Source organism: Scomber scombrus, chromosome 11 (genome assembly GCF_963691925.1).
Source record: "Scomber scombrus chromosome 11, fScoSco1.1, whole genome shotgun sequence".
In the NCBI taxonomy this organism is placed as follows: Eukaryota; Metazoa; Chordata; class Actinopteri; order Scombriformes; family Scombridae; genus Scomber; species Scomber scombrus.
The window spans coordinates 18,329,051-18,401,139 of NC_084980.1; the positions used below are offsets into that span (position 1 = coordinate 18,329,051).

The following is a 72,089-nucleotide window of genomic DNA, read 5'->3' on the forward strand; positions in this document are numbered from 1 at the left end:
GGCCATTGTAAACTGAAAAGGGCCAAAACAGGAGGGGGTAATGGTAAACTCATCAGGGAGGCATGAGTGATCAAGGGGCTGTTGCCAGAAGTCACATGATTAAAGGTGAGATTATCAAGGGCACGATTGATCAAGGCACTGATCCTTGACGTCGTTTGATTGTCATGTTTCTACCGAAATGTGTATTTCTTCCTCATACCTCAGGGGGTACTTCTGCAGTTGCCAGGAGTATGCGGAAATATTGTGGAATAGCATAGTAGAATTTGTGGTTTAAAAATATTGTTTTCAGGAGAAGCTGTAATTTATTGGGGGTTTTAGGAGGAACATCGAACACCCCTGCACTGTTACCTTTTACCTAATTGTTTCGCAATTATATATTCCAGTAGATGGCACTATCTATCTATCTATCTATCTATAAATGACAGGAAGGTCTGTCTGTCTGTCTGTCTGTCTGTCTGTCTGTCCGATTGATTTGCTCCTGATAAGCGGCAACACAGAGCTATCAGGACGCTTTCTCCCACACGCGCTGCATTAATAGTCGCACACACATACACGCGCAGTCACTCTCTAGCGCGCGCTCTTGCTTGCAAGCTCCAGATTCCGGGAGATTGGATCTCATTTGTGGGCATCAGGGAGCCGCCATCAATATGCGGGAGAGTTGGGATGTCTGACTAAAAACACACGCAAAAACAGATTTAGCACGGGCGCTGCACTAGTATATTTAATGACTAAGAGCAACATAAAGGAAGCATACACAGTTAATACTTTAGGTGACTCCATTAAGTCCAAATACATTTTATGATAATAAAAATATTGCCTCTTTTCAATTTTTTAAAAAGATCAATAATAAAAGCTATAAACTCAAGACTATTAATAACCCTCAGCGTTTAAAGATAAATGCTAAATGCTTGACACAGTGAAGAAAAGCAGAAAAAGCAAGGATTCAGTCGCTTCATTAACACCTACTGTATGTCTCTTATACTGTATATGGTCAACATGAAAATGCAACTCCATCTGTTGCCCTGTGCATCTGCCTATAACATACTCTCATACTCCCTTTCTAGTTTCTGTTTTACAGCATAATTGTTCAGTGACCCATGCCTGGATTGTTATCAAGCAGCTATTGCCACATTGAGACAACGCAGTCAGTTAGTTAGAATCTGCACTTTGTGGCAATAGCCTACTACTGAGCTGACTATGCAGTTTTACATAATGTGTAATCCATTTGATATAATTACATGTGTTGTGTTCATATATATTATGTGTAATAGCTAATAGCTGTTATTACTATTTGTATCTACCCTTTCCAACCTCTAAATATGTCTTTATGGCTTCTAACATTCATTCAGATCATTTGTAACATTATTTTACCACTTTGAAACAATATGTGAGAAATAAGAAAACAGAAAAGAACATTTAATTAGAAATGACAAAAAACCAGTACATCTCTGAAATTTCACTGTTTCCTGTTAAAAAAAAGGGACTGTTCATTGTGCAGTTCCAGGAAAGCTGAAACCAATCCCACATGCAGAGGGAGGAGCAACAGTCTGTTTTATGCAGGATGTAGACCTTAACTCTCTCGTTTGACTGTCAGACAAATCAGTCATGGGGCTGCTGCTACCGATCCTTCTTGGTTTTCTTGCCTCTCTAATAGGAGGGTTGTACCTTCTGGGGGTTTTTCGAAAGCGACAACTAAGAGAACCCCCGCTGGATAAGGGCCCCATCCCTTGGCTTGGTCATGTGTTAGAGTTTCGCAGGAACACATTGAAGTTTGTAGAGAGGATGCAGAAAAAACATGGTGATGTATTCACAGTACAGCTTGGAGGGTTTTATATAACATTTCTTCAGGACCCTCTGTCTTTTGGGGCATTTGTTAAGGAGAGTCGAGACAAACTGGACTTCAACCAATTTGCTAGGCATCTGGTGCGCAAAGTCTTTGGCTACTCAGCCATAGAGAATGACCACCATATTCTCCAGGTATCCAGCAACAAGCATCTGAAGGGGGAAGGCCTGGAGGTAATGACACAAGCCATGATGAGTAATTTGCAGAATCTCATGTTGCACAACATTGGCTCAGCTGCAGACCAGAGGACCTGGATAGAAGATGGACTGTTTATGTACTGCTACAATATTGTTTTTAGGGCTGGTTACTTATCCCTGTACGGCAATGTGCCACCCAAGTCTGAAGAGAGTGAGGAGAGTGCCAAAGAGAAAGACAGAGCTGAATCAGAAGCCTTATTTTACGAGTTTCGTAAATATGACCAGCTTTTCCCAAACCTGGCTTATGGTGTCCTGCCCCCGAAGAAAAGGATGGAAGCAAACAGGCTGATGGAGTTCTTCTGGGACGCTCTATCAGTGCAGAAGATGAAGGTCAAGGACAATATTAGTCGCTGGGTGTGGGACATGCAGCAGGCCAAAGAGGAGAGTGGAATGACAGAGGAAATGATAAACAGATACATGTTTGTGCTTCTTTGGGCCTCTCAGGGCAACACGGGTCCTTCTTCATTTTGGCTGCTCCTCTTCCTCATGAAGCACCCAGAAGCTATGAGGGCTGTGAAGGAAGAGGTTGATAAGGTCCTAAAGGAATCTGGGCAGGAAGTCACACATGGTGGCCCTTTAGTCGACCTGACCCGTGAGATGCTGATGAAAACACCAGTCTTGGACAGTGCTGTAGAGGAGACCCTCCGACTCACTGCTGCACCACTCCTCACCAGAGCAGTTCTCCAGGATATAACGATCAAGATGGCTGATGGTCGAGAATACTTCATTCGCAAGGGTGACAGAATGGCAGTCTTTCCTTACATTGCTGTTCACATTGACCCAGAAGTCCACACTGATCCACATTCTTTCAAATATGACCGCTTTCTGAATCCAGAGGGGAACAAGAAAACTGATTTTTACAAAGGAGGGAAGAAGGTGAAGTATTTCAACATGCCCTGGGGTGCCGGGGTCTCCATGTGCCCTGGGCGTTTCTTTGCCACCAATGAGCTAAAACAGTTTGTTTTTCTGATGTTGTGCTACTTTGAGTTTGAGCTGAAGAATCCTGATGAGAAGATACCTGAAATTGACTACAGCCGATATGGCTTTGGATCAATGCAGCCCCAAAATGATGTTCAGTTTCGTTACAGACTCAGATATTAAACCTGCAATAGATTTATTGGGTTTGTTTTTGGTTTTCATCATCTTGGTGAGCTTTGATTTGAAAAGCATGTTTCTAGGATACATTAGATTCCACAATGAAATATTATTTTTACCTTGATGTCACTAATATTATTACAGGCACATAATGGATGTGTCTTCAACACATAAAATATGTTAAAATCGTCAAATATGCAATACAGAAAATGCACCACTACTATATTTTGAACAGTTTATAAATTACAAACTTGATATCTATATTTTTCCTCCAAAATCAGAGATTTCATTTATTTAATTCAACAATAATATAATAGTCTCATAGACCTTAAATGTATTGTTGGTTTGACACTGAATATTGTGATTATTTTCCATTGTGATATAATTCCTAATAGGTGAAGCTACATGTCTAATTTGTTTTAGTATGGTGAAGTGACAACCTATAATAATTCACTGTTACAAAAGTCAAATTGTGTAGAAATTAAGATGGTAGCCAAAAACGAAAAGCTTACTAATATGTTGTAAATATGTGATTATTTTACACTTAATTTTACATCTAATTAGAAGTAGTCATTGTCTTTGTTTGTGTAATCCTACGATCAGACAGGGCAGGTGATTTGTTTAGCTTATGTCTTACATTTGTGCAGTTGTCCATGCAGTATATGTAACATCACTGGACTGGTTTTACTAGGTCAAGGTTAGTTTTTTAATACTGGGAAGTCCTTTTCCTGTAAACGGCACCTGTAACCTCAATGACTGACTTTGTAATAGGATGAGATTATGTATGGGTTAGGGTTTTTAGATTTTCCCCCTTTTTAATAAACCCTTTACTCAACCAAAAGATCACAATTTGTAATGGATGGGCCTAAATATTTCATGAGACTGAATTAGAGACAAAGTGAACTGGACTGGATAAAGCTATTTGACACTGTAGAGACTCTAGAGACTGTAGAGCTTTATTGTTTTACAATGTAATTGCTCAATAAATCATGTCTGTAACTCTTTCTGTAACTCAGCATTTACTCAACAGCTATAATAAACTAACTGTTGCTGCTATTGATCAAGTAGCTATTGCCATAATTAAATAATGTAATCAGTTGCTTCTAATTACATAATTCCTCTCCTCTGCACTGATCATACAGTTTTTATATAAGATTGGGTGTTGTAATTCATGTTCATATTACAAAATATTTCACATGAAAAAAAAAAAAAGAAAAAAAAAAAATATATATATATATATATATGTACATAAAATGAAGATAAATCCTTCTTTTCAGTTTATAGTCTGTTACATGGGCCATGAATAAGTCTTCGGGCCAATTCAAATCGTAACTTTTTCAACTTTCTGTTGGAGAAAGTTTTCAACCCATAATGTTTAGCTGCTTTGATGTGTGTTGAAATATTCAAACATTCACTTAAAAGCATAGTGCACACACATACACACATACACACACACACACACAAACCCATGAACCCAGGCACACATCTGGCACTAATACATGCCATATGACATTGTTTAAACAGATCCTTTCAAGTTTCTCTAAAGCGTATTGCCTACATGTGAAAACAAAAAAAAAAGCACTTTGGAAACATTTTAGTAGCTCTTATTCAAATCTACAATGCCATTATTATCTTAAGATATACTCAGTGGTCGAGATAACCAATACATTTTGTGACAATATTGTGAATTTGATTGTCTCAGTTTCAGGAAATCCTGCAGGAGTCATGGTTTCATGGGAACGGGTCACATTTTTCTAGTAATAGTCACACGTGTGGTTTTGCTACTAAACCATGCTTTAAACATGAGTGAGCATTTGGCGACTTTTTCTTGGTTGACTCAGTTGTTTTTCAAAAATATTACTCATTTTAATATTAGTTTAGGCATTTTATTATTGGTGGCCATTTTTATTCTGTCAGTCTTTGCTTAGATTTTGAAACATATTTACTTAATTTCAATTACATTAATATTTCTAAACTAAACAGTAGAATGCTAGAGAGAAACAAAGGAGGACAATCCTTTTTCACATAGGGGCAAGAGGTGACTTCACTCTCTTCACTTGTCATACTGATGTGGAAATTAAGACTGGAGATTAGTAAGATTCTAATCACTTATTCTCTGCTATCCCTGTTTGTGAGGGCAGGTGGTAAAAATAATGATTTCTACCTCCAGACCCTTGATGTTGGGTCATTCATTGCAGATTGTCTGTGCAGCGTGAACATTGTACATTATTGTTTATTCCCCACATCAGATGTAGCTAAGTGTCCTGGGTGGCTGATTAATTGTTTATTTTGAGTTTGAGAGTCTGAAGAATCCTGATGAAAAGATGCCTGAAAGTAATGGTGCTTGAGAAAAAAAAAGACTTTTTTAAAAATGACTGGACTGGTTTTGAAACAAAACTCATTGTAACAATTTCACTGTCACAATGAATTATAGTCAAATTGTTATATGTATATGTTGTTAGGCTATATGAACCATTGATATGCTTATTGCTGTATTCTGGTTTGTTTTCCTGGGTTTTGTATCATGTCTACTAACAGTCTTGACAGCAAACCAACAAGATAGACAGATATTGATTAATGTCGTGCTTGGCACGACATTATTGAGCCGCTGGCTCATATTTATTTTCACTTGTTCACATTATTGAGATTGAAACATGTATTATATAATGTACATGTAAATAAAAATGTTCTAGTTGAAATGTTGTAAATACTGCAGTATGTTTATGGGGTCATGCATGCTTATGAAAAGTCCAAAACACATTAATTTTCATGACTGATTTGGTGCAATTATAATGAATAAATGCAATGTAAGATTTTTTTTCTCTCAACTTTCTATACAGATCTCAAAGATAGAGTTACATCTGCTGCAGTTTTACACTTGAACTTAATTATGGTCATATTCATTAATAATATATTGCTAAAGCTTGCATAACATGATTCACTATTACTGTAGCTGAAAAAAAAATCCATGTTTTGAAATTGCTTAGTGGAGGATTGATACATTTTCTATTGGTTGTTGCTATTGGCACAGAATCATGGACACATCTGGTACTACATCTGGTACTTATTCATTCTACTTGCTGGTAATTTCCAGCAACTGAAGTAATTCAAGAATAATGCTTTTTTTCTCCTTTCCCCTGTTTGGGAGGTTTTAAAACAATCAGTGTTGTGGCCAGGAAAAAAAAAAAAAAACCTTTTAAGATTTAATGTAATCTACTAATTTGAGGACTTTGTAGTTTTGTATTGGACCGTCTCTGGCATCTGCACTTCAATTTATTTCCATAGTGGAACAAAAGATTAGAAACACTTACACTTATATGTCACAATAAACACAATCGTTTGTAGTTTGCCTTTTTTTTACACTGCCCTTTGGTGTGGAGTTTCAACATTCTTGATTCGTCATATCTTAAATAAATGGTTGTGAAACATCTATTTGTAGTTGCCCAAAGATTTAACTATGGACCTCATAGTTTGGACTATGTCACTTGTTTACTCATGATTGACTCAATGAACTGGTTTACTGTGAAGTGAAATCATTTAAAATACAAATATGATTAGAATATAAATCAAACCTGGTTACTCCAAATGTTGCTAGAACACTTGTGGCCAAATGTAGCCTTTCTACCTTTTTATCTCTGGTATACTTTTTTAAAATTCTTGTAATTTACTCTTGTTGACTTTTTCTGTATTTCTGTATTTGTCTGTTCTCACGAATCATTTTTAATTTTCCTGAATATTGTGGCTAGCTGTCAGACATAATTACCTGTTTTAAGTCTTTCTTACAACAACAGTCAGGTTCCCAAATTATAGATTTATAAAGAGAACTGGATTCAGCATTGGAGGTGGGGTTGATTCCTATGAAGGTTGCTTAATAGCACATGGAACAAAAATGATGAATCAGAGGAAACAGTAACATCCATGGGCAAGTGTTAGCTGACAAAATCAACCTTGCAGTGTAGGGAGCTACATAATCTAGCACAGAACCACAATCATCATTGAACCAGGTTACAACATCATTACTGTCAGAAAAGTTAGGTGGGTGGGTACAAGACTCAGAAAAACAAGGTGAAAAAGTAGCTGCAGAATGGGTATTGAGGAAGTGAAAATGTACTGTATGTTTCTGCGGTTGAGCAAAAACTGAAGCACAGTGCAAAAGACAACACCTTTGTGGTCAAAGACAAAATCAAATATAGAAAGAGTTCAAAGTCAAAGTCAGGGCCAAGGGTAAAGCCAAGGGTAAAGCCAAGGGTAAATCCAAGGGTAAAGATAAGATCAAGAGTGTGACCATGGTCATACATAAAACCACACACATGTTGAACAGAGTTAAAACAGATGGTACCAAGACGCAAGCAACATACTGGAAGTTCAAAATTCAATTTTAAAGAAATTCAAAGCTATTGAAGGTGCCCAGATTACTATTTATTAGTAATTAATTAATTAATTAATTAATTAACTAATTATATATATATTTTCTTTTAAGCGAATGCTGTACTAAAATCAATTTTGATAATAAATTGATTAGACATTTAAAAACAAAAAAGACTTGTCCTGTGTCAAAGTAAAATGTGTAAACCTGGATGTGAAACTTTACTTTAACTTCAGTTCATGTTTTTTTATCTGAATGCAGTCATACAATCACATCTAACTTTTCATGTAACACAAGCTTCCTCATGTTGTTGTACTGATATTCTTGTTGGCATAATCAGAGCCCTGGCTGGTGGCATGCAGATAAGATAAACAGGTTAATGTCTCACTTATTTTCATTACATGGTGTACGTTGGAGGTTTGTCTTTACTGTCAAAGGCCTTTGCACATCACCACGTCATCTGTCCGAGGGTAAATGATTTTCTTCTAGTCACTCACAAACCAAAGCCAAACTGATAAACTATGTGCACGTACACGTGTATTTTTAGTTTGGTCACTAAAGTTCAATTGTTATTCATAAAATGCAACATCATTCCTTGTTTTCTGATTTACATCCCTGTTTTATGCTTGATTGTTTCCCTAGAGAGGACGTGCCCCAAAACTCACACTCACAAATGTAGAGCTATGTTTCATGGACTAAAAATGATAATTGGCTAATACCAGTTATTTATGGAATTTTCATTAATGTGTCAGTCAATTTATTCAACACCATGGAAGCAACAGTCACTGAATTGGGATATTTAACATTTGGGATTTAAAATGGTTGGTGAAATTCTTGTATACTTAAAGGTTAAAATGCTTAATGACAGTTGTAGAAACAAGTTTGTGGATCTGAACAGTAGGTTTCAAAGACAAAGAACGTCTGCTTATGCTGAAGCATGTCCTGCCACGTCTGTTTGTGTATGACTACATAGAGAAGAGTCACAACAAATAGTAAAGGTTGGTGAGAAAGAGATATTTGCCCCACTTTTCAGGGTTCACTCCTCTACCGCAGCTTGTTTGTCTGTATCGAGTGTGAGTCAGCCATGCTCAAGAGTTGAATTCCCACGGCGGTCCCCTGACATAGACTATGAAGTATGCAGGTTGTGCATTTTGTTCTTACCAACATTTTGAGCCATTATTAACTTTTGTGTCCACTAACATGAAGTACATTGTGTTCTACTCTACCCCAGTCGTGTCACATTGTGCAAATTGATACCATACTCCATTTGGTAGCAATGTTCATGCCAAGGATGCCTGGTAGTATTAAGTTTAGTACTCTGTCATTAGTGCAATACAACCACACTCTGGGATAACTTCCCCTAGCTCAACACAGACGCCTAAATTGGCCAATAGTTTGAAAAATCCAATAAATCATGATCAACTCACCAGTGCTGTATATGTGTGTACTACAAAACACATATCCATCAGAATGAAGTGGGTAATGACACAATTGTATTGTCTTTTTCTGTAAATGTCATATCAGCATGGAAAGCTGCAGATGCCCAACATTATCAAATGTGTCTCAAAAAGTCTGCACTTCAACAAAATAGTAAATATGTATGTTCTAATCAAGGTATTCTGGTTTATTGAAGATCTGTACACTTTTCTACTTGACACCAAGTTGACACCATTCTGTCCTTATAAATGAATTATGTACAGCTGACTTTTGGATTAAAGGTTGTTAAAATGTAATGGAAAGTAATAAATGAATCAATCATTTACCCAATTGCAACATGATTACTTCCACTGGTAAGTTTTGATATTTGCTCAAATGCTTTGTAGTTGCTGAACTTTACTCACACTAAAGGACAAAAATGAGGGCACACTTTTGATCGAGTTGTGGACTATCAAAGGTAACACTGATGCAATCAAATCTGAGTAATTCAAATGAGGACATATTCTAGGGGCTTTTCCAAGTTAAACTATTGCATAGTGTCATGTGTTCTTCTGAATAGTTAACACGTCAGGTACACCGTGTTTCATTCCTGTGTTTCAAGGTTCATGATCAAGATGTATGACACAAGATAAATGAAAATGGCTTTAGAGACAGGAAAATAAGGAGAAAGTAAGGCAGGAAATATTGCCCTTCCAGCAACAGTGTTCCAATAGCTTTTTTTTGCTTCATCTTTTGGCGTGTACACTGCTACCAAAATAAGCAACCCAGTTCAGGCTTGCAAGTGTGTCTTTTTCAACAGTTTCCAACCGTTACATGAAGCTCAAATGTTGATTTTATTTCTTAGACATAGCTGACAGCATATCTAATGGGGCCTGGAAGCATTTTGATGACTTTAGCCACACTAAATCAAACCCTGTCGTCCAAGGGAGGAGAGGGACCAACTTGAACTTTCCATTTTTGGAAGGTATAGTGTATGCAAGTAATGGAGAGACAACAGGAAGATCAGCACTAAGGGTCTCATTCTCATCAGAGGAGGATGTCTCATGGTCCTCCTCAACATTATCCTCGCTCTCAAATACACTTTCTTTCACTGTCAAAGAGCTGTGACCAAACCTCATTAGCAGAAAGCCTTTGCTTTGAGGTAATTTTTTTATATGTTTGCTCATCCCCTATGTTGTGTGAACTATCAACATCCTCATGTGAACCAGTTTTTCTACCCCTATGATACAGGAAATGTGTTCTTGAGGAATGTTTCCTCCTCCCCCATGCCATGTGAATTATCAGTGGTTCTCGCATTGATTCCTGACTTTGATTGGGGTCAAATTGATCCCAAAAATATTAGGAAGGAATATAATATACTAAATTTTATTACATTATAACAATCATGGCCATAAGCGAGTCTGTACTCGAAAATATGGTAATCTTAGGATATATTGTAGTATGTGTTGTTCCTTTAATATTGACCCTCTTTAAAAGGTACAGGAGGTAGATCTCTCCACTTCCTGCAGTGCACAGCTATGTTGGGACAAGTAAACACTGGAGCTCATTGTCCCAATCTGGCAAAGAATGGATAAGTTGTCTTATATCATAGTCTGCCTGACCCTAACACATAGCTATCAAGATACTTTTCTGTGCAACTTGTTGACTAAATAAAACACATCAACAAAAAAACACCTTTTGAAAATGAATTTTAGTCCTTTTGGGGATGACAAATACTTTAAATATGTATTGAACATGATGATAGAAATATACTTTTATTTCTTAAGAGGGGTTGGGCTAAAATGATTTGTTGGTTGGACTTTTGCTTTATGTCTATGCATCATGAAAAATTAAAGTTCTGGTGGATGCTTTTTTTTGTTTAATTAAGTAGTACCAAGAGAAAAAAGTTCATCTTCATAGCTGATTACATTTTTTGCACATTTTTAATTTTATGTAATTTGAGTCAGGTTTATATGCTGTTTGTTGCTAAATAACAAATATCCATTTTACGTTTTATTTATCTTTTATATCATTCAGACTTAACATAAAAATATACACTATATCTGATGGAAAGCAGTGTTAAGACACCCTGGTACTATTGGAATAATGTCTTGTTTTATGTAGTCTTTGTACGTAAAGCCCTTTGAGCTCAATTTCTCTTATGGAAAGTGTTACAAACTTTAAATTCATTACTAACATTGAGTAGAAACTGCTGCTGTAATCTGAATTGATATGTAGAGATTCTCTACGAGTCAGTTCAACTTCAATTTTATATTTCATGTTTTTAGCTACAAGAGGTCAAATGTAAAGTCACTTCTGAAGTATATTAGTTATTTTTAGATCAAGTTGTTTGCAAGCCATGAAACATCAGACAAAAGAATTATGTCATACCAAATTTCCATCACTTGACAAAACACAACAGACCTCTCAATGCAGCTGCGGAAATGCTGTGCACAGGCACACTTGGCCTTGAAAATAACCTTTGAAAATGGCAAAGATTCAAGATCCAAAACTGGACACAAGTATTTAACAGAAGATAAGGAAAGAACTACGTAGATAATAAAATGTGTTCAATGCCCAGGAATTTAAATAATAATAGATAAATAACAGTGTGTATAGCCAATGATAACTTTTGTGGCTGTCTGATCATCTTATTATGTGTGCACATGCTCAGAAAAAGCAAGGTTTTGGAGGTCCAGAGCTGTTCATTTCTGGGTGAATGAATGGGGTTGTAGTAGAAGTCATCCTGCATTAAATAAATAAACATTCGGTGGTCATGGCAATGGAGGAGGACTGGCTGGGGAACAATGGGGCCTTTGGTAGGATGCTGGTCTCCTGAGTGTCCTGCCTGTACTTGGTGGTGAGGGGGTTTTGAAGAAAAATGACCCATTGTCTCTCTCATCCTGCTTCTGAGCCTGAGCAGTGAAACGATGCCTCTGGATGCGCGCCCAGGATGCTCTACCATAAAAGATAGAATAAGCTACTGCTTTATCCACATGGACAGGTAGGTACATAATTTCATTATCCATTCTCTTTGTGGCACTGTGGATTATGCTGGAGGCTCTCGTGACATGCAGTTGTTGGAATTATTTGCCTTTTTAACTTGAATTTGCATTCAACTGGGAATTTAAATGTTCAAACAACTTGGAATCTGGGGCCTAGGGTTGAGTTTGTAATGCAGCTGATTATGAAGTCACACAGAGGTTTTTGAACATTGTGCTACTTGAACCCAGAAAATCTAATTTACTTTGTTAAACGTTATTAATTAGAACATAGGACGTGTAGTCGAGAGAGATGTTATAAAAAGTGTCATTTTGTTGCCATATAGGCTTAAATTAATTTGTATCAGATCATTGAATACTAAGACAAGTTATTGGTTTATGTCATGCAATTTAAAAAAGGAGTAGCATAGTGGAAAAAGGTTGTATATTATGGCAAATAATGTCATGCAGAAAATCGAACACAAGAAAAGAAAGTGAAACAAAAACATAGTAAGTAGCAACTATAATTTTAAAAACACATTTAAAAATGTCTGTGATACATTGGTGCAAGTAGTTAAACAGAAACAAATGTAAATAATAAGACTACAACATTAGAGAAACTTTACTATTTTGATGTGGCCTATATATTAATTATTATTGATGCTGGGATCTTTGTAGCAAAATGAGACAGTGGAGATGAATTGTTAGTATTTACCTGCACTTGTCTACACACAACACCCCTAGACAGCAACATTTGCATTAATGAAATGACTTAAAATATTGTAACTCAACCATAAAGAAGGATTCCGCTGGGATATTCGTGTAGTCATGAGGATATGACACATAGTTGCTTTGAACAGGTTATTCAGTGTCAACTGGGTCATTGCTCCCAGATTGCTATCATCCCACCTGCTCAACAGAAGACTGCGGGCAAGTCCAGTCATTGCCCTCATTGTTTGCTGAAAGTCAAACAGTATTGCCATGTACATTTCCCAGAGCAGTTTTTCCCCCCACTACATATAAGCATTGTTACAAGTTACTTTGCAGATTCAAACCTGACCGGTAAATACAATTTGATACATTGTTAAAGATTAAACTACTAACAGAGTAATAATTATTTAAAATGAACTCTCTTAACCAGCTTTTCTTGACAGTATTTGCTTTACTCTTACTATGTTCACAATGTGGTATTTTTACTTTAACTAAAGACAGGATCTGAATACTTCTTCCTCTAATGAAGTCACAAGAAACACATTTCCAGAATGTGAATGACAATGTATTGACTTAATACGTGGTTGCCATCTAGTGGCTCAAAACGTCAACTGAAAAAGAAGTGAAGAACAGTTGTTTAAAGATAAGTATTTAACAATATTTGATTTATTTGTATTCAAAAGCAGGTCTTCTTTTTCTACTCAGTACCTACATCAAATATATTTATATATTCATTATATAATCACTTAATGATATTGAGGGCTAATATTTTGCGTGCATTTGTGCGTATTGTAGTGCATTTTTAGTGCATTTCTTTGAATTATCACTTTTTTTTAAACACAAATCAGTGCTTTTTGCACAGCAGATTTCCTTTTCTTATAACTGACATGTCCTCTGTTAACTCCACTATACAGTATGTGCATATATGCAGTTTTGGTCTAAGCTCTTTTTGCATAAGTATACACCAAAGAGAGAGGGTATAATCGCTGTTATCAGTGGGGGTCCTGCAGCATTGTTACCAGTGTTGGGAGTTCACTGAGTTGGAGAAGGGCAACGGCACTAAGGCGTCTGGAAAGACGAGCTGCAGTAAACATATCTCTGGTTGTCCAAGTGACCCTGACTAGGTCTGCTGCTCCTTTGGGCTTGCCTGAGATCAGCCCATGACATGGCCAGTTAAGACAAGATAATGTCAAAGATAAAAGCCCCCCAGCTCTGCAAGCAAAGCGTTGTTATTTTGTTTATTTGGATGGGTGGGTTGGATGTGTGTTTTATTTTAGTGCCCTGATGGAAAACTTCATCAGTTAGTGAGCATAAAAATAATAAATGGGGCAATAAAACTATTTAGATTTTACATACCTCTAGTTTCATACATCAAGTTGTAGACATAAATAAAATTGAAATCTCAGTTTAGTGTATTTGTCAGTTTAAAAGATTACCAAATTAACTATTCAATTAACTCTTAAATCTCTTGTTTTCAGGGATCCAAGATCTGTCAAGCAAATTTAAGTTAGAGTGCTGATCTAATTTAAGACGAGTGAAACATGTAAACAAACAGCACACTACACAATTTTTCCTTAAACAAAATGAGCAGAACATCTGATCAATTTTTATCAATTGAGCTACAATCATCTGATAGGCTGCCAGCAAGCTAAACATCCTCAATATCAAGTCATGCGAAATGCAATGAGAAAATTATGGCTACTCTTAGGAGGTGTTAAAGGTCAAACATGACATGGCTCTACTGTGAAATGTAGCCCACAGACAGTGGCCACTACATATGACAACAGATACTGTGGATTGTTTTCAACTTTTTTTGTGAAAAATCTAACTGTAAATCCTTAACTAGCAGCATGTTTGGATTATCTCAGGGCAATTAAATTAACCTCCTTGTGGGAAAACAGCAGGCCGGATTTAATGAATCATCTCTTTACGTTGTTGAAATGTTACTGATATGCTTAGCAATTTCTAGTCCAGATTTGTAGAATGGTACACAGATGTTAAATATTTTGGGAATGTTCTGGAAAACAAAACTTTTTGTCAGGCAAGTAATTTGTGTCTGTTAGTTTGAACATGTAGTGAACTAGACTGAACTAAAGTACATTCATTCCGCTGGTCTTTGACTGCAGTGTTTAAACAGTGTAATGCACACTCAGTTCAACTTGCTTCGCTCATATGTGGGAGGCGCACAGCCCTGGCTGAGGGAAGTTGTTGGCATCCACCTCAAGGCTTTTCATCTCAGTCGCTTCAGTGGAGTCCAGCCTTAGTAAAACTGGCACGGGACGCACTAAGCCCGGGGGTAGGATAGACTCGGCTGAGAAACTGAGAGAAAAATGAGCAAATGAGATGGGACTGCCACCACTCTCAGGCTGCCTATGGGATACCCCCCTCCTCCTCCTCCTACAGCCTGGTAAGAGCTGTTTAATGATAGCAGTAGGAGGGATGGGAGAGGAGGAGTCCGAGCACCAAGTTGCATGTTTTTTCTCTGGTGTCTTGTGTCACTCTTTTCTCTGAGGGGGGCGCATCCAAGTCACATGGTGGAGCTTGATTTGTTACATAAACACAGACCTCCACAGCCCCCAGTCTGCTTGCATCAACTTTGTTCAGTAAATACACTGTGGATAAAACTCTTGTGGTGACATTGTGTGACATTCTTGTGGCGGCCAAGTAGAGTTGTCGAGATCTTACCTCCTCCATGTTGCATCACTTCAACACTCGACTTTGCTGCAAACCCTCACAGCTCCCAGTGACCTCTTAAAGGTGAAACTGTCTGGGAATAAAACAAATCTGTCTGTTAAAACGACTCTGTGACTTGCAGAACACGTGATTAAAAATGAGCTATAAATGTGTTTTTACTACCACAGGAATTTCTGGATTTTTTAAAATTAACTTATTTGTCATCCATCATGTTTAAAAAAAAAAATCTCAGTCTGAGATTGTTCATATTTTACAGATGCTACCACATTTTAAAAAAAAGGACCTGTTTTACATTTCACACTAAATATAACTTTAACCTAATGAATATTAAAAACTTGTCATTTGGCTGTCACATGATGCCAGTCCTTGAAACTAGAGCAATGACAAACAATGTGTTACCAGGGAATACCACATTTTCCTGGCTCTGGGCAGTCCAATCAATATTTATCAACGTAAACCACGGTGTCCCAAAGCAAGATCAGCCTGAATAGTCCTTGGACACAGGGACAACATATTCAAAACCAAACAGTCATTGTTTTGCACATGTGAGTTGGTGCACTTCTGTGTTTGCTGTTTTGTAATTTTGAGTTTCAATTCAAATATTTTGCCATAATCTCTGAGACTAGTTAATGGTCTTTTGTTTCATGATTACACTTACGTTATTATTATATTTTTCATGAAAGAGTGGGATGAAAATAAGTGTTATTTTATGGTAATGCATTTGTCTATTCAGGCAGTGCTGAACTATCCATAGAAGATACCTGTATTGTATTTATCAAAGATGTTTTATTCCATCAGAGTAGAGCACAGTGGAACCTGAGTGACTGCTAATTGTAAATCACAGCCACGAGCATCAAGTTCTATTCACTGTCAATTAACATAAATTCTTACTGACTCTAATGTTCACTTATCAACTGTCTTCACTGGACCATCTGTGTCTTTTGGATGATGGGAAGATTTTGCAGGGAGAGAAACGCGTTGCAACTTAAAAACACGTGCGTATCTGTCCCTTAGGGATGGCACATGTCCAAAGCCCAAATGCTCTAGCCATTCCAGCAGCATCCCCTGTCTTCTCTTCCTGCATGCTGCACCAGGGGTGCTTGCTACGCCACATCTCCTCAGTCAGATGGAGAGGGGAGCCTTAAAGGCAAGGCCTCCGGAGGATGAGTCCTGCAGGCCCAGATGGCTACTTCTCAGAGCTTTCTTTAGACTGAAAACTACTCAAACAGAATGAGATCTCATAGCAAAGACGTCTTATGTGCTTGTATCTTATTCATGGCATGTCTTGCTGCAGTTGTCTTTGCTGTAGGACTCCCCAAACACAGTCCAATATTCTCCAAATATATTAAGACAGGAAATCCTGAATTTCTCATCCACACTTAAACAACTGAGTTAAAACTGTGATCTGATTGATGGTAGACTTACTGTTGAACGTTATTCTTTGCTTTATGGCTGTATACAGGTCATAATTAAGGGTTATTGAGGACCTTGCGAAAGCAGCATTATGACAATGACAATGGCCAGATACATTTCATTAATGCAAACCAGACACTAACCCGTTTATCTGTGCTCTAATAAAAGTAGTTGAGTTCAGATCCCTTTCCAAATTTGACAGCAAGCCTTGGCACATACAATACAGAGATTGAGAAATTCCTTTCTGATTTTAATTTTGCATGAATCACCTCCTCATCTGTACTTTGTCATGCTATTTCAGACTTTTTGGGGAAAAAAAGAGTGAAGTCTGTGTGTTTGACAGAGAGAGAGAGAGAGAGACTGTTGTCCACATACAGCCAATCTTGCCACCATGTGAAAAAATCCATCACATGTTTTAAGTAACAACGTGTGCTACTGAGCTCCGCAAGCTGAGGTGAAAGCATGCAGTATAAACATTAAGTCGGAAAGGACATGGGGGGGGGGGGGGGGGGGGGGGGGGAGTGCGACCTGTCCACTGCTCTGTTATCTGGCCATTTGCCTGGATGGAAGATCTAAATATTATGACATTTGATATGACTGAGCATACCTGCTGGATACATTCTAGCGGATTTGCGCTGAGGCAAGGTGGCTTATGTCTCTGTGACCCTCCTGTCCTCAAACTCCCTGTCTTTATATCTCCAAAGTTGTTTTTCATAACTGTCTCCTATTAGAAACTGTTATGTAATTGACAGATAATGCAGAGGTGGCTAATCTGCATTTAGTGTGGATGAGTGTGAATGTGTGAGTTTTTGTGAGGTTGGTATTCTTAACGGCCTTCTGGATTTGTGAAATGTACCACAATCATAGATCACCCTTTTTCTCAGAGTGAGCCCCTGCTAAAACTGTATGTATGGTTTGGGGGTATAAGGACAGCAAAGAGTGATATATGAAGACATAGAGAAAAACAGAGAGAGAGAGAGAGAGACAGAGAGAGAGAGAGAGAGAGAGAGAGAGAGAGAGAGAGAGAGAGAGAGAGAGAGAGAGAGAGAGAGAGAGAGAGAGAGAGAGAGAGAGAAACTCTCATCATCTGTGTTACAAATGTTGCACATGAGCTTTGACTGTGTTGCGATTAACACGCTCCCTCAGCTGGGTGTTCATTTCAATCTGCAGTACGATTTCCTCCAGTCTGAACCCTTGGATCAGGGTCACTTGCCAGAGGAGAATTTTTTTTCTGCCTCTCTGTTTTTTATACTTCCTTCTTGGGCAGAAGGCTGGTGTAATAGAAACCAGACACAAGCCAGAATGTGAGGCATTCACAGCGGCGAGACCTCACTTCCACACAGAGTTGGAAAACTGAAGAAATAGAAAGTGTAGTTTAATAAGTTTCTACATTGTTTCTTGTTTCTGGCATTTGGGAAGATATCAATAATACGGAAAAGGCCAGGACTTTAGGATGGAAGTGGTATTCTATGGATCAGACTATACAGGAGACATCTAGAGAGGGCAGAGGAAACCTTCAGGATGGGAAATGCATGTTCAGCTTTTCCAGGTGGGTTGTTTCAGTTACTGATTTTCTCCTAAAAACAGTATGATAGTTTCTGTTCAACTGTTCTACCCTATCACTAAAGACACAGACTTTCTTACATTGAAACTGTGGGCCGTTTGTGAGCTCTTATGTCTGACTTGGCATCAGAGCTCACAAACACTAACATAGGACGGACCTCACATTTTGTTGGATTTTCATCCTGCTACATTTATAATGAAATATCCAAAAAACATGACTTAGCCATGAAGTATGTTCTTTACTATAATTGTATTGAAGTCATTTATTTAAAATGTCACCATTTTTTGTAGTAAATGTTTTATTTTCTGTAGCTACAATACTTCTGTAGCTAATATTGTAAGATAAGCTGTCTGAAATATTTAAATCTGGAAGAGAATGGTCTTTGCCTAATTAATAATAATAATATTAATAAATAAATAAATACATTTATGAGAAATATCTGCTTCTGCTCACTTTTACCTTTATTTTTGACTTGATTTAAACAAATATTAATAAAAAATGTCAGTCACTTGTAGTAAATTTGTCTGTATGACATCTTAATGGACAAGTATTGTGCAAAACATCATGAATTCAAACTCTAATTTCCAGCTTTTTTTCAGTCTGAACAAAACATATTTTTATGAAAGTGTCACTGTTTATCTTCAGTAAAATTTAATCTTTATTTATTGAAAATAGCAAGTCCCACTTAGATTAAAAAAATATTTTCAAGGGAGACCTGGTTGAAACTGAGTACTGAAAATTACAGTACAAAGCACATAAAATAAAAACACATTCAAACAAAAAAAGCTATTAAACACTTGGCAAAACACGGCAATAGCAGGCAAATATCTCAAGGTCACTAACTGGAAATCCCCTTGGAGGTGTAATATTGATGCTATGATACGCAACAGATTCATCCAAACCTTTGTGTAAATCCTAAGTGAAGCAGCCCTCCTGTCATACCGTCCTGAGGCAGACATGGGCTGCCCACCATAGGTGCCATCTGTCTCCATGTGGCTGTACCCCTCCCCAGTGTCAGCAGTGCTGGATCTTGAGGGGAAGCCTCGTGGCAGAGCAACAAGCCTCTCCTGTTCACTCAGATGGCAAGGGAGATGGCACATCCCATGCCAGGGAACACGGTGCCACAGTCATGAGATCAACATGAACTCTGAGGTTCTGCATGAATGACAGGATAGAAGGGTTACACTATCTCCTCATCACAGCTTCATTCACCTCACAGACTCAGCAGTGACTCAGACTTGGAGGATAATGTATGTGACTGTGAGGTTCCATGACATCTTTTTTCTCTGTGCGTCCATTTGCATCCAGTGTTAACGCACTGCAGTATGTTTCTGAAGTGGCACTCATGAGTGGAGCACACTTTGGTACCAGAATGGGCTTTTTATACATTCAGAGTTCTGTCAGTTTCATTTTGTGTTTTCAATCTGTCATCCTCTTCTAGTGTTGTAGTGTCTTTAGGGTCAAAGCTATAATCAAAATGATTGTTGTTGCTTGTGGGTTTCTTTTCATCTATGCTTGTAACTATTTCGATCTGTTTGAATGGAACATTGGAAGTGTCACACGATGTGTGTTGCGAATGAATGACATCATCCTACTTGCTGACATGCATCAACACAAGCCATTGTCTTGTGTTTGGCTGTGCAATCAATGGCAAATGGATGTCTCTACATCAAGATGTCCTACTACAGTTTATGTTTGAAATATCTGCAAAGCTGCACAACATCTGTTTATAAGTAATTTGATCTTTCAAAGAGAACTCAAGAATTACTGTGATTGTGTTTTAAATTTTTCTTGTTCTCCTTTCAAGAGGCAATGTTTCTTCTTTGTAGGTCTAGTCATGGTATCTTGGTGACTTCAAGGTTCAAAACGCTGACCATAGAATTGCAACATCCCTGGTTTGACTGCAGCCAACAACCTTTGTTGCATGTCATTTCCCATTTCTTGCGCAGGCCTATACTGTCCCCTGTCTAATAAATAGGGGGAAAGTCCTACAATGGATTTACTTTGGATAGACAACTATACCAAAAAAAAGCACAGGCACTTAAAAAATTAGTATGTAAAGAAAAAAAAAAAAAAAGAAAAAAAAAAAAAAAAAAAAAATATATATATATATATATATATATATATATATATATATATATATATATATATATATATATATATATATATATATAAATATCTTAATATATATACCAATTCAAATTTATAACCACTATAATTCCAAATACAAAATTACAATTAGTTCATAATATTCTCATTAAGTAAAACACATACTTAATCTTGATAAGGTCCCTACATTTGTCCTAATCAATTCTTTATGGTCTCTTCACAGGTTCTAGTTGAAAAGCTTGTAAGAGCAACATGAGCTGGAGTTTTCTCACTCGTCTCCTGGAAGAGATCCACAACCACTCCACCTTCGTGGGGAAAGTGTGGCTGACTGTGCTCATCATCTTTCGCATTGTGCTCACTGCGGTTGGAGGTGAGTCCATCTACTCCGATGAGCAGACCAAGTTCACCTGTAACACCAAGCAGCCCGGTTGTGACAACGTATGCTACGATGCCTTTGCTCCTCTCTCCCATGTCCGCTTCTGGGTCTTCCAGATCATCATGATCTCCACTCCCTCTGTCATGTACATGGGTTATGCCATCCACAAGATAGCCCGAACTTCAGAGGCAGAACGCAGGAAGCATCACAGGCTCCTCAAAAAACCACCCCCTCACTCCAGATGGAGAGAAAGCCATCACCTGGAGGATGTCTTAGAAGAGGAGGAAGATGATGATGCTGAGCCCATGATTTATGAAGATACACTGGAAGTGCAGGAAGCCAAAGCTGAGCCAGTAAACAGCACTATCAAAGACCCACCAAAGCATGATGGCCGCCGAAGAATTATGCAAGAAGGACTGATGCGAATCTATGTTCTTCAACTCATGTCACGAGCTATTTTTGAAATCGCTTTCCTTGCAGGACAGTATCTCCTCTATGGTTTTCAAGTTAGTCCATCATATGTGTGCAACAGGGTTCCCTGCCCACACAGAGTGGACTGTTTCATCTCAAGGCCCACTGAGAAAACAATCTTCCTCCTCATCATGTATGTGGTAAGCTGTCTTTGTCTAGTGCTAAATATTTGTGAGATGCTTCACTTGGGAATTGGCACTTTTCGGGACACCCTTCGCCTGAAGAGGAACCGGAGCCGACGGATGTCCTATGGCTTCCCGTTCTCCCGCAATATTCCAGCCTCCCCTCCGGGGTACAACCTAGTGATGAAGACAGAAAAACCTAGCAGGATCCCCAACAGCCTCATCACTCATGAGCAGAACATGGCCAATGTGGCCCAGGAGCAGCAATGCACCAGCCCAGATGAGAACATCCCTTCTGATCTTGCAAGCCTACACCGTCACTTACGGGTTGCCCAGGAGCAGCTTGATATGGCCTTTCAAACATATCAAACTAAAAACAACCAGCAAACCTCCAGAACCAGTAGTCCTGTATCTGGGGGCACAATGGCAGAGCAAAATCGAGTCAATACAGTCCAGGAGAAACAAGGAGCAAGACCGAAGTCAGCCACAGAGAAGACTGCAACCATTGTAAAAAATGGAAAGACCTCTGTTTGGATATAGAGATACATTTTAATAGTATATTAACAGTAAAAGTCTTTTAAGACTCCAGGACTGCACTGTGACACAGCTGGAGGATTTGTGTGTGAGATACGACCTCGGACAACATCAACTGAGAATTTCAATCACACAATTTGAAGGTGTACAGTATACAGTCGGCCTAGTTTTTTTGGAAAAAAAACCCAAAAAACACACACACATGAAGAAACGATCGATCAAATCCAGTATCATGAATCCTCTTTGTTACTGTAGTGTGTCATTTTGTGCTTTTCATAGTTTTGGACTTGGTTAACATATGCTTACTTAGCTAAACATATCTAATTCTAAAATGTCAAAGTATAAACAGACTGCTTCAAGTTATTTATCTGAGCTACCCTTGACTACCGCTGAACTGGATTCATTTGAAAGAGTTTGGCTTTGAAAGTGTGTGATAGTGCCCTAAATCCAATTTGAACATGTAGTGCAAAACACTGTACAATGACTCATTTCTGGAGAAGGATGATTGCTGATTGTTGTTGGAAAGATGCATGTTTAATATTTGGGGAAGTACTTTCGGATGTAGTGTGGATGTGTGTTGCTGGAAGCAGATTAAATGTGAAATATTTTGATAAAGATAATGAAACAGGGCTGTGTCACTGTAGGCTCTTCTGGTTAACATCTGCTCTGTGTGATGATCTTCAGTCATTGCGTACAAAGCTTTTATCTACTCTATATTTTCCAAAACCTTGCAGTGTCACATTTGAAGGGGAGAGGTAAGTGAAGAGAAAATCAAATTATTTTCTAAACTAAATATTGATTTCTGTAATCTGAAGCAGATGATGCATGCTTTATAACTGGGAACATACTGTATACATATAGCTAGGCTACAGTAGAAACCCCATCCTTAGCTACTCATTTATCTCTACATGTATCTTATGTTTAGGCATGTTAAGTCTTTAAGATGAGCATTTTAATTTTATTTCATTGAAGCAATATGTTTTCTAAAATTGATTTCAGAGTAATATTAAGTTCTGCCTTTACTGTTGTCATACTTCAAAGTGCCTCAAACTTTTAAAGACTGTTCTGGTATTTTATTCATGAAGAAATAAACTTATTTGAAACCTCTGCGATCCTGCATTATGACTCTCTGCTTCTCTGCCTTATTACACTTACACCTACACCACAGCAATGATGTGATTATGAAAGTGCAAAAATGAAAAGCTTTTCATTAGAGTTCAGTTCAATGTTAGAAGCTAGGAGTATGGGATTTAGAATATTTGTTTTTAAAGTGAGATAACTATGCTGTTACAGCAAGTAACATCCGTGTTAAAACGAGAAAAAGATTCTGTCAAATTTTAAATGAAAATTACTAACTTATGCAATTTCATCAAGTTTAAAAGTGTACTGAAGAAGTAGTAAACATATCCGTAGTAGGTTGATGTGTCTGCTTGTGGCTTTGTAAGATTAGCCATTGTATGATGATGGTAAAATGAAGTAAACTTTGTTTTAGTACCATTCATACACCAAGGTTACATGTAAGGCTACAATCACACCAAATGTGGCACTTCCTGCAGGGTTGTGTGGGAGTGTGAGTGTGTTTATTACTGTTTTAGAACATGTCTGTTGTGAAACAGTTAGAGAATTACCAGTTAAAAGTTTAAAATAGTGACTTTAAAGTATAGGTGCAGGAGGGGAATTATCACAAATTAAGAAATCCAAACAGTATTACTATCCTAAATTATGTCAATTCAACACAAAAAAGAAAAGCAAAGCAGCAAATTCTCAGAATAAAAAGTGATGCAAAACACTCTTTTATTAAACATCAAACCATCAAGTTTAAGTTGGTGTGAGAGAGTCAAGGCACTCAGGAGCATGCAAAAATGTCACACCCTATAGATAGCATGAGGCACAAGGAAATAAGTCTGTAAGCTGTTATAGGCAACCGAGAAAGTCTGGGATGGTCTTGTTTTTTAAGTTACATTATGACTCTTTCACACATTGGCAAAAAACAAATAAAAAGATTAATCAACTCAATGAATATCAGACACATTTTACATCAAATGGTAATTATCTTGGCTAAGGATGATGCTGGCTATAACTACAGCTATTAACGTTATTGCATTGCAAAGGCTCTTCACTCACAAGAAGAGGACATGTTATACATCTATGGTAGAGGACTGGTCCACAGCACAACATCTCCTCATCAGCCACTCATGTCTTCCAATCATTATCAAGCAATGCATTGTGGGACCGAGGGGAAATTCAATTACTCTGTTAGCTCTTCTGTAAATTATTGAAGAATTAGACAGCCTGATGGCTGTAGGAGCGAAGGATCTTTTCAATCTCTCTGTCCTGCAACGGAGAGAGATGAGCCGTCCACTGCTGTTTTTTTGGTCCATAAAGGTGTTGTGTAGTGGATGATCCGGGTATTTCAAGATGGCCTTGAACATCTTCACAGTGCATCTCTCCACCACCTCCTCCAGTGTGTCCAACCTGGCTCCAATCACTTGACTAGTTTGTCCAGCCACCTTGCATCTTTGTGTCTGATGCTGCCTCCCCAGCAGACAACAGCATAAAACAACACACTTGCCACCACAGACTGATAAAACATCTGCAGCATCTTACTACAGATGTCAAAAGATCTGAGCTTCCTTAAGAAAAAGAGGCGGCTCTGCCCCTTTTTGTAGAGAGCGTCTGTGTTTAGGGACCAGTCCAAGTCATTATCCAGGTATACACCTAGATACTTATAACTTGGCACCACCACACAAGTATTCACTGGCTGAAGAGGGGGCTTGAAACTGCAGAAATCTATGATCATTTTGTAGAGTCCCAAGCTAGAACGATAGCCAACTCAGTTTCAATTTTATGTATTTTATCCAAGATTATAAAGAAGACTGTGTTTGAGCTAATTGGTTGTTTTTAATTGTTTTTAAAAACTCTCTTTACTGATTCATGTTTACTTTATCTGACTGATATTAAAAGAATGAAAAAGGGAATCTCCTTGGAATGCTTATGTTAGACCTTCATAAGGCATTTGACACTGTCCATGTCTCCTTACTACTGATGAAAATTAAAGCTTTGGGGTTAGGCGAGTCAGTAGTAAAATGAGTAGGCTCTCATTTCAAGGTTTTCCTATTGGAGAACATTGTAACAATGTTATCCTAGTAGAAAACATTCTTACAACATTTTACTATTACAGAACGTTGTTACAATGTTTTTGTATTAGACAACGTTTTAACAATGTTTTCCTATAGAGAACTTTATAACAATGTTTTAATATTAGCCCTTTCATGCATGAATTATGAAAACATCAGGCAGGATTTTATTTCTCTTGAGGCATGAAAAAAATGTTTAACTTTTTTTTCATCAAATAACATTACATTACATTATAATAACATCAACTGACTTACAACCAAAAAAAGTTACTGCAGATGAAGTGGCACTTGTGTCCACTGTGGTGGCTAAAGTGCAACTATGCTATCAAAATCCATGCATATATAAGAAAACAGCTTTTGAATAGCTGTACACTATAATGACCACTATGTGTGAAAGGGTTAGAGAACAGTTACATTTTAAGTGTTGTCCAACCCTTTCCATAATGTGAAATCTTGTTGAGTTTCCTAAAATGAAATGTTTCTGTTTCCTGAACTATTGTTGTGTTTTGTGAATTGCTGTGTTTCTTGAACTGTTATTGTGTTGTATTGTTTTTTGTTTTTTTTGTGAAATGTTGTGTTTTGTGAATTGTTGTGTTTCTTAAACTGATGTTGTGTTGTTGTTGTTGTTTTTTAACCACTGTTGTTTTTTTGAAAACATTGTTGTGTTTTTTACTCTCAGGGCCACTGCAGATCCTTGACATGAAAAAGTTTGACAACCACTTTACCTTTAAATCCCCACTCCAGTCCAGCTGGTGGCGGTAATGAGCCAAGTCGTTGAAAACGCTGAAAAGCCTATAAACATTAGAGTCGAGGAAGAAGAACGAAGAACGAAGAACGAAGAAGAAGAAGTGTCCTCATGATAACATCCATGGGTGCACTGTGTTATGTAGCTATCAGCTGTTGTTAGTCGGCAGACTATCCTCCTAACTCACCTGCGTAATATACTCTTATGACATGATCAACATGGGGGTCTTGTGTCTCGCCAGAGGGGCGTTTACGTCCAGTCGTTATCTCGGTGTTTACGCCAGAGCATACACCGGTCGGCATTTATGCGTAGCGTTTCTCTCCGGTGCTCCATCTCCGATGGGAGTCACTGTTAGGAAGTACAGTCAGGATAAAAGTGTGGCCGGACAGTTTGTGTGCTATCACCTTAATCACAGGACCATGCTGAAAATAGAGGGACAAGACACAAGCTCGTTTCTTCAGGGGATTATCACCAATGACATGGAGCTGCTGGAGGAGCCTGCACAAAAAGTCATGTACTCACACATGCTCAACGTGCAGGGGAGGACACTGTATGACATCATGTTGTACAGGTAAGAGTTCACTTAATCATACTGTCCAGACACAGGTACAACCTCACTACTGAAAACTGAAAACTCCTCTCATCTCAGTCACTTCCAGCTGAGCTAATTTAAAATTCAGTGCAACATTAAAGTCAGAGAAATATGAAATGACCCTTTCTCTTTAACAGATGATTGTGTTGTCTCATATTATGCATCTTCTTCACAGTAAATTGAAAAATGGTATTTTCTCAAAATCCTGGAAAAATATGTCCAACAGCCAACAGATGTGGCCTCATGTTGCAAACATGCATTCAAAATATAACATTTATTTTAATTAAAATTGTATTTTTGTTTATGTTTTTCATTATTTTCACACCCCACTGTCTTTAGCCTTAATGCTATTAATCTGTTGCCCTTTTTTCCTGAATTTGTTGTTTACTTTCAAGCACAATGTGCAAAGGGTTGTAAGCAAGTTTAAGTTTACACACACAAGACATGTGAATGAAAGGTATATGTGTATATATCTACGGTAGGAATATACCACTTGTGTTGTTTGTTTTGTTTGTTTACTTGTTTTATCACTATAATGTTAAAAACTGAAACATGGAACAACTGTACAAAAACCTTGTTCAAAAAATTTAAATTACATTTTTTAAAAAAATGCAGCCTACAACATTGTTGTCAGTGTTGCCTCTACACACCCTCCTATCAGATACAACAGTTATCTCACTTAAAGTGTGGGTAATATGGATAATGGATATTAAAGGGACAGTTACTGCAGTATAAACAGTAGGCAAAAATTAACTGGTGACCTCTTTTGAATGAGTGCTTCTTGAGTCATGTCACAATCTGACATCCTCTTTTCACACAAAAGAGCTCACACCAAATTAAGGAACCAAGATCCTTTCACTCTACTCTCTCGTTAATGTAACATACACATATGTCAATAAGATTTCTCTGTGAAAGAGCGCCTGACAGGGCGCAGTGCAGGATAATAATGTGTCCCAGTCAGTCAAAAACGTTTGAAGTGGCACATTTTATCAGCCAATAAAGTTCGCACAGACAGCTTCAAATTGTTAAGTGACACGCCCATAACAGCACAAACTTATTTTTTTTTTCATTTTCCCAGCAAAAATTCCAAAAATGTTCTACTTTCAGCTTCACACATTTGTTGCCTTTCTTTGTCTCATGCAGGGTTCAAAATCATTTTTTTGGTCCACTGAACAAATGGCTTTTGAAGGCTTGTTTTTTCCCCCACATATTTTATCAACATTTGGCTGCTGGCTGGTGCTAATCTTGAGCCCTGGTCTCATGTGATAGTAAAATACATATATTTGAGTTTTGGACTGTTGGTCAGATAAAACAAACAATTTGAAGATGTCATTTTTGGCTGTAGGAAATGTTAAATTATATATATATATAGTTTGTTTTACTATTATGTGACATATTGTTGACCAAACAAATAATCATTAAGTAATGTATTGATGTGTTGATCTGTGATCAACAGATTAATCAACAATGAAAAAGTCATCAGGATAGTAATATAAAGATATAAGATGGTAATATGAAGTTGTTTAATCTATGATTTTCATGTCTGCATGTACATTCATAATTCTCACTTGTACATATACTCATGTTGTCTGTACAATTTTAACCTGATCAGAAGTCTACTTAGTCACAGTAATAAAAACACCTATAAGTAGGTGCAAATTATTTTATTTTAATTTTGCTGCATTTCCTTTCCAGTCTAAAAGAAGAAGATGCAGGGTGTGGCGTTCTCCTGGAATGTGACAGCACAATAAAGGACTCAATCTTGAGACACTTGAAGGTGTACAAGATCCGTAGAAAGGTCAACTTAACCCCATGTCCAGAGCTCTCTGTGTGGGCGGTGCTCCCCCAGCAACATAACCCAAATAATCCAGTCAATAAACCTAAGCTGTCCTCCCCTGAAAAGGCTCTGGTATGGGAGACGGATCCTCGAACTCAGGAAATGGGCTGGAGACTGGTGTTGGACAATAAAGTTGATCCCTCAGATGTCATTGCATCATGTCAGAAAGGTGACGCAGAAGAGTATCACAGACATCGCTATGCAATAGGTAAGACCAATTAGTAGGTGTGAGTACATACAGAATGTATTAGAAGACAATGGCACATGAAGATTGTTATTTTATGCACGGGTGCTCTTGAAATTTTGAGTTTAGTTTGTTTCCTGTGCTGTCATTGTTTCTAGGACTTCCTGAGGGAGTGAGGGACCTTCCTCCTGGGGTCGCATTACCACTAGAATCAAATCTTGTGTACATGCAGGGCATCAGTTTCAGCAAGGGCTGCTACATTGGCCAGGAGCTCACAGCCAGGACTCATCACACTGGGGTGGTTCGGAAACGCCTGATGCCGGTACGCTTGTCAACCCCTGTCCAGGACCTTGAGGAAGGAGCCGCCCTGCAAACACAGTCAGGCAAGCCAGCTGGGAAACACCGAGCAGGGGTTGGAGATCTGGGCCTGAGCCTAATCCGCCTAGCTCATTCCAAAGAGGAGTTGACGCTCAAATCTTCCGACAACACCACAGTGACACTTGAGGTCTCTGTGCCAGACTGGTGGCCTAAAGACGTGAAGACCAACTGAAGAGGAGGATGTTTTATAGCTCCGTAAAATGTGATGTACATCACAACTGACATATTTCTCATAGACAGAACCCTGAAGTACAGTATGTTCCACTGTCATTGCCTGACAGCTGTGCAGCACTGATCTATATGTGTGAGTATTTTGTGTTTGCAAGAGAACCGGCTTTTAGAGTGATTTCTCCCAAAGTGTATATTATTTACCACATAATTATATGGACATACTGCAGCACTATTCAAGAGGATATGATCGCCATGAGATGATGTTGGTTGAATTTTAATAAATTTGCAAAAAAGGAATGCAGGAACTCAATCAAGTTGTCTTTGTATTTATTTTTTCAATTTTATCTTTCAGTGCAAAAACACAAAAATCACAACAATATTTGAGATTCCAGTACATCTCAAACCTTAATCATCATCTTTTTTTGCACCATACTAATTGGCACTTTTCATTCAAGCTACTTCCAGGTGAACAATACTTTGTTTAGACACATCCGATAAGAACATCTTATTCCTGATAAAGGAGATGCTGCCCTCTTGTGGATTGTATGGTGTCTCGGATTTGCTGTAACATGGTTTCTGGCTGCAAAGTCAATGCTGAATGATCAAGCCGTTTAAAATCTTCGTTGCAGAGAAGGCATTCAAGTATGGTGGCCACTCTTTGTAAGTCAAAGGCAGCATGGTAAGGTCCAAGGGTGGTGAGGATATCTGAGAGGTGCCGTGGGTAGTCGGACGAATCACCAGAGGAGCATGTGTTCAGGAAAGCCATTCGGTTGTCTGCAATGATTTTCAGGAACGAAGCAAATTCTCCGTAATCAATGCCAGAACAGGCTTTCATGATGACCTGAAAAGTACACACACAAGAATTACTTTACATAATTATCCCTATATTGTAGACTATCAGGGTAGCAATTAGGTTTTTGGATAATATGCAGACTGAACAGTCTTATCCCTGAAGTACCTGACAGTGCTGATGCCATGAATCCATCGTGTTTCTCCACTCATTTATCTCTTTCTGGACAGATGACAGTTCATTCTGAAGGAACTGCCACATGATGTCAATATTGCAGCCGTTAAGCCAATTATGATTGATGGAGATGGTGTCCTCCTGGGAAATAAAAAATACAAAATAGGTTCATGAATTGTTGACATCCATAAAAATCACACATGTATAATAAAAGAGAATTACCATGTCATTGATAGGCAATAGATTATAATTTAGAGTGTGTCATTTCATATCATTACTTTTGCAATTCTTACCAGATTATAAACTTGATGATGCCAGCCACTGGGCACAAAAATAATTTCACCCGCCTCTTGAATAATCTCAAGAGGCTGGCACGCTTCTTCGGAGTGTGGAAAAAGGCCTCTGTCTCGAAGTTCTGCTGATGTTACGTCATAAGTCAGGTTGCCGTGAGTGTCTCGTAAAAACTCCTCTTGGCCTGGAGGATAGAGAAGCCATTTCTTCCTGCCACAGATGTTTGCAGACCAACTGTAGGAGCGGAACACGTCAGCATGGAACGGCGTCCTAATGATAAGAAACTGAGTTAGACTGTATGAAAAAGGAAATAATTTAGCTATAGCCAGGGTGTAACTTTGTCATACCATGAACCCTTCGGTCCCATGTAGACAAACCGGTAGTCATCCACTTCAAGTGTATCCCAATATTCATTGAGCCAGTCAGAAGAAAAGAACACTGGTGTAACGTAAACATTATGTTCTGGAAAGTCCCTGCAGTATAAAACACAACATTAATTATGGGGTAACTACAGTATGACATGCAAAATACTGTGTGATATCTGTCTACAGAAAGTTAAATCTGTATTCATGCTACCTTGACATGTGCCAGTCTTTAAGATAGAGGCATCCTTTAGGTGATGAATGGCCATTCTGGATGTACTCCTTCCAGTAGTGTATGAATTCTTTGAAAGGCATAACTTGTTTAGGGTTTGCATTGTATTCCTTGGCATTGCAATTTGCTACTGGAACAGGAGTCTCATCTGTTATAAAGAGAAGAAGACAATGAGCAGTCACTACAGCAGCTACACACACTAACAATGATGCATGGTGAATATATTAGTAATATGATTATTTACCAAACTCTTGCAGCAGTTTTTGGAAATTAGGCTTCCCCTCTTCAGTCACCCACTGTTTCCTACACTTCCAGTCCTCAGTAAACTTTCTTGAAAACATACACGGGTGATTGGGAAGCAAATACTTTTTGAAGAATTTGGAATAGCTGATCTCCTTGTCGATGTAATCTACGAAATGTGAAGACCAAAACTGCTCATATGACTGCCTTGGGATTTTGACCAGACTGCAGCAGTTACGGTACGCCTCCCTATCCATGATGGTAAACAAGACCTCGGCTAGCCTGTTAGCTAGATTAGCTGTCACGATTAACTGAGCTCGACGATTGATTTGACATAACAGAGCATATGTCTGCTCGCATTAACTGTTAAAATCCAAAACCTGATTCAACTAGATGACTTAACATTGTGCTAATATGTTATCTTTCTATTTCGACAACAGGTCGCTGCCTATGTCTCCATTACAGCGTTGACAGGTTATGAAAATATCTACACCTATTTTTCTAATTTTCGTCACCTCTGCCTCTTTATTTACACGTATATTTCATTTAACACTAGTATTGCTAACTATCTCAAATATTAACGAAATGACTGCCCATGTTGACTACACTTATCTCTTCAAAACCTTGTTGTGACAGCGTTTTCTGACAGCAGAGTTCAAGTCGGACAGTAAACACGACCGTACTCGTGTGTGACGCCACTTCCGGGATAAACATCACCCACTGAACACAGCAAGGGGTCACGTCATGCGTGTGTTTTCGATTAATGTGGTGTAGGACAGCCATAGTTTTTTAACAAGAGGAAGTGATAAATGCTAAGAAGGTTTATAGCATTATAAGAAACGCTCGTAATGCGGCCAGGTGGATAGATAAACCTGCTTCTCTACAGCTGAAACAGCCAGTGTGAACGCCTCAGCTGAGCTCATACTGCCTGCATACCTTATTACACTTCAGAGTAAGTATGATCAGTGTCAACATAAAGGGGACAGTCAGTATAGTATACTAAAGGTGTGTATGTTGCATGTTTAAATCTTGAATCGTGTCCATCTCCTAGGACAATCAGTGTATCTCCGTCCAAAAATGAGCCGAGACGTCCCCATCCACAGCTGGCCTGGTTCATATTACATTAACAGTGAGAAGCGGTGGGAAAACGGCAACCTGTCCCTCAATAGAACCACGTTGAGCTTCGTCTCCAGCCAGAGTAAGGAGAGTCTCGCCAATTTCCGCCTGTCCCGTATCATGGAGATCAAGATGGAGTCGTCCAGTTTCATCTTCAGTACCCTCACAGTGCTCGAGGAGGGGAACGTGAAGCACTGGTTTGGTTCCCTTAAGCCCAACAGGGTTGTGGTTTATAATGTGTTGGAGCATTTCTGGAGAGAGTGCCTCCTGTCCCCCAGCTCAGAGACCCGAGGGGCTGAGTGTCAGCCCTCCAAAGGCAGAGAGTTGATCAGCATAGTGGCAGGAGCCCAGAGGAGACTGGGGGACACTGGGAGTGTCCTCAGCCATCAAGGAGAGCAGTTTGACAACATGATGCAGGGACTGGAGAAGATTGACTCTGACCTGGGCGTAGCTGATAAGTAATTTAAAATCTTAACATGCACATTTTTTTTCATTTAGAGGTCTGGCAAATGTTTTCTGCTTATGTCATGTTGTAACTAAGTTGTTGCAATACAAACACAAATCTAAGATAATAGTGGAAGATGTCATACACTCACAAAACTTCTTCCTGTCCATCTCTTCTGCTCTGTTTCAGACTTTTAGCAGAGCTGGAGTCTCCTTCCTGGTGGCCTTTTGGTAAACTCCCCTGGAAGGCTCAGCAGGAGGCCAAAGCTGAGGATGCTGCAAGAGCTGCAGCTACTGCCGCTGGTAAGGGGTCCGGTAGAAATAAGGTGATTACAAGCATCCCAGCTGTGGTGTCAAAAGGTGGAGACTCTGACTTGAAGCCTGGATGTTTGTTGGTGCTGGTTTCCTCCCTGGAGGTGCGAGACACAAGCTGCCAACTACTTCACCGCTTTGAACGGAATGAAATCGATGAAATCAGGGTGCACAGTCCTTATGAGATCACCGTCAGACAGCGGTTTATCGGGAAGCCTGATGTATGCTACCGGTTCCTGTCTGCTAAGATGCCAGAGGCACTGTCAGTGTTGGAGATGCAGTACAAAAAGAAGTTTGAGTTCACAGTCGAGTACACAGCTTTCAAGGCAACTCCAGTTTCATCTCCATGTGACACAGGAGGGCCAATTGGGAGCGAAGGTAAGGAATACATAACATAAATAAAGGCACTGTTTGAATTTGACCACTAAGTGGCAGTAAAGCTCTATGTTTCCACCCCTGTGTATTATTTAGTGTGCAGCCACGTGTAAAAAACATTTCATCCACATGACTTTTGGACACAGTCTTGACAGAAATGTATTTTGATGAGTCACTTCACCCTGATTGCCTCAGTTGCTGTACTTTCAGTTTACTGTCTGGTTTCCTCATAAACAACGTATGCACTCTGCTCTTTTTCACCATCTCCACCCTTGGAGTCAGGTTTGCTGCAGAAGTGCCAAGAGACAGAGGTTCCACTGGAGGTCCCAGCAGGAGATTTGTCCCAGTTGCAGGTGCATGTCCTCCAGCCATCTGTCAGTCAGGCTGAGGCCCAAGAACTCAAACAGGTGAGGTCCAAGGACAAGTTAGACTTCCATTGCCTTTGTGAATATGTGACTTTCACTAGTATTACATTTAGATTTTTCGTGTTTGTATATATAAGGCAGGCAGGTTTACCACAAATAATGACAGCTGTTATAGTAAATAATCCTTTGGTTTTAGTAACATGTATTTTGATAGCTCCATTCCAAACCATAATTCATTACAGTGATTTTTATTTTTCATTCTGTAGGTTTTAAATGTTAGTTGGTGAGACCACAAACCAAAGTCCGTCCTGCTTTTTAAGAGAGGGAAAGAGACATGGTCAGTTATTTAGTCAGACTGTATAACGTCTTTCCATTCAGAACTACGCAACACTGAGAACTGTTACAGACATGGTCTGTGGTGGCAAGACCTACACAGTGACGTAAACTCAGACCTATGATTCAGACAGTTTCTTTTTGTGTTTGTTTGACACACTATTACAAGTTGCTTAGAATAAATATTTGATGGAAAATCTTTTAAGTAAGCTAATTAAGTTTTTCAAATAGCAAATTTAAATACACACCATATGTAGTGTTAAGACAAATGAATGAATGAATGACTCTATTACATACTGTGTCTATATTAGCCATCATAAGGTGCTATTAACTGGTTCCAAGACTATATGATAGATTACCTTACTCTGGGGACAAAATAATGTAAACATCTCCAACTCCCAAATAATTAAACCTCTACTGCATACTCTGCTACAAATGTGGGACATACTAGCATGAATGTAAATTCCAGCTATAGCACAACCAATAAACATACAAATATTTTGAGAGACAACAATGTATTGGCCAGTATCCTTTTTTTAACATAAATAATATAGGACAACATTTTTAACCCCTTAAATGTGTTTATAAAAACATTTCAAAGTTGAATAATAAACCTTACTGTGCTCTCAGATGGACAAACTATGTAATAATGAGACTAGAATATAGATTTGAAATGTATCTTTGCTATCTCTTGTTACCTCTTGTGTCTGTTAGGAGAAGGTACATAAATGAGAATACCAGTGCAAAGTTTATGGAGGCTATAGCTATGTCACCAACTGTGAGTGCAGAGTCAGTTGATGAACTCCTGGATAATTTTAACTGGAAAATCTCAAATGTCATGGATGCTGTTGCACCTATTAAAACTAAAACTAAGACGACCTTGATCAGACAGAAAACACTGTGGAGGAACACTATGATGGTAAAGGCTTTGAAAACAGAATGCAGGAAAGCAGAGCGTAAGTGGAGAAAAACTAAACTTCAAATTCACCTTGACCTCTACAAACAAAGTCTTTGTAATTTTAACTATGAGTTACTCAAAGCTAGACAGCGACACTTTTCTGAAATTATTAATAAGAACATCAACAACACTCGCACTCTGTTTGCTATGGTTGATAAGCTTACAAAGCCCCCTAAACAGATAGCTCCAGAACTCCTTTCCACAGATAAATGCAATGAATTTGCTTGCTTTTTCAGTGAAAAAATCCAGTCCATAAGGTTAAATATCAACACAAATCAACAAAACAATAAAAAGACGCAATCCCTAAGACCTCCCAGGAATAACTCAACTGCGATGTCAGAATTTAAAACAGTTGACCAAAAAACCATAGAGGAAACAGTTCAGCATCTAAAACCATCAACATGCTGTCTTGACAAAATGCCATCAGACTTTTTAAAAACTATTGTGAACTCTGTCCAAACAGATTTGCGACAAATAATAAATAGCTCACTTCAATCAGGCACGTTTCCTAAACCCCTAAAAGTAGCTGCCATTAAGCCACTCTTAAAAAAGAGAACGCTGGATGCTTCCATGTTAACCAACTACAGACCTATCTCAAATCTTCCTTTTATAGCCAAGATCATTGAAAAAGTGTTTTTTAATCAACTCAGCAATTTCTTGAACTCCAGTGGCCTTTTTGACAAATTTCAATCAAGCTTCCGACCTCACCACAGTACAGAAACAGCTCTTATTAGAGTGTTAAATGACATAAGGTTAAACTGACTCAGGCAAGGTGTCAGTTCTGGTCCTGTTGGATCTCAGTGCTGCGTTTGACACTGTGGATCACAGTATACTGTTGAACAGGTTGGAAACTTGGGCAGGACTCAGCGGAACAGTCCTAGAATGGTTCAGGTCCTACTTGGAGGAGCGGAGTTATTTTGTGACCATTGGAAGTTATGAATCCGATCGAGTGGCTATGACATGTGGAGTTCCTCAGGGGTCAGTTCTTGGACCCCTTCTGTTCAGTCTATATATGCTGCCTTTGGGTCAAATTCTGCAGAACTCTAATGTAGACTATCACAGTTATGCAGATGACACGCAGATATACCTAGCACTGTCCCCGGATGACTACAGTCCAATACAGTCATTGTGTCACTGTTTAGAGCAAGTAACAAATTGGATGAACCAAAATTTCCTTCAGTTAAATCAGGACAAAACTGAGGTAATTGTTTTTGGCAATAAAGAGAAGAGGATTGCTGTCAGTAAACATCTCGAGTCACTCTCTCTAAAAACTAGCGACCAAGTCCGAAACCTTGGCGTGCTGATAGACTCAGATCTGACCTTCAGCAGTCATATCAAATCAATCACCAAAACAGCCTTCTATCAGCTTAAGAACATATCCAGAGTGAAGGGTTTTATGTCTCAAACAGACCAGGAGAAGTTGATTCATGCTTTCATCTCCAGTAGTCTTGACTACTGTAACGGTCTTCTGACTGGACTCCCACAAAAAAGCATTAAACAACTGCAGCTCATTCAGAACGCTGCAGCTCGAGTTTTAACCAGTACAAAGAGATCAGAGCACATCACTCCAGTTCTAAAGTCTTTACACTGGCTCCCAGTCAGCTATAGAATAGATTTTAAAGTTATGCTACTGGTCTACAAATCACTGAATGGTTTAGGTCCAGAATACATGAATGACATGTTAGTAGAATATAAACCCAGTAGAGCTCTGAGATCTACTGACTCAGGTCAGATAGTGGAGCCCAGAGTTCAGACTAAACATGGTGTAGCAGCTTTTAGCTGTTATGCTGCACACAACTGGAACAAACTACCGGCAGAACTGAAATCAGCCCCAACTGTGAATATTTTTAAATCCAGGTTAAAAACACTTCTTTTCTCCTGTGCTTATGATTGAGCTCTTTCAAAGCACTTTAAATTTTAATCTTTCATTTGCACTCTATGTCCTTTTAATGATTTTAAAGCAAATCATTATTTTATGCTGCAATCTTATTTTTAATGCTCTATTATAGTATTTTATTTCTCTCTCTTTCTATGTTTCTGTACTTTGTTTTTATTATTAGTGTGTGTGTGTGTGTGTGGGGTGGGGGCGGTATGTATGTGTTTACTATGATTGGGTTGTATTTTTATTTCTCAAATTCCATGTTTTTTTCAATTTTTTCTGTTAAATGTTTCTTTTATGTAAAGCACATTGAGTTGCCACTGTGTATGAAATGCGCTATATAAATAAAACTGCCTTGCCTTGCCTTGCCTTGCCTTGCCTTGCCTACCATGATACTTGCAACAAGCTGATATCAGCCAATATGTCAACCTGGGCAATTTATCGATTAGACTCTAAGTAGGACTATTTAACTATATAACTGATATGATGCCAAACAGGAAATTGCAAATTCCATTACAAAGAGGAATATTTGACACAATTTTAAACTAACCAATAAGGATATGATTGACATATATGGAGTTTGACTATTGCTGGTAATTTGCTTGCGGCCGAATATGACCCAACCTCATTGCAGTGTTTTCAATTGTGGTTCAGTTTCTTAAAATTCTGTTTCATTATACATTACTTTGTCTACCCACTGCATCAGTCATATCTTGAAAAAGGCAACACTTTTTATCTAATATTTGGTTAAGTGTACACAGTAACAATTTACAGTGGCTCAACTTTCGTTTTGTCTATATAGTTCTTTTCCAAAAAAATGTATACAGCGGTATAGGGTCAGAGACAGCTTACAGACTTATTATCTATTGTTACTATAAATTATATATTTTCTACAACAGATAATGGTTGAAACTTCAAAGACTACCAATTTTGACTGAATGCTACATGTCTGTACACACCCTGCCTTAATGTAATTCATGTCAAGATTCAAATCTATGTTAAAGCAATCCGTACAGAGGATCAGTCGCTTTAACATCCTCCCTAAATACTTTTGCAAATATTATTATATATTATATTTTATCTAGGCACATATTAAACAAGTAATATTGTTTGAGGTAGGTTATGATGTACTGTATTTTTCTATTAGTTCACAATCCTGGATTGTGCTAATGCACAAGACACAAGGCTCATATATTTTTGCTATTAGCTCTAGCCTAAATGTTTAATTTTGGGGGTTTCTACATGACTTAAGTTTCATATAAGCAGCAGCTAAAAATATTCATTTTCTGTGTTTTCCTATGACACACCAAAACTCCTGTGAACGTTAACTGCTGGTGGGATTCAGTCATGTTCTCCCAGTTTAAATTATAAAGTCACAGACCTGAGTGAGTGAATACAGTTGTTCCTCGGTGTGTATTGACATACTATCTGTTTTTCAAACTGCTGTCTGGAGTTGCAGTGTCCGCATATACTGTATAGGCCAGTGAAAACTGACATAGTGTGTGTGTGTGTGTGTGTGTGTGTGTGTGTGTGTGTGTGTGTGTGTGTGTGTGTGTGTGTGTGTGTGTGTGTGTGTGTGTGTGTGTGTGTGTGTGTGTGTGTGTGTGTGTGTGTATGAGTGTATGAGTGTATGAGGGAGCATGTGTAGCATAACATAATATTAGTTTAGAAACCATGGTGGTAGGGTCTGGAGTGAGTGTTTATTAGGTTTTGCTTGGCACATCACAGTATATTTAAGTTGTTCCATCAACCATAACATACACTGTTGTTGGACCATGGAGATGGAGTCACAGTATTCCTTAAACCCACTGAAAGTAGAAAACAAACAGTATTGAATGATATCAATGATCCCAGGAGAAAAGCCAAGACTTCTCTCTGAAATCACTTCTCATGTTTCATAGACTGTATAATATGAAATACTATCATATCTGCTGCATGAGTAGCTGTTATTGCATTATGGTTGTGTTGAATTGTAATGTTGCCTGCAGACATTTAGTAGCAAATCATTGTCTTTGTAGCCAAAGTGAAGAGAAAAAACACACATACTGTAATCTGCTCCTCTGTCTTTATTCCAATAACACACTCGCTCTCTAACTCGCTGACCCCGTCTTTACACCTCTTTACATATGGTCTACATGTTCTGCCCTGGGTCCACTACTAACCCACTTTTTTGTAGGTTTTAATAATGAATCTCTTTTTATTTGCAGCCTGCTCCTTGGTTGTCAATGTTCACTGGGGGCTGATGTGTAATCACTTCAACAAAGAAGTATGTGCGTGTCTCCATGAGAGTGTACTTATTGGAGTGTGCGTGTGTGTGTGTGTGCAGATGCTGATGCAGCTGAAGAACCTGGCTCTGGAAGCAGAGACAGAGCTGGAACGGCAGGATGAAGTTCTGGACGTCCTGACCAGCTCCACGGACCGAGCCACAATGCACATAGATAAGCACACCTGCCGTATGAAAAGACTGCTGTAGCTGAGATGCATGTGGTCACCATGATCCTCCTGAGAAATGCTCTGTAAGCTTTCTCCTTGTCCTTATGGGATTGGTACAGCTTGAAAAACTGAAGTTAAGTACTAGGGACGTTTCTCATGTATTCATTGATAATTCATAGGATTTTACATTGTGTTTGCTGGTGTGATCACATGATGTTGGGGTCAGGTGTCAGTGATTTCAGGGAAGGACAGTGGATCGCCTCAGCAATGTCTGTTTAACACTAAAGATGTTCAATTAAATCTGTGAAATTTGCACATTTAATGTTAGGGTCATGGCCTTAAAAGCATTATGGTAAGTAAGTAAGTTGCAAGTACATTTTTTTTTTTTTTTGCATTTGAAACATTTTAACCATTTGTTATGCAGGGTTGAGTCAATGCCCCCCCGAATGTGGAGTCTGTAGCCCTTAAGAATTGTGACCAGCATTGTCAGCATTACATTTATATTAGATGCTGTTGGCTGGATACAAGTCTCATGTTTTCACATCTTGTCTGCAAATACAGCATTTCAGATTTTTAGGATAATAGATATTGAAATAACACCACTTTCTCCATTTTCTCAATTTTTTTATTTATCATATCTAAAAGAAATGCCTGATAGCCACTTAGTTTAGATTATGTGGAAACGTGTGCTCTAAAAATGTATTTATAATTAAAGAAAAGAAGTTGCCCTTCACTGGATTCAGTGCCTGGTAGTAGTGCTTATGGTTTTCTCCTATTAAACACAATTTGCTGTGTTTGAGTGGGAAGCCAATGAGCGATCATGTCCTTGTCAGTGCACTAGTGGTTAGAATAAGACTCAGTGCATGTCAAGCCCTCCTAGTGAAACTGGCAGGTGACAATATAGACAGGTTATCGGAGAAGACACACTACAGTTTAAATCCTCCCAACGTTTGCTGGGAGTCAGCAACGACTGCATTAGAGGATGAAATGCAAAAAAATACATATTTTCTCTCTGCATACACATATTTAAAACAAACTGCATGTTGTTACAAGACAGATTTTCCATTTAAATGATTTTAAGGGCAATAGATTAAGTAGTTTCCGATGCTCTATAACCATGTCTGACCTAAAACTCTAAAGTCCTAATTGTCCTCCTCTCTGGACACAGTTTCCCTGCGGCTTACTGTTGCATGTCTCAATATTGCTGCTGTGTATTGCATCAAGTGGAAATGCCCCATCATTATCAGTATATAGCAGAAGACTGTAAACATGCAACCAAGTAGTGGGACTCTTGAAAACGGTACACAAAACACTCCCTCAGTGTTTTTAATTATTGTTCACAAAATACTCCACATTAAGATCCACATCTACTGTATATGTCTTGCTGAAGATTGATATTATCCTAAATATATATGATCTGTAAAGGACTGACGTGTGTATTGTAATTCTGTCATTTTATTGTGGTCTGTTACCACTGTGAACATGTAATTAGCTGTGGTTTAATCTCATCACTGTATAATTGTTTGATTTTGCTGATAATACCAAGTTTATCTTGTCTCTGGATACAACTAAAAAAGTAGCATTAAGTAAAAGGGAATTCATCTCCACCTTCATCCTATTCTTATAGCATGAACCCTAATTGGTATTGTAAATAATGGAATTAATTCCTTTTTATCAACCAGTTTTCCTCAAGTCATCACTGTTGAAAGTCTGTCAAAGTATATAATTTACAATAAACTAAAGTTTAAAATTCACTGGATCAGCTGTAACCAATCGTTTTATATTAACAATGGATCGAATGACAATGTGCATCTGTCTGCAGTTCCTCTCTGGTCTGTAGGGCGTTTTAGTGTCTGTCAGCTCATTGTTTTGGTTTTAACAGCTCAGAACAAGAAGTTAGACTAACCAGCTGGTGAACATAGTGGAGCATTTAACTGCTATAGAGCTGAGTATGTTCCTCAGGAAGTGGAGACCAAATCAGAGCTAAAAGGAGAATGAATACTGGAATTACATTTACCAGGTGGACATTAACATGACTCCAACTGAATTATGTTGTTCAGTGTCTGCTGGATGTGTAAATAGGCAACTGTTTGCTACAACGTTTGCCATATCAACTTTATAAGGTGTGTTTACAGCTTACTCTGTTTCCATAGTCAGAATCTTTGCTCAACAGCCTTTGTTCAACACTGTAAAATAGGTTCTCCTTCAGCTTTGTAGCGCTTGCAAACATGTGCTTTGAAGGTTGAATTGTCATCAGGCCTTTGTATATAATCCTCTGTTGAATGTGGATGTAAGCAGTTGAGAAATTTTAGCTCTGGAAAATACAATTTGGCTTTTATCAGCTTTTAACACCAGTTTATGATGGAATGCCTTGTAAATATTATTATAAGCAAACTGAAGGTTTTGAACAACCAATTGACTGGGACCAGCAGAACATTTGAGTCTAGCATCCTGGCATAAAATGACCATTAAAGCCAAAGAAACAACCATAATTTAGTAACTGGAAAGCAAATTAAGTTTAGTTATTTGGAAGATTTCTGAGCCAGTGAAATGAGTCTCCTGAATTCTAACCTGGCTTTATTCCTTAACTGAAAGTCAACAGGCAACGCCCCTCATAGTCGGCTCCCATGTGAGAAATTGCAACAGAGAATATGAAAACACGTGCAAACTAGAAACGGATGTTAATTACTGCTTCAGCCGTGGCGCATGCTGTTGTGTGGAAGTGGCTCACTTTGTACACTCTACTATAACATCCTGTTGGCACTAAGGCTGTTGGCATCAGCTGACCACCCCTGTCGGGCTGCTTTCAAAAGAGAGGGGGACTACTTCATGTCAACAGTGGACCAGATTTGATTTGGCAAGTGCCTGAGCACTCAATTATGAATCAGGAAGAAGCATAACATAAAGGAGTTTGAAAGCAGACCGACAGCCTCACTCAACAGTCTGGTCCCAGTTAGCATGAACTTATCACTTCTATGAAACACAGCCCACCATGAAAGATATGAAGCGCTTTATGCAAAGGCGCATTTTAAATCAAAAGGGACGCCTAGTTATGGGATAATGAAAAGTCCCTTCAGTATGGTTGAATATGTTTTCACTGTGGAGTGTTTATTTTTTGTTGATATGAGTGATAAACACTCTGATTTTGGAAGTCCCAAACTCCAGAAGCACACCACATGGTTATGTGAATTCCAAACCTTAAAAAAGGTTCGTGAAATAGAGCACACACTGGCGTGGTTTTGAAGCAGCCTTGCAATACGAGGAAGTGGTGGCGGTCTTGTCTGACCACAGATACATGAGATCCGGCTTTGCCTTCCTAACGGATGGTATGGAGACACAAGGGATTTTGCTGGCCTTGACTTCCAAGTCTGTTTACTTGATAGCTCTGTGGTGTGCACTCTCATTCGAGGAGCGTGTCTCCATTGATGGCCAATCAATCAACTCATGCTGGGAAAAAGCAGACCGAGTCTGGGCTATGAGGGCACATGTGGGTTGCACTGCGCTCCAAAATATGGAGACACATGACTGCAATACAAATAGGCTTGAGTTGTCATCCTTGGGAATATGTTTTTCAGTTTCCTATTTGTAAAATGTAAGCACTTTGTTCCTATGTCCATGTTTTATATAATCCAGTGATAGGTTCCGCTGATTTTTCATTACCTTTTCTAGTCACTTGTGTATGTGATAACACAATGCATTTAACAGTCCATAGTGTTTAGCATCATTTACACATCTAAATCTATGAGTAATTGTTTATGTGTTGCCTGCTGTGTCTAAGATTGCTAAATATTACAGAAATGTGACTTCCTCTGCACTATTAGACCATGTCTGAGTCTAATGGCCTGATTTTTGACTCACGTCCTGGCCGGCCTCTTACTGGTGCAGGTGTTGCTGGGTTTCCTTTTGCTGAGGGAGTTTCTGGTTTCAGGAAATATGGCCTGTTGGTTAATGTTAGAACTGGGAGAAAACGTTCCTGGAAGGAAGGTGCTTGATTCCATCCAGGGGGTGTATATGTAGTCTCCAACAGAAATTGATATGACACTCACCATCCTCATCTTGTCTTATTCATATTTCCAGTACATTACTCTACATGCATAAAATTAACTGTGGATTTGAAACATTTGACTCTATTTCTTGTTAATATGTTGTACATGCTCTGCACATACATTGTTTGGATTCAGATCTTTATTTGGCTTGGTCAGACCATAAATGTGTTCTTCATGACTGCTAATATGGTACTTTCCCAGGTGTTGAGCTGCTTGATGATATCATATGCTCTTGCACTTATTGTTATATTTTCCTTGGTCTTTGAGGTGCACTTTGGTTTTCTGGCTTTTGTTTCACCAACTTTTCTCATTTCTGTGCAACAGAGTTAACAGCTAGGCAGCCAAAGCAAACTTGGCTGTGTTTTTATACAGTAGTATCAGTCTCAAATCAACTCCAGGTGAAATCCCACATCACAACTTACCTGAACACTGCTGAAATGCTTGTCTTTCTAGCATATGCATACTGTGTTACTTGCTATGTTACTGACTACGATGTGATACGGTATATTATTCAAGTGTAAGGAGTGGTTCTGCTGATTCTTATCATATTAACATTTTACAGAGTGTAACAACTTACTCCTTGAAGTGAGATCTCTTGTCCTTGAGTGATACCCTGTCAGCCCCACCCACCAAAACACATTATTAACTCGCTAAACCTGATCGTCTTGTTGGCCATTAAGCAAAAAAATTCCATAAAAAACATACTTTTCAACAGATTACTGTTAATGTGTGCTCTTTGAAGTCAATAGGGGGCACCAGTGAGCTGCTGTTGAGATCAATTTCATTAACAACAAAAAGCCATTGCTTTGTGACCTTTGTACTTCCTGTGATGACAGTATTAATTTAATGTGTATTACTTCATGGTGTGAAGGGTCAGCTCGGATACTACTCAGTCTACTGGGTGTGATGTACACAAATACTGTATAAATTCAAAAAATATTTGTAAATGTGTCCATGTTCAGTATATTTGAACGCTAACATCCAAAACGTAAAATAAGTCTTCTTAGTCTATTTGGATTTGGGGTTGTAGATTTGGTCTTCGTCATTATCTAAGACTAAATTACTGCTCTGCATTTTAATGTGTGCATATGGAAATGAACAAAAAGCACAGTAACAGTAACCGACAACAAACTTTTCTTTTCTTTTTTTCTTGGAGAAACCTCGGCTACAAATGCATTTTACTTGTTTGCACAAGGTGAAAAAAAGAGCACAACAGTCCAGAGTTGCAACTTTGGCAAGTGTGAGGAGTCCTTTTTGTGGTGACTGGATTATGTATTTATTAAAACCCCATCTATACTGCTCCCCAAACAGGTTGTCAGGCAAAGAGCCAGCTCACACCGCATCAGTACTTTTACAAGCAGGCCCCCCAGAAATGTTCAGCGAGTCTGTTTTTAGTGGCTCTTACTGCAAATGGAAACACTTAAGTCCCACAATAAATTACCCACCCGACTAATGCCACACTGTGTAGACCCATAGCTACTCACAGACAGCCTCTGGATTTATATTTTAAAATCAAATCCTCTTGGAATTTTCTATGTTACGGTGACTTGGGGTCACATGAACTGACAAGGGGACAGAAAAAAAATTAATCACACTAAGGTTGTTGCACTTGCGTGCAGTCTACAAGGCCGGCAGTTTGATCAAAGCTAAGGATGTACAACCCCCCCCCTCACCTCAGTGGGTTGACACTGGGGTCATTTCAGGATAAAAATAGACTTTGTGGGTTACTTATTTTCTCTGCAAAGTAAATAGCCATTAGTGCAGCAGGCCAGTGATCTCAAGGACAACTAGTGTTCAGTCTAAACTATTGCTTATACTGTAGCTCGATGATTAAAAGAGACAACAGCGTATAGCAGACCCTGCTGTTAAATAGAGCATCCCCAGCAAAAACAGTAATGATGGTGCCCCTGTGAACACAGTCCACTGGGGTCAAGTTCAGACACTGTGAAAACACACTTAAAAGCACTTGACTTAAACTTCTGTACTAAATACTGCAGAACAAATCTACCTACGGGTATAAATAAAGTCACCTTGAACACCTTAAACCTAAATGTCGTGGTGTGTTAAGAAATAAGAACAGTGTCTAGGACCCTTGCAAAAAGTGCCCATGAAATAATCCTAATTATCATTCCTGCAAGCTTTGTCTGACCACCTAGTGATGTAATTGCAGCTGACCAAATAGATTGTTGTTGAAATATTGCCCTGCTGTTATAACTACGTTGTGACAGCGTTGTGTGTTCACTGAGGGCCGGTGCAACCATAACAAACACAGCTGAATCTGGGGTTTACATTTCAGCAGGATGACGGCGCACGCAGCGTCTGGGTGGAACTTGGGAAAAGGAGCCTGGGCCAGCAGCCTCGTCTGGCTCTCTGCCAGCATGGTAAGAACAGCCTTGACAGAGGGACCTGTGAAGTCATTGTCCAGATGCACCAGATTGTAGATGCATATGAATGAATGGACAGCATCGGTTATAGCTTTACATCAACACAGGGAAAATAATGTGTTTGTTAAAGGTAAAGTTATGCAATCACAATAGACTGAGGGTGTGGACCATCAAGTTCAGGTCAGACTTATTTTGACGTGCTCTTGTAAGAACTTCCAAAAGCAAGTCGCCAGCTTAATACCATGGGCTCTGAATTTTGAAGTCAATACAACCACAAATGGAAAGAAAAATTGTAACTGTTTGGCCTCAGTTTGGGTTTAATTTAGAAATAACGTGACACTAATGTAATACTCTCAGGGCCTGATTTACTAAAGATTTGCGTGTGTAAAAACGTGTGCAAACTTGACATCACCCGCAAAAAATGTGCAAGCTGATCTACTAACGCAACGCACTGAGGTTTGCGTCTTTCAAATGTGCAAGATAGTATGCGCTGTCCATTTAGTACGTTTGCCATAATGAATATGTAATATGGGGCGTTTCAACCCCAGTGTGCAAAATACAGGGAAGAGAAAATGCAAATATGTTATTTAGCACGCGCATTGTGATTGACCAAACCTTAAGGTATTTTTTCTGACGCTAATTGCGTCTATAAATAATACCTTTGAAGGGCAGGTATTAACCGGCTGCGCACTGCGCACAGATGACTTTTGTCACTGTGGAGAGGAGGAGACGGAGGCACAATGACAGAATAAGCACAGGACAGAGTTTTTCCACCTGTGTTACTAATTTTGGAGTGGAATATTTTTGGTTTTACTAACAGCATTGACTTCGTCACAAATACTCTCCCATATGTCGTTTTTTCTGGTAATATTTGTTTTTGTTATAACTCAATATATTTGTTAACCTCTTCCTCTAGAACCTGATCACATTTCATGTTGCGCTTGCGGACTGCTGTCTCCACCCCGTTGCACCTGTTTTCATTTACGCAATTATTCTTAGTAGATCACCCACAAAATGCACGCAAACGGCACGCGCAATATATTTCACCGTGCACGCAATTTAGTACCCACTATTTGGGATCTTAGTAAATCAGGCCCTCAGTCCTTGGCATTTTTTGTATGTTTTTACTTGAATGTCTGTTGAAAGATCTCACCACTTAGATTCTTTCACATCATCACAGTTTGGAGATAAAAAACAAAACAAAACAAAACAAAAATTCTGGTTAAATGTACCCAAAGGCATGCCCATATGCTCGTTCTCTCCTCTTTTCTTTATCTCTATATCTCTTTTTCTATCTCTATTTCTTTTTTGTGGGTTTATTTCCATAACTGCTTGGAATTTTTGGACAACACCTATTTTGTGGAAACTCCTTCCGCAATCCCAAATGGTTTCGTCCATGTAACCTCAGGGGAGAAGCCAGCAACTATGTAATTGGAGAAGATTGAGTACACACAGAGAGACCGTAGCCTGGTGAGCTATTGAGAAGCTGAAACAAAGATTACCAGATGTTTACCCGGCCCTGCCATATGTGAGGTGGTTACTGAATGTATGTGCAAGATGTGTGAGTAGCAGACAGAGGGAGTGTGAACCTTTGACCCAGTGTCCATTACAGGTACAGAAAAAAACTGCAATGCCAATTGTCCATGAAGCCAATGCAAAACAATGACGTGTTACCCTGCTTAGTTTTCCTCTAAAAGGAAATCTAGTGTTCCTCAGGATATCAGTCAGGAATCCCCTTTTACTGATGGAAACCATGGAGCCATCAAAACAGAGCTCGGTAATTCTGCTGCCTGGTTTCAATTAAAGCATTGAATATCAAAGACGATGACTCCCATTTTAATGTGCATTTTTTTTATGTGTTTCCAGTTTATTTTGATGGAAAATTTGTGGGTGGAGCACTTGCTAATTGGTATGGAAAACTTGCACCTGTGGTAGACCAATGTTTTGAGAGTCAGAAACATTGAATATTTGCGTTCGTTTCTTCTGAAAAAGAGCCCATTTTTGTCCCAAAAACAATTCCTTACTGGATCTGATGTGTAAGATTGTCTGGAACAATACAGTTACACAGTGGTTGTGAGTTGTCCAAGGTTTGATTTCATAGAGCAGTATAATTTGTCATTCATCATGAACTGTTAAACCTTACACTTACCATAAGATTGAAATCATAGCAGCATTGATATAATATGCAGCTTTTTAGACACATTATATTAGTAGCAATACTGTTTGCTGATGTCATGTACTTTGATTAGACTGTCCCGTGTCAGAAGTTATATATTGTATGTATTGTATCTCATTGTCAAGCCAACCTTTTTGAAATTTCCTGCATTATGTCATAGCACAATGGAGTGAAGCCTGTGTGAACTCCCTCACTGACACAATATACTGTACTCACCTTTAACTATATCCAACGCACAAGTTGTTAAAGGGCAGTCTATGTAATCTGTCATTTCTGCTCATTCTTTTGCTGCAGCCTGCTAACAGTCAGCCAGGGGGTAATCAGGGTAGTCAGGTGATTTTAATCTGCAACTTCACCACTAGATATCACTAAATCTTACACACCGTTTCTTTAAGTGACCAGCTTACTGCAAATGTCTCTCCTACTACCGTAGAGGCCTGGTTCTTATTTTATAACCAGGCCTTTCTCATTTTAACAGTAGTGACAGAAGATGCTGCTATGGTCACAATACTTTTTGGTGTTGTGTTGTTTTGTTTTATTGGTGTGTGTACTTGTAAACAAACTGACTGATGATACATCAGACTTTGAATGGAATTACTTTAGAGTCTTTGTCACGCACAGACATAGTTGTAGAAAGCACATTAGAAACAAAATTACATATATAGCCAAAAAATGTGTGTCATCCATGAGAAATCTAGCAGGAAAACCAGGTTTCTCTAATCACCTCCCCCAATTACAGGGACCAGGTTTCCCTCTACATGACATACAGGAAATCAGTTTACTGGAGAAAGCGAACTGTATCCTTGTTGAGTTCATGGCTTGGCTCCGTTTAGTCTGTATTTTTATGCTTGGCAATCTGGCATCGCTGCTGGCAGTTTCCACAGATCTTCTTGTGACTAATGTCTTGGTGTCTGCTGGCTGTTCATTTTTGCTGTTATGCTGCTGCTATTTAACACCTGCCATTAGGGAGTTTTTTTCTACTGTCACTGCCCAATCTCCACATAAACATACTGAGATAAGTGTACAGTGACTATAATGAAATGCATGTTTAAAAAGCATTCAAGCATTCAAGTGGCTGCACATTAACTGTAGGGTCTTACGTTGGGGCTATCACTCTGTATGTATAGATTCATGAGTGCGTGTGCAGCGTGTATGTGTGGGGTGGATCTATCATGACATTCTTTCCATTCTGGTGAGAGAGAGGTGGAATCACCGTGTCTATATATATGACAAAGTGCGTCACTCTCCTCCCTCCTCTCCTCCTTTGCGGTTTTTAGGACTAGAAGGAGATCTATAAGTTACAGCGGTGTTCTGTCATTAGCGGTGAGCTTTAATCTCCAAATTAGAGGGGTAAATCATTAAACACTGCTTATATCTGCAAACAGGAACACATATGAAGAGAGTTTCCCTTTTAATAGACAGCTGGCTGACATGTAGTTCATGTGGTCCACTGGCTGCTAAGTGACTTATGACCACTCTGATATAGGCATATTAGACCCACTCATAAAGAACAGTCAGAAAACACAATGCCTAGGATTTATTACAATATTATTATTTATATCATGTAAGGCTTTTCGTCAACTCTGTTATTACACACATTTGTTTAAACTGTACTTAGAAATATAAAGGGTATTCATTATACAATGTTTTTACATAAACCCATTGCACAATGCAAATGTATATGACTGTTACATAATGAGGAGTATTATAATAAAATGGAAATCCATGATTTATACTGTAAATACTGAGTAAATGTTGTTTTGTGACTCAATTGTCACCTGACTTTAAAATGTGTCTGTTTTGCGAAGGCATAATCTTTAATTTTCTGTTTTACTCCACAGTACATTATTTGTATGAATTTTGAGTAGTGGGTCATAAAAAATACACAAATATTCATCACCATGAATTTGGAGAAAAAAATTTCAAATTTAAAGCCCAGTTTGTTCACATCATATTGCAGAAGATATACTGATTTTTTTTTTGCACAGTACTTTAATTCATTCTTATGAAACTCCAGTGAGTGAAAGACCAGAGTTTTGGTGGGTCACTGACTTGCTCACACCCATTGTTGACAAGTTTCTTAACTTGATTTATAGTGTTCTAACATTTCACAATGTACTAGAGCTAAAATTTATTAGTTTGGTGCTCACACTTTGTTTTCCATAGAGATATTATGGACCTCTGAGAGAAAAGGAAAAGTATAATTTTGTGTTTGTTAGCTCAGTTGCTGAATTATGAAGCAGAGTTAGGGCCGGTTCAGGGTCCCGAAATCCTCTGAGCACATCACTCAATGACGACATGAGAACATCATTCTGAGGCGATACCAAAACCAACCACCTTATCACAATTACATCATGTCCCCCTGACAAGAGGGCCAACATAGATGTCATAGATGTCACAGCTTTGCATAAGCAGTAAATTGGACCAGACCATCCTCAAGGAAATTACTTTAACTCTGTTGTCGGCTCCACACAATATCTGAACTGTTTTGGACTGCTTTACGATAATATTTCTCTTCATGGCTATAGACCCCTATTAACCTCCTTGGATGATTGTTTTAGTTTCATATGCCCACTGTGCAGTATTATTACAATTTTTTCCAGGTGTCAAATAAAGTTATTTAATCTCTTCATTTTGCAAAGTCATAAGTTGGGATTTTGTTATGGTTTTTATATGTGCACACCTGCTCTTGATACATTCTCCTTGAGGTCTTTGGGGAGGTAATAACCACCATCGATTATGTGAATTCATGAGACACATCCTGCATTTTTACAGTCCATTGAAAAAGTACTGAGAACCAGATAAGTCATAAATGAGTGTTCAACTATGACACCACGTCTGGTTTTATTATTACCCTCATATGTCAGTTCACACATTACTCCCTCATAACAAGTGGATACTCTGCACTCATTGTCCTGCACATCATTTAGAGTAACTGCTATGCATCAGATTTTACTCCTCGAACAGATTTTTCTGCTTGAGTCAGAGCCAGCGTCTCTTTCCTCCTCAATGATCGAGGGGATTCACTCTGAGCTCTTAAAGGAGCACAAAGGACAGCCTTTCCTCCTTCGAGTGTTTGTGGTGATCAAGTATCTCCTCTACGGTTTACCCTTCTTCTGGGAATATTTCTCTACAGAGACCAAACCATCATTTGCAACTGACTATTGGAGATGGTCACCTCCTGTGATTTGGGCTTACGCTGCAGCTTAAACAAGGCCGCCATGCCAGAATGAGGGGGGACATGGGTTTTACAGGCCCACCCGCAAGGAGAATGCAACTATTTCCTCTCCATAAATCAAAACGGACACACTCTGTCTGGGGGCTTTCAATAGGAACAGAGTATGCTCTTTTTTAAATGAAAAGAGTCTGAAATTAACTTTTTTCTTGTGCAGCAGTGGATTTGGCTGATTTACACATACCACACATAAAGTATGTAGGTTTACTTTGCTCATTTTTCCACAAGATGATGTACATTCAAATGTATCGTTAAAGGCTTTATGGCACAAGAGAAAATAGGAGATTCTTTGAAATGCTCTCCTACAAGAGCAAACACATGCAGAAAAAGGAATGTCACCATAATGTAAAATGCAAAATAAGTGCTGTTTAAACCTGCATTTGGCAACACAACAACAACACTTTACATCTCCAGCAGTCACAGACCAATATTTGCTTTCATTGGGTTGTGTTTCTGTCTACCTTAGGATGATGATGATGATGATGATGATGATGATGATGATGATGATGATGATGATGATGATGATGATGATGATGATGACGTGTGTCCAATATTCACTTTCCTTTTAGCACTATTATAGTCTTCACAAACTCCTGAAGGAGATAAATGTCTCTTTTGCATGTTAGCAAGTCTCAAATTGTTCTTGTCTTCCATTTAATGCTGGGCATGTAGTGTATATTTTTTTTTATATAAAAATATTGATTATGAAATAAAATGTTCAGGATTTGCAAAAAGTAGTCAAATAATAGTAAAGTCAAATGTGAGCATACAGATACATGAAGCCTGTTAAAAGGTCATGGTTCAGGCCGCTCTTACTCTGTAATTCGCTAACCTACCAATACTCTTGCCTTTTCTAATCAAGTTATTCAAAGCATTTTCACATGCTGACATGGCGAGTAGTTTAGTTTATATTTACCTTATAGGTAAAAAGGCTTGGCGATTTATTCAAAAACCAGAAACACACTTTGATAGCTGAGCTGGATTGACGTCATGACTAACACAGCAGTCTTTTTGGTTTTGTCTGGTCATTAATATTACTTACACTCCACAAACTTTCCAACACGGTGTTCGTCTGTGCTTTGACATATCTAGATTCCTCCTTCCATCGCAAAAAAACTATCACCGCAATTTTCCTTGTAATGAGATTCTCTGCTGGGACCGGGGGTTATGGAACACACATACAGACGAGTCATGACATGACTCACCCCACCGAATGACTACAAATATGTGCCTGATGTCAATGACACTATGTCTCGGATACTAAAAGCATTCACATCCCTGAGAAAATATCAGGCAGTAATTACACATTTCCTTTGAGATATGGAAATTATTAAAATGTGTTTTAAACATACTAGCAGTGACGTATCCTTGATAAAGAAAGGGGAAAAAGAGAATACATTGTCACTCAGTGTAACTGGCAAGTACAAAATCAATCTCTTGCTGTGTATTGGTGGGTGATGAAAATTTGTCAGTCAGTGGCAGCCCACATTTCCAATGTAAACCCACAGGAGGATGTCCTGGAACAATTCAACCAAAGCTTCTGGCTGAGACTCCGCAGAGCTGAGTGCATGGGTAATTGGTCGAGCAGCAGAGGAATGACCTTAAGTTTAGATTCAGGCAGTTAGGAGACCTTGGAGACAGCCTTGATCCCCAGGCTGTCCCTCACACAATTTTACTCTGAGACTCTGCTTTTACTTTGCCACTGAGGAAGTGCGCACAGCCTTGTGCAATGACAGCATAAGGCCTTATATGATATAGGTGCTGTAATAATTCCTTTATTAATGAATATCGAGTATTTATTGAATTTCAGGGGATGACTACAGTCTCATTTCTGATATTACAGAGTGCACAGTATATTCAACACCACAATAGCAGAGAAACATCCATCAAAAAGGAGGAAAACCTAGTCTGCCAAGTGAATAACGCTTATATCTGAGTTAAGGAAACAGCTTCCTCACTGCAAGGCCCTTATAGATGCAGGGCAGCCGATTTCATGCAAGGAAAACTGGCTCCCACTCAGCCATGACCCTGATGGAAGAGCAAATCTTGCCCCCAGCTCCCCTCCTCCTATTCGATTCTGTCAATATATTGCACCAGTGGTGGCTGTAAGTGCAGGGAGCTCCCCATTGATCAGTAGTGGAACAGAATCCAGATCCAGCCAGCTGGGGCTGTTAGCTGGGGAAGCCGTGTTCTTTGCAGTGAGGTAATACTTCAGAAATCTCCAGCAGTTTCTAATTATGCCAGAACAACTCAGTGTCTGGCTGCGTATGGCTAGAGGGATAGCCAACACAAGCCGTTCAACTCTTCCCTGTGCGTAAGCCATAAAGGCCAAGGGGATGCCCTCAACCGCCCAACTTCGTCATCAACTGTGTGTGAGATTCTCAAGCGTAAACGTTGCCTTATCCTGAATGATTCTTAAGTGTTCATGGAGTAGATTATGAAACTAGGGAGCTTCATATTCTTTAAATCTTGGAATTATAATCACTCAGGCTGGTGGCCACACTGAAGTTATTTTTAAAGGGTATTCTTTTGGACCTTTTAACCTTTGACTCTGCCACAACACAAGGTGGTGCTACTGTATCTCCCTGCTCTGTTGCTATGTAGTATCAAGCCTGCAAAGCAGCCAAACAGGGAAACAGAGTTTAAGGTCAGGACTGTTTTATGATTTCGGTAACCATACTGATTTCCTGTTAGAGGGGAATGATTAAGAGTGTCATCCTGCACTCAGACACTGCCTGAGGAATAATGCATTCCAAGTAGTTACAACAGCTACATCATTTTGCTCGTAGTTCATTCACTTGACTTTTATCCTTACCCACAACGAAGTTCTTTCTTGTAAAGGCATGAAAAATGTTTCCTTTTTTCATAATTAAACTTATATTTCCTTCCCTATGACAAAATTAAAGGTTTGTCAACAACGCCCCACTCTTAAAATAAGATGGTAATAAGAGAAAATCTGCACTTTGCAGCGAAACCCTTGATTTGAGTAAGCTGTAAACTGTAAATTGACAGTGATTAACACAAAAACATTTGCTGCTATAGTAACCGATCAGCACACTGTGTAAAGAGATGCCTGTGTTATGGTGCAGACATACCTGGCAATTATGTTTAATCAGTTTTAATTGTTCTTTGTGAATGACTATAATTCAGCTTTATTAAAGAGTTGTAGATTTGCCATCCTCAGGTTAAAACATTTGCTTTAGTAAACTTTGCAGGTCTTCCACATTAGTGAGTGCCATGCTTTTGCCCCACACACAGACATGCACACAAATATAAGCAATATGTGCCCGCAATACCTCCACATGCACATACTTGCTGCATCTCAACAGTAGCTGCCGATGCAATCTTGAATTTTGATTACACACACGGCAAAGTGGCTGACTAACCTCAAATCTCATCATTACCAGTGCCAGAGGGGACGAGTGCAAACCCTCTGTAGTTCCACCACAGAAATAGAGTGGTGACAGTTTAATGGTCTCCGAGCTCAGAGCACCACGCCCTTGCCACTCTATATAAAAGACCCTACTCCCACCCTAGCACGTGACGTCAGGTGCTTGAACCTGCACTGCAAAGCTTTCTGGGATTGTTAATCTACAGGGGGGTACAATTCCCCTTTAAGCGATGACATTACTGTGCATGACTGCAAGTGGAAATTTTGCAGGCCTCGTTCACTGTCAAGTCTCCTAATGTGAACATTTACTTGTCATTTATTTATGCTAATCAGTAACAACTGGATTTTTTCCCCTTTTTTTTTGAACGATTAGAAATTTGATATGTCTAAATGATTAAAAGCTGGAAGGACACGTAAAATATTATCATGCTTTGGGAATTTTTTCTCTCCTGAGATGAGAAGCTCATTCCATTGCAATGAATTCTCTACGCCTGCCTCTGTCCACTATCCACTCTGAATATGCATTAATTTTCCCCTTCAACGCTTTTCCAAATAGTATGAGTTGTTTTTCCTGTGCACCCAATGAGCCATCCATATGGAGAATTACAACCATGGACTTTCTGTCTCTCTAAGCCCCCTATTCCACAGCATGGGGACCTGGTTGAGACAACTGTTGAAAGTTTGTTGGAGCCTCAGCAGTCTCCATGGCCTGTTAGTCTTTTTTGTGAGACACTCCAGATGGGATCCCACACTTTGAGCTGTCCTAATGACCGGCAGTATCACCAGAACCATAAGTGAAAACCTCTGATGTGACAGAGAGACAAGGAACATCATTAATAAAGCTAATGATGCAGATGGGTGCTCTAATGGGTGCCTGGAGTACACACTGAGAAGTCAGTCAGGGGTGACAGCATAGGGTGTATTTGTCGGGAGCAGCTTGGATATAGAAACCGGATGCTTACTGCTGCATTTTTTTGGCCTTGAATAACCACAATAAACAAATGTCAGCCAACTTTGCCAAGCATGAGCCAATGAATATAAATTTCTTTGTCTAAATGGCCATGTAGCTGTTTTCTATCACTGATATGACATGCAATTGAAACAAATTATGCAATTTCATTTGCCATTTGTGCAAATAAGGCATTCACTCAGCTCAGGGGGGAACTCTGAAATGAGATAAGGATGGGCCCCATGAAGAGAATTCATGATTACTGAACTACCTCACTGGGCACAAGTTCATGGGCCCATATAAACACCCTCTGAAAAACATTTCCACTCTTAAGATGTCACAACAGACATTTTTTTAGGCATTTGGGCCCAGCACCAATCATCTTATAATAATACACTAGAAATTAAGGGAACACCTAATCATCACAGTATAACACAAAGTCAGTTAAACTTCAGGGATATCAATGTGCCCATTTAGGAAGCACAAGTGATTGTGAATCAGTTTCACCTGCTTTGGTGCAAATGAAAGTGACAACAGGTGCAATGGAGAGGCAAAAGCAAGACAACCCCCAAAAAGGGAATGATTTTGTTTGTGGTGGCCACAGACATTTGCTCTCTCCTTATCCTTCCTTCCTTCTCTAATTGTGTGTTCTGCTAGTGTCCTTGTCACTACAGGTAGAATGAGGCGGTACCTGCAGCCCAATCAGGTGGCAGAGGTAATCCAGCTCTTCCAGGATGGCACATCCATACATGCGGTTGCAAGAAGGTTTGCTGCATCTCCCAGCACAATACCAGATACCAGGAGACTGGCCGTTACACAGGGAGAGCTGAACAGGGCCATAGGTGGGCATCAACCAAGCAGCAGGACCGGTATCTGCTCCTTTGTGCATGGTGGAACAGGAGGAGCACTGCCAGAGCCCTACAAAATGACTTCCAGCAGGCTACTGGTGTGAATGTTTCTGACCAAACTGTCAGAAACAGACTACATGTGTCATATCCACGCCTGTATAGTCTGTGTTTTTCCCCTCCCTTCCTTGTGTGTCGTCTCATGGGCTGTGTTTGAAACTGCATACTACATACTTCTATACTACATACTTCCATCCTACACACTACACACTAAACGACCATATAGAAACCAGACCGTTTACACTGTAGTAAACTACACGATAACCCACAATGCATTTGGTTCCTACCCGAGCTGAAATCAGCAGGCTGAAGCTGATTTCATTTTAGCTCTAACTCTGTAAATATACCACTTTATCGACATTTATAACCTTTTTATGCGAGAAAGTAGCCCTTAAGATCCACAATATGATTGCTAATTTGTCTAAATAACACCTGTTTAAAGTTTTGTTCCTGTGAATTCGGAGTCACTCAAGTTAGCCGTAGCAAGTTACGCACTTTCAGTCATTTTCACAAAATAAAACACCCGTTGCCTTTTATTATTAAGAGAACCATAACGATAGAATTGGTGCTTTTATTTTGAAAACAAGAAGCGAACATACCCTTCGCTGTAGCTAACTTGAAACCACCGAGGAGGTGATCTGTGACGTTTGTATTTTGTTTTGTTTTTTCAGAATTACGTCTCCCATCAGTTTCCCAGCCGCTGGAGTTTTTTCCCTCTCGCCAACCACCTACCACTCTCACCAGACCCGCTCCTGAACCAGAACCAATGCAGCTCAGCCGCCCCCATCTGATCCCAGAGGAGCGGCTCAGGTCAGTCTTCCAGGGAGTGTTTGTACTGCGGTCGGAAGGGCCACTTCATCGCGTCCTGCCCCCAGCGCCCAAAAGCCTAGGCTCACCAGCTGTTGAGGAGCGCCGGGTGAGCCGCTCCTTTCCATCCAGTCACAAGCGTTTTTCTATCCAAGCATCCCTGTGTTCTTCTTCTGTACCTCTGCCCCTTTCTGCCCTGGTCGACTCCGGTGCCGAGGACAACTTTATTGACGAGGTGGTGGTACGTCAAGCCGGTTTCCCCACTGAGCCCCTGGAAACTTCCATCATTGTCAGAGCACTGGATGGCAAATTGCTCGCCCGTATCGCCCACCAAACCACCCCACTCCAGTTAATCCTGTCCGGTAACCATCGTGAGTTCGTATTTTTCAAGTTATTGTTGTTATTGTTATTGTTCTTGGTCATCCCTGGCTTGTTCTCCATAATCCGCACATTGATTGGGCAGCAGGCAAAATTATTAACTGGAGCAGCCATTGTCACAGTGTGTGCTTGCAATCAGCTCAACCCCCAACAGAGGGCAGTGTCACTCCAGCCCTGAGTAAGCCCCCTGATCTGTCCCTCATTCCGGCCACTTACATGGCCACCAATGTTTTTTGTAAAGACAGCGCTCTCTCTCTGCCACCTCATCGCTCCTATGATTGTGCCATAGATCTGGTCCCTGCAGCCTCTGGGCGCCTGTACAACCTCTCTCGCCTGGAGAGAGAGGCGATGGAAAAATACATTGCTGAGTCCCTGGCAGCAGGTATTATTCCCTTCTTCCTCCCCCCTTGGAGCTGTTTTTTTCTTTGTGTCCAAGAAAGACAAAACCCTTCGCCCCTGTATTGACTTCTGTGGTCTCAATCAAATCGCTGTCAAGAACAAGTACCCTCTTCCCCTCATTTCCTCCGCCTTTGAACCCTTCCATGGAGCCACCATATTTACCAAACTCGATCTCAGAAACACCTACTACCTGGTCTGTATCCGAGACGGAGATGAATGGAAGACGGCTTTCGATATCCCCCTCGGTCACTTTGAGTATTGCGTCATTCCCTTTGGTCTGACCTAGCGCCAGCCGTCTTCCAAGAGCTGGTTAATGATGTGTTAAGGGATTTCCTGAACTGTTTTGTGTTCATCTATTTAGATGATATCCTGATATTCTCTCGCACCATGGAGGAGCACATCTTGCATGTCCGGCTGGTTCTTCAACGGCTCCTGGAGAATCGGCTGTATGTGAAGGCGGAGAAATGTGTTTCACTCTGCTTCTGTTACATTCCTAGGATACATCATCAAGAGCGGGCAGGTGGAGGCGGACCCGGAAAAGATTAAAGCAGTGGCAGAATGGCCGGTTCCAGCATCAGTCAAGCAACTTCGGAGATTCCTCGGTTTCGCCAACTTTTATCGGAGGTTCATCAAGGACTATAGCACCATCACAGCCCCTTAAACCCGACTCACCTCCTCCAAGGTCCCGTTCTCCTGGTCCCCTCAAACTGAGGCTGCTTTCCGTCTCTTCAGGGAGCGCTTCACTTCAGCTCCGGTCCTCACTCAGCCTGATTCCCCTCGGCAGTTTATTCTTGAGGTGGATACCTCGGATGTCGGGGTGGGGGCAGTCCTGTCCCAGCGTGATGAGTCCACCCAGAAGCAGCATCCCTGCGCCTTCTTCTCCCAGACACTCACGCCGACGGAGCGCAATTACGATGTGGGGAACCGGCAGTTGCTGGTTGTTAAGCTGGCCCTGGAGGAGTGGAGTCACTGGCTGGAGGGGGCGGATCGTCCTTTCCTGGTGTGGATGGACCACAAGAATCTCGCTTATATCCAGACAGCCAAGTGCCTAAACTCCCGCCAAGCCTGGTGGGCGTTGTTCTTCGACCGTTTCAACTTCACCATCACGTACCACCCTGGTTCCAAGAACATCAAGCCAGATGCACTGTCCAGACAGTTCTCCCTCCAAGAGTCCCCCTCGAGTCCTGACACCATCGTGCCTCCCTCCTGTGTGGTGGGGGCGGTCACTTGGGAGATCGAGACCAGCATAAGGCTGGCTCAGCGCGATCAGCCGGACCAGGCCCACCTGACAGCCTTTTTGTCCCGGACTGTGAGATCTCAGGTTCTTCAGTGGGGACACAACTCCCGCATCGCCTGCCACCTGGGTGTTACCAGAACCCTCCAACTCCTGCAGCGCCAGTTCTGGTGGCCCACCATGGATGTGGACACACAAACTTTTGTTGCTGCCTGTCAGGTGTGTGCCTGCGGGAAAGCCTCTCACCAACCGCCTGCTGGTCTCCTCCGCCCTCTGCCATTTCTCCGTCGCCCCTGGTCTCACAGCGCTGTGGACTTCGTCACTGGGCTGCCCCCATCCCAAGGTAATACCACTATACTCACCATCGTTGACCATTTTTCTAAGTCTGTTCATTTCGTTGCACTTCAGAAGCTTCCCTCGGCCTGGGAAACAGCGGATCTCCTGGTGCATCATGTGTTCAGACTCCATGGCATCCCCTCGGACATCGTTTCTGATCGGGGACCTCAGTTCACATTGAAGGTTTGGAAGGCTTTTTGTTCGGCTCTGGGGGCGTCAGTTAGTCTGTCCCTCGGCTTCCATCCACAGACTAACAGACAGGCGGAGCACGCTAACCAGGACCTGGAAGCAGCCCTGCAGTGTCTGACTTGGATTGAATATGCACACAATTCCCTCTCCAGTGTAGCGACAGGTATGACACCTTTTGAGTGTGTGCTTGGATATCTTCCCCCTTTGTTGGAATATTCCTCTTAGAACCGACTCTAAGAAGCTGTCCCCCCTGTTACCTTGGCCCCTTTGAAGTCAACTCCCCGCTTCTCTCAAAGTGCGTCCAGTCTTCCACGTTTCTCAGCTCAAGCCAGTCTGTGACAGCCCTCATTCTCCGCCAGATCGTTACAGTTCACCATGTGGAATCATCGGGCTCCTGCTCAGCTCACTGCCTCCCTGGACCCGCTCCAGTGTCTCGCCGCCTGGATCCCCTCCTCGCTTCCCGCTCCTTGCCCCGAGCCTCCTCCTTCCCTTCCAACCTACCTTTTCTCCCACCAAATAAACCTGTGTTCGTTGCTCAGCTCTGAGTCTGTGTCCTGGTCCTCTACACCCCCACTGTTTATCACTCCATGAGGGAGGCATGAGTACTTGAGTCAGTTGTCCAGAATGGACAAACCAAACACTGGGGCTAGAAAGGACCTTTTGCATTTTTCGTAAGTTTCATGGCAATAGTAGCCTACATGCTTCAAAGGGGAGGGTAAAGGGAGGGGTATTCAGTTGGTTGCAATCTGCTGTTTCACCACTAAAGATGCAACTAAATCTGTCATAGTGGTCCTTTAAGTTTAAGTAAATCTATAGTTTAACTCATTCTGTGTCCTTTTGGATAGACTAATCTCAAATTACTTGTTCTTAACAGAGGTTTATTACTTGTTTTTTCCCCCAGCTGCACCAATTAGAAAAAAACAAACATTGAATATATCGTCGATCAGCTGTTTCATTCATGCTTTGCAATCACCGGTTCATTCACAGCTGGGTGCCTATCAGCTGAAAAGTCCAATCATGTTCATTCAGGTGTGCAGCATGTCCATTAAAACCAGACACTTACAACTGTTACTGCACTTATACACTCATGAGTGCACTGTTTGCTGCAGCACCTCCACTACCCCAACCTTCCCCTTATGCAATATTTTGGTATTGTTTTAAATTAAGATTTAATGTCCATGTATGTGTTTATTTAGGGTGAATTCATTCTCCAGTAGAATCCTCATTGCTGCCTGTATTAATTGAGAATCCTCTCAAAGAGCATGCAGAAGTTTTTTGCCAACTTTAATTGACCAATTCCTTAATGTTAGTGTCTCAGACTTAATTTGTATTTACCTCTGATACTTCACAATATGATTATTTGACATTTTCATCCAATGTCATCATCTAATTCACCTTTTATAGTGTTTTGTTTTGAGCCACATCTATGTTTCAAGACATGTATACAGTATGCTTTCACATTTTTAGCCTTGAGGCCAGGAGATAGAGCCTTCTGAGAAGGGAAACAGTGTGTTGATACGCCCAGGGGCAGTGGAAAAAAAGGCCTGTGTGAACTGTCAGCACAAGATATACACAAGAGCAGCTAATCTGCTCCCAGGCCACCATTCACTACCATGTGCCACTTGTACTCTTGCTGACCGACTTCCTCCATATACACACAGAAGGAGGTGGAGAGGGTCTGGGTGTACCCCCAGCTGGAAATCCTGAGTATAGATATACATGCATGAGGAGAAGGTTACCAAACATCAAATGCAATTGAACTCTGGGAAACACACTTCCTGGCAAGGGACCCCCATTTAGAAAACCACCTTTGAGTGCAGACTTAAGTCTGGGTCGCCTACAAATTGAAGACACAAATACATGTGAACACAACTGTGTTATCTCACTCTGTACACTGGGGGAGGTGTTGACACACAGCTTGTGCTTTAATTAAAAATACCATTTTCCAGACAATGGAAAATGGATCATATAATGAGCCACTCCTGGCTGAATGAGAAAAGCAAATAAAGGATTGTTTGCTCAGTGACTAAGATTTGGAGATGGATTGAAGATGGATAGCTCTGAAGGAGACCAAACCCCATGATATCATATCCTTTACTGTAAATCTCTTCCATGAAACTCACTTCACAATTCATTACTGTAGTGCTGAACAGTGCCTGTCTTGTCATTAAGACAGTTTAAATCCTTTGATCACTGTTGAGTGATCAATAATAAATTGATTTTGATTTAGATGTAGAGGGAAGTTGTCATGACACTAACAACATAATATGATATAATATAACATGGATATGTTTTGGGATGACATGTCAATCATTTACAATGTAACAAAGGCCAACAAGTCATAAAGCTGTTATGATTTTTTTTTAAATTTAGACTCCAACCTGCTGCTTTTCTAGTGTATGTATTTGTTTTCTGCTTTGTATCTAGACAGGTGCTGTCCAGGCATCATACAAGACCTTTTGTGGCTGACACAGTGACCTTGTGGCTTCTACTGCCCACGACGCGGTCCAGGAGCTGGTCTGCAGACAGATCAAAGTGGGAATCATGCCCCACCAACAGAGATAAATACACACTTCCTCTCTTCCCTTTCACACTGGTTTTTCCCACACTCCTCGAACCCCCATGCTGTAGCAAGGCCAGCTCAGAGGAAATGACAGACCACATCAAGAGGCTCGCTATGCTTTGACAGGAGGGCTCGCGCCAGCCTTCAGGAGAGGGGGAGATGCTCTCACATTCATCAGGGGTTTGCAAGTTGTTTGTTTGTCTTTTGCGAATGTTGGCAGTAGCAGTAGAGCACAAATAAAAATGCTTTTGCTCTCATTTTAAAACATGCGTGATCCATATTCACAGCAGGTGCTGCCAGTAATTCTATACTGTATACAACCATAATTTGGTCATCAATTGCTCTAATAACCATGACATTCGTGCTTATGTAGACATTATATGTAGAATCTACAAGCTGTCAATCAAACTAAGTCACTTTAATGGTAAAAAGGTTTACTTCCTTATGTATATTACCCACTGCATCAGTGAATTATACAAAAAGACAGACCTTGTAATAACATATTTTTTTAAATGTGTCCTTTTAGAAAAATGGCAGCTTATTTTTCATTTTCAAATTCTTCCCATTACGTTCTGGTGTTGGATTCAAGAACAAAAGAGATATTAGAATTCATTGAGTCAGATGTGATAATTTTCACGAGAGTTTAACAGAAAATGAATTCCTGGATCCTTCCTTCGCTGGCTGCGTGGTTATGCTAAAAATTGTATGATAGGTTGTCTGACCACATCAGAAAGCAAAAGTGTTTATAGCTGTTCCAAACAGCCACATTGGAAGACCGTCATATACAGGGATGAAACAGAATCGTTTAAATATGGGAGAAACAGTACACATTTTGAGATAGTCTCTCTTGGAAGGCATTCAAAGTGTTGTGTTCAGTTATACACACAAAAGTGCTGTATACATTTGTGTAACACATGAAAAAAAGGAGTTGAGGGAGAAGTTCAAACCCTGCACACCTGGGCTGTTGGTTTTGCAAAGTTACAGAAATAGCCTGACCCTAGCCCCTCTTTCTGCCAGTTTCTTTGGCTGTTCAACCATCAGACAAGCACTTCTGATTGAGTATAATGCTCCCTTCATGATGACAGGAAGACTTCAGAAATTCACTGCACCTGGCCAAGAAATAATCCAGCATAGCTATAGCTCCCTGTAAAACCACAACTTGTACTTTATTCATTCTGGTTTTTGTACAGAATAAACAAACAACATATGACGTGTTACAAAAATTAGTGAGCTTTAGAGGTGGTTGCAGGTGTATTTTTGAACTGTCCACATACCCATACAAGCTATTTCTCCCTATGTTCAGTTTTTATGATAGGCTAAGCTAACCGGTTTCTGGTTGTTGCCTCATATTTACTGTACAGACTAAAAAGTGGTATCAAGCTTCTCATCTAACTCACAGCAAGGAAGCTATTAAACCTTTTTTTCCAAGATGTTAATCTATTCCTTTAAGCTGCATCAGTATCAGTTACAAGTTACTTAAATGAAACCACAAACCTAACATTTTTAATTTGTGTTACCTATGAATGCCCTGATACTTTTAAAATGATTTATTGATTTGACCCCTTCAGTAGTTGATTGATGTTCTTCTTACTGAGTGGCATATCACAGGCAAATATCCCCTCCTAATGGCTTAGTTTTACTGCCTGTTAGGCTGCTGGCTGTCCCTGGGCAATGCAGTGTAGCACACTACAGTGCATTTAAATAGCATGTAAATCAACTGATCTCATCTGAGCTTTACAGACTCGACAGGCCTTGCTGGAAAACTCAGCAAACTGGTGCCAAACAAAAACCTTTGGGAGATGAAACAGCGGATTTTCTTCTTCCAAGGTCTCCAGTCAGTTTATTATCAGTCCCATCCTTACTTTCTCAAACTGTCCATCAATAACCTTACTCCTGTAGACATGCCTCTGTCCTTGACATCAAGAAACAGTAGTCCAGAAACAAGCAGTTTTTTCTGGGTTTGGCCTTGATACTTACCTGTTTCCTCAATCTGTGTCAAGCAACAAAAGCCCCTCTCATTTTGACCAACTCATGGAGTAAATCATCTGCACTTCTAGCCAATGTTTCTCTAACATGATCCTTCTGAGACATGTACATGTCATGGCAAAATATGGCAGATGCAAGGAAAAAGCTCTCCTCAAGCAATGAATTATGTTTGGGCATTCCCTGAACAGCGGCTGTTTATATTTTCTTGGGGGGATATGGAAGGCCACCCAAAACAAAATAGTGTAATGTTATATTATTTCACTGCTTTACTACAAACAGGAGAAAACGCCAGATCCCACTAATAGGGCCATGCTGCTTTTCCAGTTTTCTGCTCTATTTTATGCTTCTTCCCAGGAAATCCACCCATGCTCATAAGTTTCTCCACCTGTTTGGAAATATCTTTGAATCGTTTCTGGTCACTGTGAAGGATCATAAGCAAGGCCCTTAATGAGCAAATAAACTTTGGCAATGCTTTTGCACCCAAAAACGGAGAGAATGAATCATTCTGCAGATTCATCTTCTGCAACACCTAATATTGTTTGTGATTCATGCAGACATGTCAAAAGGGACCTGTGGGAGAATGGGAGAAGTGAGCCTTGATGTCCCATAGCTGAGTCCAGGTCCATTAAACCTTAGTGAACATTTCATATTTGTACGCTCACAGAAACTACTCTGCCCGTGGACTGAACCAATCAAAGAGTGAATGTACTCCACACTGACAATGCTTCTACCCCAATATAGTCTAATATATTTCAACACAATTTCAAACACATGCAAGAATCAAAAACACAACACCACAACATTATTTCCGATTTGTTATAACTGGAAAAAAAACAGATTAATATTGCAATGGTAACACACCCAGAGCTGTTTTTAAGTCTTTAGTGGGATTTCCAAGTCAAGTCCCAAGCCAGTCGAGGCAAGTACCAGAACAGTCTCCAGTCCTTGAGTCTAAATAAAGTCATAAGTCTCCATAATCAAATCCAAGTCTTTTTTTTTCTAGGTCTATCAATGCTAATGATAAAAATGATATTGCATTTGAAGATTTTACTTTCAAATCTAAGAAATATTACAAAACTGAGATTGCATAGGTCTCATAATTAGACATTTAAGCTGTATGGTTATGCACGACCTTCTTGTTGTCAAATGCTAAGACTTCATGTCTCAAATCAAATCAATTCTTCAGAGAGTGAAGTCTCACAGTAAGTCCAAGTCAAGCCTCTAGTCCTATTTATGTGAATTAATTTTGGCTTGAGTCCAAGTATAGCACTGGCAACACCCCATTTTGATAATCAATATTCTCAGTTGGTGCCATAACTTAATTGGTAACATATGTACACATGTTCTCTGGCCCCACCAAAATGCAGATACTCTTTTGATTCCCGCACAGTGCAAGAGAGAGCCTTTTATAAACTACTTTGAACTGTACTTGTGCCAACCAGGTTCAAGCCATAGGAATAAGTCGACCGATTCAGCTAAGAGATGTGGAGGGATACCACAAAAACAGGTGGCTGGACAGAAGTAAATGAGTTGTAAGGACAAGTGTAAATTGCTTTTGGCAACAATCTAAGGCCTTTTAAGACTGGGTGGGAAATGGCTGTGGAGATATGGTATTCAAGATAGGACCATGGTTTTATTGATGCCGTATGTAAGATAGGAGATCAAGTCACAATGATACTGACTGTTTGGCTTCTTCATTGCTCCCTCTGCTCACAGCTCAGTGACCTAATGACTCATGTCGTGTCACTATTCATCATCAAAGTGTATCAATAACCTCAGTCTCAGCTACCTCTCCTTTGACAGTCAGTGTCAAGGGAATGTCAGAAGGAAAAAAAGTGCCAGTGCTTTTTAGCAATCTGTTTGTTTATTTTCTTTTAGTTCCTTTGTGGCTCTTTTAAAGCCTTTGGCACAGGATGATTCCGCCTGGCAGCCCCCCTCCTCTCTACCGCACACCTTCCTTCTTGCCATCCGTAATTACCACACTGTTCGAGTCCTAGCCTGTCCAAAAGCCACTGCAGGTCTGATTTTTTTGGCTTGGTTTCTCTCTGACATGCCTGGGAAGGGCAAGGAAAGGAAATGGGTGGACCAGCCGCTCTTCGTTCCCCCAGAGCAGGCCTGGGAGAAGCCAGCCCAGTGTTTTTCGACTCGGCCGAGCTTGTAAGGGAGCACAGCCCATCTGGTTCTAATAAATCCTCCATGCGGCTTCGCAACTGGAATTGCCTGACCTGTTTGGGGACATGATCACTGATACAGTCATTTTGCAAAACAACAGGGAAGAACTTGAGAGCAGTTCTGAACGTCATCAGACCTGTGGTCCCCAAACATCTTTGTACTCTGACAAGAACAAAACTCACACTAAGCAGACCTCCCAAAAATCCTGCAGGGCAAGGTAATGGATGTGTGGTGTAATGGTGACCATATTGCAACTATGCATTTCTGCCCACGGTGGGCACTGTATCACTGTTTCTTGCTTCATGACTCTTGGTAATTTATCAAACACAGACTAAGGGGTCATGGTCAGATCAACACTAATTTTTATAATGAGTCTAAAGTGCTCAAAGAGCCAATTTGTTATTCCATTGCTATCACGCAAGTAGAAGGTCAAGGACATCTTATTGGTATGACATCTGGAAAGCTGAAAACACTTTTGGGCTCAGATCATGTGAGTATGTGCTTAGAAAATACAATTATGTAAATATTTTTATTATTGCCCATTAATTTTCCTCCAATGTTGTATTTTGTGTCAGATTTTAAAAAGTATACCCTCCTCTCTGGGATCACATTTTCTCCTTTTACAACTCAACAGTAAATCTATTTTGTAGTGTGAATGAATGGTAGTATGGGCACACCAAAACAACACACTACGCCGTCTATAGCTTGCCAGATCATTAGGTCATGCAGCGCTATGTTGGTAATGTCTGCCTCCCGATCCCAGGCATATATTTATGACCTGTTGGCTGCAGGAGTCCTGCTGACTCGTGCATATGAGGTCAAAGCCATCAAAGTGACCTCACCATCAGAGACAACACAACATCTGTCCTCATCTTTCACACCTTCGGTGGCTGGGTTTCCTCAGACCTCCCTGCCTCTCCTTGCACTCGCTTCACTCTAATTAGAAACAGTTTGATTTAGCACTTTGAACACAGTAGATAAAATAACACGGGTCAAGCCTATTAAGACATAACAGGGAAAGGTTTACAGCAGTTTTATCGTTGAATGTAATGCATTTAAAATAACACTCTACATTTAGCAACACAATAAAAAACTTAATTCACTATTCACGTGATATGAAAATAGAAGGAGCAGTTGTCTTCCAATATAAGCCTGTCTACTCTGTCCGCTTACATTTGACTGCTGCAAGCTTGTGTGGAATGTGACGGATCCAATGGTAGGGCCTATTTCCCATTTGAAAGCACAACTACCGTACCAAGAGTAGCAGTCTCTATCCACATATTTGGCTTCTCAAGAGCGAAATGGCATCTCAAAAGCAGAGCATGTGATGACAGTGTCAATCAGTTGTATATTAATAATATTAGCAACAATAATGATACAATATCCCACAGGTATTATCCTGTAATTAAAATAGGTAATAATAGGATTTGGGTGGGGGTTTACGGCAAGAGACCACACATGGGGTAAGCCTGTATTGTACAGGCTTAATCTGATTAAAACTTTAAATGTGATTATGAAAAAAAGAGTGACACAGACTTCACAGGAATGTTGACATCTACTGGGTTTGTTCTTACAGTCCCTCCTGATAGGGCAGGGCTATTAATGTTACTATAATTCTCCTAGTTAAAGCTTTAACAGATTTTTGAGGATTTACACCCCAGCATAGACTGACAAAAACTTAGGGAGCTGTTGGTATGGATTTGCACATCTGGTACTGGATCATTTGGGTTCAGTAAAACATGTAATAGGACTTGCGCTTTGAGGCAAAGAGTCCACCTATATGATTCATCTGTGTCTGATGAGGACGGTCATTGTTATTGCTAATATTTGGGGGTGAATCATACTGGGTTGGTGTTTGGCGTCACCTACTCTAATTAATGTGACACAGGTCTGTCCTGGCAACTTTATCAATCGGTAAACATGAGCATTACATCACTTCAGGAAGTTAAAGTTCTGCCGCTCCTTGTCAAACTTCCTCTGATCTGCAGGGATTTGAAATCAGATGAGGGTTTTTTTTTTCTCTATCCGCACCAAAATGGTACACCATGACAGCTACAAGTGTATCACTGTGATAAATTCAAAACAGCCACCACCAGAACTTCCCCCCACATTATCCATGCATTTTTCTGTGACGTGTGAGACTGTGATAGACCACCCCTTGACTTTTAAAGGAGACACCCATCAGCACAACCTGACAGGCAATGGACAAAGCCTTTCATTCCCTCCCTCTTATCTGTTCATTATCCATGCACCAAATTCTTTCTTGTGGCCCTTTTTGTTCATTTCATCCATTGCACTATTGGCCTTTGCAGTGTGTCTTGGGAGAAAATTCATGCCTCTTCCCTTTCCCTCTATGTCTTGGAACTCTGCTATAATAAATTGTCTCAGCACAGTAATAACAGAAACATCTGAGGGCCACATGGGATGCAACAGACCCCTTTGCCTTTTAGACAAAGAAATTAAAATTCACTTCTGCCACAGGATAGCCTCGCTAACATCAGCACACCAATATCTTTTTTTCTTACCAAGACTGAAACCTTTATCTTGAGAAGGCAACATGAAAAGTATAACACCTGGTATGTATCAGTAAATTGAAGGGAGGAAAGGGAAAGCCATATGTCCACCTTCAATCTTCAAAGCAGCTAGAATGTGTATCTAAGTGCATTTGAAGATTGAAACAATCCAAAAAGGAAATTTATCACTGAGCTGAAATTTCTGGGCTCTTAAGGATTTAGTTTCATAAACATTGGATGCTGGATGTTTTTCAGCTTAGACTGATGCCATTTGAGCTCATGCCTCTGCAACTGTCAGGCAGTGGTGAAAGAAGTATTCAGATCCTTTATTTCAGTAAAGGTACCAATACAGCAATGTAAAAATACTCCATTCCAAGTAAAAGTCCTGTATGAAAATACTATTTAAGAAGTATTAGCATCAAAAATGTACTTTAAGTATTGCTGTAAAAGAAGTGGTTTGGCCCCTCTGACTAATATATTATTATATATAACATCACTAGATTAATAATACTCAAGCATCAGTGTGTAAGCAGCATGTTACTGTTGGAGCTGCTGGAGGTGGAGCTTGTTTGAACTACTATAGAGTTAGCTAGTTTAGTACAGTGGTACCTAGGGGTCGGGCACCTCCAAAGGGTCACCAGATAAATTTTAGGGGGCGTGAGATGATAAATGGGAGAGGAACAAAGAAAAACAAAGTTCTGATACACAAATCTGTTTTCCGTTTTTTAACTTTTTTTCTAAAATTCCACTTTTGGTGAAATATTGGATCAGTTGAATATTTATTGAAACCGCATGAGAAGCTTAGAGGGAAAAACTATTTGGTAGAGCTGTTAATAACTCAAACATCTGAAATGTGACCCTGGTTACATACAGCGTTTTTTAAGTAGTCAAAAACCAAAAAGGTTAAAAACCAGTGGTTTCATGTTGTATTTTACACAACTATTTCTTTTTGGCACAGTAACTTCTTTGAGCCTTGTTTCTGGTCTTTATGTTAAGCAAAGCTGTTGGCAAAAGTTTCACATTTATTGAACAGACATGAGAGTGACATCTTTCTTCTCATTTAACTCTCGGCAAGAGAGAAAATAATAATATTTTTCAAATTGTGGAACAATTTCTTTAATATTGAGATTATCCATGTGGAATATATTTTGGATGAAGTCTGGATTATAGTGACTCAATCTGGACTCCCCATTACCAAAGCAGGCTTGAACATAAAACTTGTTGGCTATCCAGTTTCCTACTTGTAGTCCACCAACTGTGACATCATGTTGATAGGATTTAAAATGGTCTTCCTGTGTCTCATCGTCTGCCTTCATGAATCATGCCCACTGCAGTAGGCTCTCTGGACAGTGAGGTGTCATTTCATAATAAATAACATGTGCACTGGTGGGGGGGGGGATGGTAAGTGGCCAGAAAGAATCATCATTTACTCTGCTGGGGAAAACAAATACATATGGTAGTTAGATAAACTTCAAACGGGGGGGGGGACATCCTGAGACCAGAGGGCTGCTTTGCATGTCTCCTCGGACTGGAGAGGAAAGAGAGATTTGGCTGTGTTTAGAAAGCAGAAGTCCTCCTGATAAGATATATTTAAAGATGTCTAAACACAGATAAAAGTATTTGTTGTGTTTCGCTGCTTTGACTGAAGCAGTTGTGTTGCATCTTTTCAAAATCGCTGTAGCAGTTCAAATATTTATCATGCTAAATTTACAGTCATTTTCAGGTTTAAAGTATTTGTAATGTTTTTCTTTTCGAGGGTTTAGTTGAGCAATATGTGTCAAATTCAACAGAAAAAAAGTTTGAGAATAGAAGGCCATGTTCATTCTTAATTATCAGCTTTTAAAGTAAATATATCCAAAAAGTAGTTTTATCTCAATTATAATGTTAAAAATATTAGTATCAAAACGTTCTCAAAAAAATCCACTACTTCTTATTTTCACATTTACTATCATTTAGAAAACATAACTCTATGTTACTTGAATGTTTTATTCATAATTTAAATGATTAGTACTGTGCCACATTTAATATACAGTAGATATGAGACATTTCACAGGCAATAAGGTGCTATTGTTGCTATTCAGGATGATCCTGCATCAAACACAAAAATGAGAAAAATTAAAAAGCTGACGACTGACATATTGATATTACATTTACATTTGATATTTTAAGCTACTTTTTTTTTAAATCAGTGTTTTTTTGTTTTGAATAAACAGTACTTATTAACAGTACCGCTGACAAGGAATAAGCAAATACTGATTGTACCTTTTCCTCATTTTAATTTAGATAATTCAGATTTATTGCATTAAATCTAATTTTCTTGTCAAAGAATATGAATGGTCGCCTTAAAACCTTTGGATTTGTTTGTATGCAGGTTTAAACTCTCCATTTGTTTCCAACCAGTTTTAACAACAAAACCTGGAAGATTGTCTCTATAAGCAAAGCATTTAGAGACTGACATTTGAGTCTAATGAGTCCACAACTTTAGTTATCCATTCAGTGTCTACAGGTTGTGCATCTTGATTGTATCAAATATTATTGGTATTGAAATCTTTAGCGTGTTATTAGCTATTCTAGGCCAGAGTGAGTGGAAAATTTGAAAATGTTTACCTGTTATTTGTCCTCATAAGTCAGGCAGCATACATACAGACAAATAAATAAGCAATTAATTGGTAAAACAAACACACAAACATGTTGATGGACAGGCATCACACACTACCTGTACAGTTGTCTGCTCTATGTTTTCGCTTTAGGTCATCTTTTACTTCCTGCTGCACCACCTTTCCTTGACTGGCTCAATGTCCCCTCATGGCCCTCCACCCTCACGGGGCCCGCACCCTACATGTGTGGTATCCATCAAGCTAACACCAACAGATAGCATCATTGCAATTCTGACAGCAGTACAGACAGTGAGTGATGGTTTCCCATGTGTAACATTTGGCCCACATATAATGAGAGAGCTTGACACATAGAAAAGGGAGTTTCCCAGTGTTTCCTCCAAGGGGCTGCATGTTTGTCTGGTACCTGCACAGTCAAAACAAATCACAAGTACATCTCCCAGTGATATTTAGGCTTTTCAACTATCACACATGTGAAACATGGTGGAAAACAACACATCACAGAACTTGGGATACCCTCAGAGCCGCCATAGTAACATGATAAACATCAAGCCTGCTATTAGACAGAATA

General features: G+C 39.7%; 5 protein-coding genes across 5 annotated transcripts; 4 read left to right on the forward strand and 1 right to left on the reverse strand.

Annotated features, from left to right (window-relative positions):
• The first annotated feature begins 1,599 nt into the window (after positions 1 to 1,599).
• Positions 1,600 to 5,948, forward strand: LOC133990525 (5-beta-cholestane-3-alpha,7-alpha-diol 12-alpha-hydroxylase-like). The gene has a single exon (XM_062428866.1). The coding sequence runs from the start codon at positions 1,606 to 1,608 to the stop codon at positions 3,139 to 3,141; it is 1,536 nt and encodes a 511-aa protein (XP_062284850.1). The 5' UTR covers positions 1,600 to 1,605; the 3' UTR covers positions 3,142 to 5,948.
• Positions 5,949 to 20,641: 14,693 nt separating this feature from the next.
• On the forward strand, positions 20,642 to 22,517 carry gjc2 (gap junction protein gamma 2). The gene has a single exon (XM_062428679.1). The coding sequence runs from the start codon at positions 20,642 to 20,644 to the stop codon at positions 21,896 to 21,898; it is 1,257 nt and encodes a 418-aa protein (XP_062284663.1). The 3' UTR covers positions 21,899 to 22,517.
• A 3,353-nt stretch (positions 22,518 to 25,870) lies between these two features.
• Positions 25,871 to 29,246, forward strand: iba57 (iron-sulfur cluster assembly factor IBA57). Its single transcript, XM_062429000.1, has 3 exons — positions 25,871 to 26,345; positions 28,062 to 28,411; positions 28,546 to 29,246. Exons 1-3 carry the CDS (start codon positions 25,984 to 25,986, stop codon positions 28,935 to 28,937), a joined length of 1,104 nt encoding a protein of 367 aa, XP_062284984.1. The 5' UTR covers positions 25,871 to 25,983; the 3' UTR covers positions 28,938 to 29,246.
• An 87-nt stretch (positions 29,247 to 29,333) lies between these two features.
• jmjd4 (jumonji domain containing 4) lies at positions 29,334 to 31,673 on the reverse strand. The gene is made up of 6 exons (XM_062429002.1): positions 31,030 to 31,673; positions 30,768 to 30,933; positions 30,539 to 30,664; positions 30,194 to 30,461; positions 29,895 to 30,041; positions 29,334 to 29,777 (listed from the first exon to the last, which is right to left on the reverse strand). The coding sequence occupies exons 1-6, from the start codon at positions 31,280 to 31,282 to the stop codon at positions 29,442 to 29,444; spliced, it is 1,296 nt and encodes a 431-aa protein (XP_062284986.1). The 5' UTR covers positions 31,283 to 31,673; the 3' UTR covers positions 29,334 to 29,441.
• snap47 (synaptosome associated protein 47) lies at positions 31,671 to 40,988 on the forward strand. The gene is made up of 5 exons (XM_062429003.1): positions 31,671 to 31,977; positions 32,077 to 32,599; positions 32,776 to 33,275; positions 33,555 to 33,679; positions 39,134 to 40,988. Exons 2-5 carry the CDS (start codon positions 32,103 to 32,105, stop codon positions 39,278 to 39,280), a joined length of 1,269 nt encoding a protein of 422 aa, XP_062284987.1. The 5' UTR covers positions 31,671 to 31,977; positions 32,077 to 32,102; the 3' UTR covers positions 39,281 to 40,988.
• The last annotated feature ends 31,101 nt before the right edge of the window (positions 40,989 to 72,089 follow it).

What these genes read in the sequence shown, in the direction of transcription:
- LOC133990525 (XM_062428866.1), top strand. Translation starts at nt 1,606, where the DNA reads ATGGGGCTGCTGCTACCGATCCTTCTTGGTTTTCTTGCCTCTCTAATA.
- gjc2 (XM_062428679.1), top strand. Translation starts at nt 20,642, where the DNA reads ATGAGCTGGAGTTTTCTCACTCGTCTCCTGGAAGAGATCCACAACCAC.
- iba57 (XM_062429000.1), top strand. Translation starts at nt 25,984, where the DNA reads ATGATCAACATGGGGGTCTTGTGTCTCGCCAGAGGGGCGTTTACGTCC. An exon ending in TATGACATCATGTTGTACAG is followed by an intron (nt 26,346 to 28,061) that starts GTAAGAGTTCAC and finishes TTTCCTTTCCAG; the next exon opens with TCTAAAAGAAGAAGATGCAG. An exon ending in CAGACATCGCTATGCAATAG is followed by an intron (nt 28,412 to 28,545) that starts GTAAGACCAATT and finishes CATTGTTTCTAG; the next exon opens with GACTTCCTGAGGGAGTGAGG.
- jmjd4 (XM_062429002.1), bottom strand. Translation starts at nt 31,282, where the DNA reads ATGGATAGGGAGGCGTACCGTAACTGCTGCAGTCTGGTCAAAATCCCA. An exon ending in AAAACTGCTGCAAGAGTTTG is followed by an intron (nt 30,934 to 31,029) that starts GTAAATAATCAT and finishes TCTTTATAACAG; the next exon opens with ATGAGACTCCTGTTCCAGTA. An exon ending in ATCATCAAGTTTATAATCTG is followed by an intron (nt 30,042 to 30,193) that starts GTAAGAATTGCA and finishes TTTATTTCCCAG; the next exon opens with GAGGACACCATCTCCATCAA.
- snap47 (XM_062429003.1), top strand. Translation starts at nt 32,103, where the DNA reads ATGAGCCGAGACGTCCCCATCCACAGCTGGCCTGGTTCATATTACATT. An exon ending in GACCTGGGCGTAGCTGATAA is followed by an intron (nt 32,600 to 32,775) that starts GTAATTTAAAAT and finishes GCTCTGTTTCAG; the next exon opens with ACTTTTAGCAGAGCTGGAGT. An exon ending in AGGCCCAAGAACTCAAACAG is followed by an intron (nt 33,680 to 39,133) that starts GTGAGGTCCAAG and finishes GTGTGTGTGCAG; the next exon opens with ATGCTGATGCAGCTGAAGAA.